Source organism: Pyrus communis, chromosome 17, assembly GCF_041283825.1.
Source record: "Pyrus communis isolate YQ-2024b chromosome 17, ASM4128382v1, whole genome shotgun sequence".
Taxonomy (NCBI): domain Eukaryota; kingdom Viridiplantae; phylum Streptophyta; class Magnoliopsida; order Rosales; family Rosaceae; genus Pyrus; species Pyrus communis.
This window is the reverse complement of record NC_142581.1, coordinates 12,987,336-13,059,424: the sequence shown is the minus strand read 5'-3', so window position 1 is coordinate 13,059,424 and position 72,089 is coordinate 12,987,336. Positions and strand designations below refer to the sequence as shown.

General features: G+C 36.2%; 4 protein-coding genes and 1 pseudogene across 11 annotated transcripts in view; 3 read left to right on the top strand and 2 right to left on the bottom strand.

Moving 5' to 3' along the window:
* Positions 1-15,018: 15,018 nt before the first annotated feature.
* On the top strand, positions 15,019-20,801 carry LOC137708042 (7-dehydrocholesterol reductase). Its single transcript, XM_068447014.2, has 13 exons — positions 15,019-15,192; positions 15,999-16,221; positions 16,540-16,595; positions 16,768-16,870; positions 16,955-17,020; positions 17,847-17,960; positions 18,222-18,348; positions 18,741-18,841; positions 19,482-19,607; positions 19,699-19,763; positions 19,985-20,066; positions 20,185-20,267; positions 20,448-20,801. The coding sequence occupies exons 1-13, from the start codon at positions 15,101-15,103 to the stop codon at positions 20,512-20,514; spliced, it is 1,305 nt and encodes a 434-aa protein (XP_068303115.1). The 5' UTR covers positions 15,019-15,100; the 3' UTR covers positions 20,515-20,801.
* An 8,469-nt stretch (positions 20,802-29,270) lies between these two features.
* LOC137709042 (uncharacterized) lies at positions 29,271-32,711 on the top strand (annotated as a pseudogene). Its single transcript, XR_015958133.1, has 5 exons — positions 29,271-29,291; positions 29,349-29,359; positions 29,448-30,687; positions 31,001-31,890; positions 32,534-32,711. The product of XR_015958133.1 is annotated as an uncharacterized LOC137709042 (transcript).
* A 7,641-nt stretch (positions 32,712-40,352) lies between these two features.
* Positions 40,353-46,074, bottom strand: LOC137708043 (V-type proton ATPase catalytic subunit A). The gene is made up of 20 exons (XM_068447015.2): positions 45,570-46,074; positions 44,927-45,053; positions 44,724-44,779; positions 44,581-44,637; positions 44,247-44,358; positions 44,113-44,150; positions 43,886-43,987; positions 43,598-43,654; positions 43,428-43,499; positions 43,253-43,354; positions 43,106-43,168; positions 42,892-43,024; positions 42,474-42,580; positions 42,095-42,289; positions 41,906-41,992; positions 41,702-41,806; positions 41,379-41,476; positions 41,174-41,252; positions 40,836-40,924; positions 40,353-40,756 (listed from the first exon to the last, which is right to left on the bottom strand). The coding sequence occupies exons 1-20, from the start codon at positions 45,645-45,647 to the stop codon at positions 40,642-40,644; spliced, it is 1,872 nt and encodes a 623-aa protein (XP_068303116.2). The 5' UTR covers positions 45,648-46,074; the 3' UTR covers positions 40,353-40,641.
* Positions 46,075-56,673: 10,599 nt separating this feature from the next.
* LOC137708627 (Plastid-lipid associated protein PAP / fibrillin family protein) lies at positions 56,674-59,938 on the top strand. Of its 2 annotated transcripts, none has more exons than XM_068447746.2 (9): positions 56,674-56,782; positions 57,322-57,512; positions 57,610-57,723; positions 57,908-58,042; positions 58,479-58,574; positions 58,969-59,049; positions 59,260-59,346; positions 59,456-59,511; positions 59,604-59,938. In XM_068447746.2, the coding sequence occupies exons 2-9, from the start codon at positions 57,357-57,359 to the stop codon at positions 59,716-59,718; spliced, it is 840 nt and encodes a 279-aa protein (XP_068303847.2). In that variant the 5' UTR covers positions 56,674-56,782; positions 57,322-57,356; the 3' UTR covers positions 59,719-59,938. The 2 variants fall into 2 exon arrangements, with proteins under 2 accessions (XP_068303847.2, XP_068303846.2); XM_068447745.2 differs by having other exon boundaries at positions 56,676-56,782; positions 59,601-59,938.
* An 11,811-nt stretch (positions 59,939-71,749) lies between these two features.
* Positions 71,750-72,089, bottom strand: part of LOC137707963 (DUF3754 family protein, putative (DUF3754)) — a 6,368-nt gene continuing 6,028 nt past the window's right edge. For all 6 annotated transcript variants that reach the window (XR_015958619.1, XR_011064751.2, XR_015958617.1 and 3 more), the window contains exon 14: positions 71,750-72,089. This exon is cut by the window's right edge and continues 125 nt beyond it. Coding sequence is in view for 1 of the 6 variants with exons in the window: in XM_068446915.2 (XP_068303016.2) it covers positions 72,062-72,089 (28 nt within the window). In the remaining 5 variants the exon portion in view is untranslated.

Here is a 72,089-nt window from a genome sequence, read left to right as displayed (position 1 = left end):
GGGCATCGGTTGAAGCCATATTACGAGCAAAGTGTGGGGCAAGTGGTGGAAAATATTCATTTCCATTCCGTGGGCTCAAATGAAGATTGAAGAGAGTACTCGTCCGGCTGCAAGACGTAAAAGAAAGCGCTACTTGGGAGGCAACCCAATACAGTAAATAAAACAAAGCTTGTTCATTGATTTTTCGATAAATTACAATTGTATCTAAACATGGCAGAAAGATGGAGTCTTCACAAAGGTTGTTTACGTGAAGCCCCACTACGAGGCTTCGGAGCAGGAGGCGTCGGAGCAGGAGGCGTCGGAGCGGAAGGCATAGAAGCAGAAGCCGTCGGAGCGGAAGGCATCGGAGCTAGAGCATTCCAGGCCTCAATACTTGGCCAAGCGCTGGATGACCCAGGAAAAAGGTGCCTCTGGAGATAAGCCGCAAACCTTTGACGGTCACTTTGAATTCGACCCTCAGATTCTTGTAGCTCATCAAGCTTCCTCTTCATGCCCGCCGAATAGTTATTTGCAAGCACATGCAAACTTCTATTCTCGTACTTAAGCTGCTGGATCTCCTGCTTAAGACTTTCCACCTCTGTCATCAATGATTCCACTTGGCGGGACCGAGCAAGCAGGCGTAGGCCCATGTTGGACACAGAGCTCGCACACTGAACACTAAGTGCGAGGGACTCTTGAACGGCCAACTCATCGGACCGTCCTGACAGCAGCCTACTATCTTTTGGAGTGAGGAGGTTCCGAGCTACTATTGTAGCTGTTGTGGCGTCCTGCATCACAGAGTCTTCACCTGAAAGATGACCGTTAGAAGATAAAAAAGAAGGGCGCCATACATTACCTTGACGGGGCGCAACCGGATCGCTGTTGAGACTCAAATCTAAGCTAAGGTTCGATGAGTTTGCCATTTTGTTTTTCAAAAGTGTTCAAAGAGAATGGGTGGATGGAGTTAAATTTCGAAGGGCCGGAGATGATTTTCAAGAATGGGAAATCTTCAGAGTGTGTATGTTGGCGGTGATCGATACCTCTATAAGAAGCCAAGGCAACGCGTCCACCAATTCAAAAAGCCGGAATTTTCGGCGTAAGTTAGGCGACGCCTTCTCGGGTTCTCTGAAGACGCGTTCAACTTTGTCAAAAGATTTCTTCTTTTCAGAAAACACGTGGAGGCCATCATCGCAACTACACATCTTTAGCCGACAAGCGCAAAGTTCGGCGACGCTTTCTCTGCTTTTCAGAAAACGCGTGCAGCTTTGTCAAAAGGAGCCGCATCTGCACTACCACGTGTCATTCAGAAAGCGAAGGGGCGTCGTTCAGAAATCGAAGGGGCGCCTGCTCAGAAATCGAAGAGGCGTATTCAAAGATCGAAGAGGCGCCACTATTTCAAAAAGCCGGATTTGCGGGATCAAAACGTTTGTCGACAAGGGTAAAAAATACCACCACTTGATATTATCTCTATATATGTCGACCTTCGTCTTTTATGGCAGGGCAAACCTGAAGAAAATGCCCAACTCTCCCTCACCTCTGAGGGCGCACTCCCAGCAAAGCCTTTCGAAATACTCAATTTTTTTCTTCTTCCCCAAAGATGATACCAGATGCCTGGAGTAAAAATGACCCAGGAGGAAATACATGTGCTGATTCATGCACCGCTTCTTCAAAAGCAAAGGTATCTCATATCATCAAGGTCAAAAGCAAAAGTATCTCATATCATGCTCTTTCCCTGTCTTTTTCTTTGTCCTTGTTCTTACTCGCATGGCAAAGTAAAAGAAGCAATCAGCTGGCACTTGGAGTCAGTCTTCCGATCTAGAGCCAACTGCCTGGAACTTATTCCTGATTGCTTACCTAGCGTTGCTCTCGAGTAGTCATCTTCAATGGTTGATACACTTCCAGAGAAGGGACCACTCCTGCACAGATTGAACAAAGAAACAGATAAAAGGGATAAGCTCAGACCTTCGGGGGAGACCAAAAGAACCATCCTGCTGCCCAGTTCAAGAAGTAGCACAAAGGAAAATCAACGATGGGCAGAAACCAGTTCAAGAGTAAGCCTGTGGAATCACAAAGATCAAAGCCTCAATGCAATCACCAAGGAGAAGAGGGAATTTACACTCCATAACCAGATTTGCGTCCCTAAACTCTTCTCTTTGTTAATTACATTATGCCATGTTTAGTATGTTTAAGTGCTTTTTGTGTATTTACTTATGCTTTGTGTGAATCTATGCTTAAAACATTGAGGACAATGTTTGATTTAAGTGTGGGGGGGTAACTAAGTATGTTGATGCAAATTCGTTGAATTTTATCACCCATAACTTCAAGTGTTGTTCCTTGCTGTTTTAAATGTTTTTAAGGTGTTTTTAAACTGTTTTAGCGTGTTTTGTTTTATAACTCCGAAAATCACATAAAAATTTGAAAAACATTTTTTTTGAAAAGCCTAAAAAGAGTGTTTTGAGTTGTTTTTGTGTCTTAGGGTACCTTCCAAACGTTATGATAAGGATTTGGTTTGTAATTGCATGACTGTTAAAAAGAGTTATTAACATAGAGAAAAGTTTGATTTACTCTTGGTTTATGCTTGGTTATGGTTATAATGTATGACTTCACATGCAATCATAAAAGAAAAATTCGTTTTAGTAACATGCTTGAAGGAAGGAACTCAAACAAACGCTACAACCCTGTGAGACTCGAGCCATTACCTTCTTTGGAGAGTTATTTTCTGTGATTCTTTGTTTTCTAAAAGTTGTTGCATGATCTCATTATTCCTTGCTTGGTTGCTACTTAGAATGCAATTGTATCATGATAGAACTAAATGCTAGAACTTATATCCGTTTCATTCAAAGCATGACATTGATTTGCATAACATATATCAAGATGAAGTTGTGTAGTTGCCACCATAACCAAATAGCCTTACTTCCCATATTTCGTATTTGTTGTAAGTTTTAACCCCGTTGAGCCTCGTTTAGCCTTTATTCTTTGTTAACCCACATTATCCTTACCTAGCCTAGTTTAGGACAATCCACACCCTTGTTCTTAAATGATAGTGAGCATGACTTAAATGAATTCCTTTTGAGTTACATTATGAAAGAAAATGAGTGTGGGGGAGAGAATGTTTTGTTCTTAAGTGTTTATGTATGTTTTGAGAGTCAAAAAAAAAAAAAAAAAAAAAAAAAAAATTGTGAAAAACATATGAAAAAGAAAAACAGAAAAGAAAAGAAAGAAAGGAAAAAGAGCTTGTTCCCCCTTGTTCAAAAGTTGAGTTTTCATTCAAAAGTGAATTCTACGTTAATTCAAATGCTTTGCTCGCTATTTCTTTAAGAACCTTTGTTTTCCATATCCTTTCTTTGTTAGCCAAACACCTTTAGCTCCGTTTCAACCCTTATGCTTCTATCTTGAGTGTTATGTGTTTCAATTTGTGGAGTTTGGAATTGATATGAGCTTATGGAATCACTGGTTCTCATTCTAAGTAGTAGCATTTCATTCATGAGATCATATCTAAACATGCTTATTAACTCCAGAAATTGCTTCCTTTGAAATACATATATGTGAGTGTTCGTTTTTATGTTCACATCAATCTTCTCACATATAACTAGTTTAGGGTGTGTAGTCAGAAAATCTGAGTGAAAACTGAGTGCATATCTTGTAAGGAATTGAGCAAATTCTCTAAGGCATGTTACTACATTCAAAACATGGTTTTAAATACTTAATTGTGAAATAGTATGTGGTGACTGTGATTAAGAATGTAATTAAGTGTGAAGATGACTAAAATCTGTGGGAATGATGATTTTTAACTTGTCATGTGCATTGGAAATCCCTGAAACGATTGTTTGGAAGGTGTAGGTTGTGTTTTACGTGTTTAGTGTCGTTTTGTTTATTTGTTTTTATTCTGTTTTGCTCGAGGACTAGCAAAAGATAAGTGTGGGGGAGTTTGATAGAAGCATATTCATGCGACTTAAATGGCTTGTTCTCGTGCATTTACGTTATGTTTCTCTAGTTATTTTAGTCCTTTATGCTTCTTTTGTGTGTTTTCAGGTTCTAAGGGCTTAGGGAGCAAGAAAGTGCATTTTGAGGCTATTTGGGGCACTTTTGGGCAAGGATTGGATAGCTTAATCATGGAGCAAAGAGGATGGACGAAATTGAAGCCTTGTATGCTCTTTGGGGACATCAAACAAAGGGCCTAGCCCAATCAAACAAATCCTTTGAGCCATGGAAAACCTCTAGCCCAATCAAACATATTATGCCATGCAAACCAACCTATTTTAGGCCCATTCTATGTACTTAAACCCTAGCCCTTTAAACTAGCCCTATTATCACTTATCACTTTCATTCACTTATCACTCACCACATATCATTCATTTATCACTTAACATATCATTCACTTATCACTTATCATACTCATAATCATCTACACATTTCAACCATTTAAACATATGCATTTCAACTCACATGCACATCCACCTCTTTCCACCTAATCCACATGCTTTCACAACCTAAAACACATGCACATGCACCACTAATCCCTTCACTTTCATGCCATCATTTCTTCCCCCCCCCCCAATGCCGTGCACTCCTTGAGCATTTCCAGTTTTTCCCCTTCTCTTTGTATTCACAAGTCACATGCATTCACTTCATCATTACACCACCACTCATTCTTTAAATCCACATGCACATTCAATCATTCATTCAAGCCCCCTTGTGCCATGTTTCCCCCTTTGTTCCCACCCATCACATGCATCATCATCAAACAAACACTCAATGCCGTGCACTCCCACTTCATCATTCCAGCTTTCCAACTTAATTCACATACATTCCATCCTTTAATATCCAACCCACATGCACTTTAATCATTCAATTACCCCATTCACACACCTTTTCTTCAAACCTAACCCGTGCATTCCCTTGCATTTCCACAATCTTAATCAGCCAACACATGCACAAATCCATCCATGCCGTGGGTTCCCTTTGCTCCCCTTGTGCAATTCCAGTTTTCACATGTGTCCTAGCTGTTTTTCCATCATTCCTCCACACAAATGCTTAAACAAACAGCCATATGTTCCCTCCACTACCCCTATAAATACCCTAGCATTCATTCATTCATGCATATCTCATTTTTCATACAAAACACACAACACAAACACTTCCCCTTCCATTTCTGTGCAGTTTTTCTCCTCCATTGCAGCCACTATCCAACCACTTCCCATCCCTCCAAAACACTTCATACCATCACACAACCTATCCTTAAACCTTGTGCTACAACAACGAGGAAGAGAAGAGTGCCTAAACGTTCATACAATTCAAGTTTGAGTTGTTGGAATGTTTAGGTGATTCTTTGATTTCAATGTTTCATTTTAATTCTCTTTGTTTTGTACGTATGAGGAATGGAAGAGAAGAGTGCCTAAACGTTCATACAATTCAAGTTTGAGTTGTTGGAATGTTTAGGTGTTTCTTTGATTTCAAAGTTATGAGGAACTAAACCCTTTTTGGCTAGGGGTGATTTCAATACCATGATTATTTATGTGATATGAATTGATGAATTCCGGTTATGAACTCTTGATTCGTGAATGCAATTGGCTTAACTATTTGATGATTAACTTATTTGTGTTTGTTGATTGAGGGTCGACACTTAATTAGCATGCATGAATATGTGGCTAAAGTTTAAGAAGGTTTCACATAATCGTTACTAACTTATACTTGAAAGTAGTGAAGGTCGCTTGTCACGATCGCGTTAAGTTTAATTCTTAGCATGAGTAACATGATGTCATAGTTGCAAATGCTTTGTCAATGCTTATGGTTTTCATTATTCTTAATGATCTTCGATTGTATCTCTATTATGATGACATGTAGGGAACTTTTGAGAATGTTTTGGGTTGTCGAATGATGCCATCCAATCCAATAATATAAGGAAAATCTGAGGATTAACTAGTGATGTCACGGTTAATTTGGGGCATTGTCGTTCATAATTCAATGAAGGAATAACTGGAAATTGATTCATATGCATAAATATCATGTGTGGAGAAAGAACCTCTAGCTAATTCACCAACCATCTTGTTTCACAACACTTGTTTACAATCTGTCCATTTTTGCATTTTGTTTGTTTATTTCAACTTCGTCAAAACTAAAACCCCTTTTTTATTTCCTTGTTCCCAAGTGTCTTAAATCTGTTTTAATTTAGTTTTTATGTTTTTAAGTCAATTTAGAAGGTTTTAGCAAGCCCTCCTAATCCCCGGTCTAGAACGATCCCTCACTTATCCATTCTACTACAATTGTCAAACGAGGGTTTAATTTGAGTGTCAAGTAATTCTCGCATCAATACTCACACTAACTTATATGTGTGTTGTAACCACACCACAGAAAAAATGATTAATGAACAATATTAATGACATTAAGAAAGTTAAAAAACAAAAGACAATACAAAATAGATGAAACAATTGGCTCATAACAGAATATCAATTACTTCATAACTGTTAATGAAAAACTAAACATGTTTAAATCAATCTAGCACACAAAACTGAATAAAAACAGAAATAAAGTAAGAAAACGACTAATAGCAGTGACCAACCAGTGATAGATTGAGACATTTGTAAACTAACTGGCCAAGAAGGAAGGAAACATATAATGAGAAATTGGATGAAAGAAAGATAACAAAAGTTTAGGACGACAAAAGATCCAAATAATGCAAACGAAACAACATGTGTACACACCAAAATAAACAGAGTACTTTAACAAAACGGAATACTGCGGTAGATCTTGACTTTCAAACATGTGAAAACAACAATGATTGGCAAAAAAAATTCCTCTGCTGACGAAGAAGAAAATGCTTCAGCAATGTCTGCCCACAACGTTACTGTTAGTTCCTATTTTCTGTAGATAAAGAAACGACAAATAAATTTTTGACCTTTTTATACCAGCATAGCAACAAATATTGAAAACATTATGTAAGAATAGGGATAAGAAGTGAAAAATAACCTAATATTTTCGATAACCACATCACACTTGTACACAACCCTTTGATTAATCTGTTTAGGTTCAAGCTGCTGCAGAGCGCTTATACGACCAATGACATCTTATCATTTAAAAAAGAAACACATGCACATTATTAAACTCCATTTTAGGAAGTAAACACACGCTTTAAGCCACGCATATGCACATAGATATTAACAGTACCTGTGAGGATGTCAACTTTGTTTAAGCGAGGGTAGAGCTTGTTATAGTCTTGCAGGAAAAATCAATGGCGAGGGATGGGTGGAAACACACTTGCTAATTTTCGGAAAGCTGTCTTCGAGGTGAACAAAACCTGAGTTTCATGCGGCACCACCTTGTACTGTCCCCTAATTTTAATAGTTCAAAATTCTGTGATTTCATAGCATGCACCAGCTTCAGTTTTTGAAGCCATGACATCATAATCAACATCGAATGTAGAGGCCTCAACTGCATGTTGCTTCACATCGTATTAAAAAAGAGGAAAAAAAAGTCAAAAAATCAATTAACAAATAAATGAAAACACAAATTATACACTCGACAACACATACAATATAAGATGAATCAAATTGTTACCATGAGTAAATACAACGAATGAACGCAATTAAATTATTTGGAACAAAATCTAAAAAAAAATTCCATCAACACATAAAAGTTTACAACAGAAAACACCACATGGTAAATATAAGGAAAGAAAGGAAAAAATTGAGGAAAACATAGGTGATGCACACATTTTGCTGATCATAACATATCTAAGTCTAACCTTCTAGCATGTAAAAAACCATGGCAACATAAACATTATCCAGTGAGTTAATAGTTGTTGATTCGAGCTTTGGGTAAAATAATTAGACAGTTATTTCTCACCGTTTCGTCAACCAATATACAGTGCAGGTTTGTGTACTTTTGAACAGTCCCTGGAATCGTCAATTTCCAAATCCTGCATATCCGAATTCTGATTTTGTCCTCCTTTGTGTATGGTCTTAATTGATTAATAGGAGTTGGGCGCACGCTTTCCATTTATCCTATCAAAAGGGAATTTCAACGACACATCAGAAACTCCCACAAAACTACAAAAAGAAAAAAATGACAAAAACTATAAACGATCCATAATTTATTCACCCATGGCCTGAAAGGAAGACATGGAGACTTTAACACCAAGAAACGAACAAGACAGCCACCATCACTAATAGCAATAGCTACAACAATGAAATCGCGAAGCTAAGGACCACACGAAAAAGAAATGGCAACAACAAAATTCCAGACACTAAGACTGCACATAGACCACACTCGACCGAGCTCTAATCAAACAGAATTCATTTTAAATAAAACCTATACATAAGAAACTCACACAACCAAAAACCAAACTCTGTCTCATTCAATCCCTCACAAAAACCCATAACAGCAGGAAAAGTAAAAAATTTGAAAAAACTCACACAGTTTGATATCTTTGACGAAGCTAAATTTTTTGAACATGAGACAACGGCGGACAGCGACAAAACACAGATTCGTCAAAAACGAAAGGAGAAAACGGTGAGTGAAAGAAAAAAAAAGGTTTGAGAGGGACAGAGAAGACCAAAAGAAAGCAGGAAACGGAAAGTGGAAGAAAAAAGGGTTTGAGAGAGACAGAGAAGACCAAACGGGAATTAAAAGATGAAAAAGAGAAGCCAAAAGAACCAATCGACGATGATCAACACGTGGATGGGACAATCCCGTCCTTTCACTGTACCGAGAAACAGAGAATAATGAAAAAAAAAAAAAAGGAAAACAAAGAAGACACCAAGGGGCATTTAAGCCATTACACTGCTGGTGTACAGGTTCGAGGTCAGGATCGAAAAACGATAGAAAAGCACAAATGGGTATGGAAACAGAACAAAAAGCAAGGTGGGTATAGGATGAGAAGCAAACCTCACGATGACCAACACGTGGTATGAGAGAGGCCCCGTTAAATTCACTGTGTATTACATTTTTTTAATATTTTTTCTGTCTTTCCACCAGCCATACATGGGTTGAAAAAATTAAGAAGGTATAAATTTTTATTGTTAGTTGTGCCACAAACCACGTGGCCTTGTTTTAATCATATTTTTTTTGTTCTCCCAATAGCTATACATGGGTTTAAAAAATTAAGAAGGTATAAATTTTTATTGTTAGTTGTGCCACAAACCACGTGCCCCTGTTTTAATCACATTTTTTTTAATATTTGTTTTGTTTTCCCAACAGCTATACACGGGTAGACAGGGAGAGCAACAGTCAAACAAAATAAGAAAGCAAACAGAAAATTCCATAAGACACAACCCAAATAGAGGGTGACTAGATGATGGACGCGTGGAGTGAATGGGTAAAACAGTCATTCAATTGTACAAATGTGGAAACAGCAAGAGAAACAGAGCAAAAATCGAGGGGCATTTCCGCCCTTTTACTATTGCTGAACAGTGACTTCCCACCAGCCATACATGGGTTGAAAAAATTAAGAAGGTATAAATTTTTATTGTTAGTTGTGCCACAAACCACGTGGCCCTGTTTTAATCATATTTTTTTAATATTTTTTTTGTTCTCCCAATAGCTATACATGGGTTTAAAAAAGTAAGAATGTATAAATTTTTATTGTTAGTTGTGCCACAAACCACGTGGCCCTATTTTAATCACATTTTTTTTAATATTTGTTTTGTTTTCCCAACAGCTATACACGGGTAGACAGGGAGAGCAACAATCAAACAAAATAAGAAAGCAAACAGAAAATTCCATAAGACACAACCCAAATAGAGGGTGACTAGATGATGGACGCGTGGAGTGAATGGGTAAAACAGTCATTCGACTATACAAATGTGGAAACAGCAAGAGAAACAGAGCAAAAATCGAGGGGCATTTCCGCCCTTTTACTATTGCTGAACAGTGACTTCCCACCAGCCATACATGGGTTGAAAAAATTAAGAAGGTATAAATTTTTATTGTTAGTTCTGCCACAAACCACATGGCCTTGTTTTAATCGTATTTTTTTAATATTTTTTTTGTTCTCCCAATAGCTATACATGGGTTTAAAAAATTAAGAATGTATAAATTTTTATTGTTAGTTGTGCCACAAACCACGTGCCCCTGTTTTAATCACATTTTTTTTAATATTTGCTTTGTTTTTTCAACAGCTATACACGGGTAGACAGGAAGAGCAACAGTTAAACAAAATAAGGAAGCAAACAGAAAATTCTAGAAGACACAGCCCAAATAGAGGATGACTAGATGATGGACGCGTGGAGTGAATGGGTAAAACAGTCATTCGACTGTACAAATGTGGAAACAGCAAGAGAAACAGGGCAAAAATTGAGGGGCATTTCCGCCCTTTTCCTATTGCTGAACAATGCCGAGTTCAACTGAGTTTTAGTAAATATAATGTGTCCAGCTTCTTCACATGAATAACATTTACAGCTACTCTTATCTTTTGGTGTTTTTTATTTTCTAATCCAAGGTCTACCACTTCTTTTCCTAAATTGTTTAGGAATATATTTTCTCTTCCTATATGTGCTTGAAGGTCTCATGCTGAAATTCTTATATTGTTTGTATGGTTTGTATGATATATATTTCTTTTTGTATGTTTTCTTATGTTTATTTTTCTTATGACAACCATACTGTTATGGTAAACCTATATTTTTACAACTCATGTAAAATTGTTTCCTAATTTGTCTCTTAGCTTTTATTTGACTACACTCTTGTCTAAGTATATCATATAATGTTGAATTCTAAGTCCTATTGCAATATCATTTTTCTTTGGATGCTTTTGCCATTCATTCCAAATCTTTTCACCTATTTGTCCTTTTATTTTTGTCATATAAGTATTTAATAAACTAATATCACTAATTCTACATGTTCTTCCTATATATTTAAAGAAATCTGTGGTATATTCAGCTATATACTGTAAATCACAAATTTGTAATTATTCTAAATTTCTAATTGCTCTTTTTTTGTTTTTGTTCACTTCTGCCATCTAACGTATTATGATCTAAAAATTCTTGTTTAATCAAAGTAACAAAACCATCAATATTAAAATGTGTTTTGGCTGCCTGATGCTGTTCTGGATTTTGGACTTTTCATGACTGGAAATAGTCAAAAACTAAACCATCTAAAGTATGCTCAAAATAATCTAACATATTTTGTGAATTACTAAAATCTAACATTAATGCTGCATGTACCCAACCTTTTTCCCATCTCTCAATCGTTTTTTCCCAATCTTGTGGATCTACACGATCTAAGTTTAATACATTACCTGCTATATTAATTTGTTCTAAACCTCTCAAATATGGAATCCTATTTTTTCTAGGTTTTATCATGCTTTCTTCTATGTGGTCTACTTGTGCTCCTGCATTATAGTGTTCATTTGTTAGTCTCAAAAATTGTTGATTAGTTCCACTTGCGTGTCCTAGATTTGGATTTTCTACTCCTGATGTACTACTTTCTTCTGCTGGATTACATTCTACTTTGCATTCTGCTCTCAATTCTAATAAATTATTATATTCTTTTGATCCTAAAATATGTTCTACTCATATTTTTAAAATTAAAATCTTCATCTCTTCATCTGAAATTCTATGTAGTCCTAAATCATATGTATTATATTTTTCTAAGTACTCTTCTTCATCTAAATGATCAATATCTTCTATAATTTTATCTACAATATGATCGAAATTTTGCTTAACTAAATTAATATCTAAATTATTAAAAGCCATATGAATACTCTCATTTTCGATCTCACTTTCACCCTCTTCTATTTTTTCTAGTTGCTTGTAATTACTAAACCTAATTATTGTTTGACCTGTACTAGTTTCATATATTTGTACTTTATCTGGTTGTCTATTTTTTACTACTTGTAAATTAGGTAATGCTCACTGAGTTCCTTCTAAAAGATTATTATAAACGGCTTTTGTTTCTATCATATTTACATGTTTACTACCAAATGTTTGAACTAAATTTTGAAATTCTAAATTAAACTTATGATTATATCTATCAAACACTTTACCAATATACATTAAGCAAATACACAAATTTTTATACTCTCCTTTCATATTATAATTTTTTGTTCTTATGCTTACTTTAATATATTTACTAAATTCATTAATTGTCATAACATAATTTGGAATACAATCTATGACTGTTAAGTTTGATCTTAAGTCTACTTCAGTTGTTACTATTGTTGCTTGTTGGTAATTATCCCATCTATCATCATATATGTATACTAAAGCTTTTGTGCCTACTTGTGCTCTAGTTAATTCTACCATTCCAATTAATATTGTTCCTATATGAATTTGACCAAATTGTGATTTTCTCAAATGAATAACTGTTTCCTTACTAATTAAATTAAGTGTAACTTCTTTATCAATATAGCTAACTTCATGTTGACTAATACTACTTCCAATTCTGCTTCTATTTTCAAATAAACATAATTGATACAAATTATATTTATTTTTTTGTGTTCTTTCAAAACCTCTTATAATAAATTCTTGTGCTTCTTCTTTATTTGGATAAATATCTTCAGCTCTAACTACTTCTTTTCCTTTTTTTTCCTAAAGAGTTCCATTTTCTATTATCAAAAGGATTTAGCTTAGGTCTTCTATTATTATTTGCACTTAAAGTTAAATTTTCTAATTTATCTAGCAAAGATGGTGGAAATGATGAAGATGCGTTATGTAAAACTTGGTTTATTTCTGCTATTTGTTCTTCAACTTGATCTAATTTTTCAGCCAAACTTAAAACTAATTGAATAATTAAATTATTTTGTCTAATGGGAATATTACAACTGGCTACTTGTGTTGAAAAATCTATTAAACCTACTGATTATTTGTCTAGCTTACTAATTTCTTTCAAAGCTTGAATATATTTTCTGCTAGTTATAGAATCAGTCATTAAACTAATAATCTATCTATTTTATTATGCAATTTATCTACTTGTTCATTCAACTCTTTGTGCAATAATTGAATTTTATGAACTTCTAATTTCAACTACTCAACTATTTCTAGTGATCTAAGTTTTACCAGATTCCGACAGCAAGCCCGGTTAAATAGTCGAATGGCCATTATAACAACTAGACATAAAACCTTGCACATCGAGCTCAACATGTTTCAGCATGACGGCCACTCATAGTACAAGTATAAGGCCTTAACGGCTAAACTCAGAGGTACCCTGGTTAATGTCCAGTTATTTGTATGGCAAGCATTCAACTATAACAGAGTGCTCAAACAAAGTATGATCGTTAGTTTAGCAGGTTAATAATATAACTACAATAGTGTTTTCCTGTTTTGGACTAGAAGTCTAATTAAACAAACACACTAAAGAAAGAAAAGAAAACTTACTTAAGACTTGGAGATTGCTTGAATATGTACACTTGAACTTTTATTGATATATAGAATGTTTACAAAGAGAAGTGTTTACAAAGAACTGTTTACAAGGGATGCTAGGAAGGTTTTTGGATGCTTGAGTGTATGAGGATTGAAGGATGTTGTGAGTATGGTGTGTCTCTGCTGTGTTGTTTCGTGTGTTCTACATGGGAGGAAAAACTTCCTTATATACAAAAGCTAGTTCCTAAACAACAAAATAATTTTCAATATTTACAACTTTTTGGACAACACACTGTTTTTAAAATCTGTCAGCACTGTTTTTGAAAGCTGACTGACTTGTCTTTGTTTTGATGAAGGTCATGTGAATCCATGTTGTCTTGGCTGCTGCAATGTTTGCCACCTTGATTTTAGCATTCCAATGTAATCTGAAAGTGTTAGTCTTTTTTTCTCATCTTTTGGATGTATTCCTTGGTGAATTCATGTGAACTTTGCTGTGAACATTGCTGAATACTGTGCAATCTTGTACATATGTGTGAAGGGTAGGATCGGCATTTTTGGGAAATTTTGTCCTGATGATTAAAAAGAAAGTTTTTTGGGGTTTTTGGTTAGTTTTCCATTCAAACAATCACATAAAATCGTAAAAACTCAAATTTAGGAATTCTACTATAAGGGCTCTTCCATTGAAGACAATATTCCTTTAGGGACATAAAGATTCACTTAAAGTACTCAAACTTGGTGGTGGGAGTCCCTAAATAGAGACTCCCTGAGCATCTCCAATGCTAGTCCTCAAAGTTGTCCTTACCACCATATAGACCTTATAAATGGGGAATAAAGCTCTCCAATGCACCAAAAGTATAGGACTCACTGGATACATGGGGCAAGTCCTCACATATAGGGACAATATAAGGATCAAAGTGGTGGAGCCTAGTGAAAATTTTGAGTGAAAAACTTGGCCCACCCTTGTGCATATTTCTTGCTCTGTGCAATTGCATGCATGGGTCCCACTGATTTGTTTTCTTTTGTTTATTGAAGGGAAATCAACAGTCCTAATAACTTTTTGAATTTTTATTTTTATTTTTACTATTTAGATCAACAATCCTAATAACTTTTAAATTTTTTAGTTCTTAAATTTAGGGACTATACTATAAAAACACTCCTATTGAAATTAGTATTCTTTTAGGAACTAGTATATTCCTGTTGAGCCCCTAAATAGTGGTGGTGGGAGTCTCTAAATAGGGAGGGACTCCAATTAGAAATGCTATCACTTACGAACTTAAAGGGAACTTTTGTGATCCTGAAAGAATAGTCTCCAATGAAATGGTCTAGTAGTATTTTTCTTCATTGTAAGTGGGGTCTTGGATTTGATTATCGCTAAAAACAAATTTGAGCTACTTTATTGCTAACCTTTTTGGAGGCTTAACTTACTGTTCCTTCATCTTAATGTAAATAACGTCGTTTGGCAAAAATAAAATTTAATATTTTTGTGAATATTTCGACAAAAAATTCAAATTCTGACGGCAAATATTATTCAGAGAAACGTAAATCTTAAGGTCGGGTTAGCACATTGACGATTCCGCGGGCCCACCGTTTGTAATGTATTCCGTGCCAAAGAACCAGAGTCTGTTAACCTCATTTTAAATTCAGAAAAACTCAACTCAGATCAGATGGACTAACGCTAAATTGCAAGTGGGCCCCCACCCCTCCAATAGGGGTATAATTGGAAAATCAAATATTAAAACGACACTCATGTTGCCAGCCTTCTCGGTCAATCAACCATACAAAGGAACTGAGCTCAGTCTGCACTCTCAGAAATCAGAGAGAGAAGAAAAATGGGGGAGACGAAGACCGTACATTCGCCATTGGTGACGTACGCTTCCATGCTATCGCTGCTTTCGCTCTGCCCTCCCTTTGTAATTCTACTGTAAGCTCTGTAAATCTTTCGTTTTGCTTTTTTGCTTTATTTTTTCTGGTTTTACTTGTTTTGTATGAAAAACGAAATGAGTTTTGCGTTTCATTGCGTTCGGATTGAATTTTTTCGAGGATGGTGGTATGGGGAGTAATGGGTTTTCGTTATTCTTTGGTTTTGTGGGGAAAATAGGATGATTGAATCCGAATCTTGTATTGGTTTTTCGTTTTCTTGTTTGTTTCCATGGAAAATTTTAATTTTCTGGGAGAATATGATGTCTTGAGCTCGAAATATGTTTACTTCTCTTCGTTATTCCCTAAGCTTTTGAAGAATTTGTCCTCTATATTAAAAGTTTGAGGATTTGTAGTGTTGATGTTGAAAGAAAGAGATGCTGTAGTTTCAGATATTAAATTTTAAATTTATAAGAACTGTGAGATTATGAAATTTTGAATTATACAAAGTCACTTAAAGTTTTTATCTCGTGTAGATGCATTGATAGTGTGATTTATTATTATTACTCTTTTTCCATAATCCCTGTTTCGATAATGATAAGATGCAGACAAAGAATCTGAATTTGAAACTTTTAAAGTTTTAGATTTTGGTTAGTTGGGACGCTGTAAATTACTTAGCAGAAGTAGAGCTAAACCAATAAATAAACTGTTGAAACTAAACAAAACAAAGTATATATGAGTAAAAAGGTTTCAGAAGTTGGAGCACCTTATCAATTTATCAATCTACATGCCATGTACTGCTACATGATATCAATGTAATTATTGTGATGGTTATGAATGGTTGAACTCAGAATCTGATACTTAATGCAGATGGTATACAATGGTACATGCTGATGGCTCCATTTTGCAAACTTGGGATTACTTGAGGCAGCATGGACTGCAGGGGTTTATCAAAATATGGCCAATACCTACTGCCACTGCATGGAAGATTATTGCCTGTTACGGTGCTTTTGAGGCTGCACTTCAGCTTCTTTTACCTGGAAAAAGGGTTGAGGGGCCAATATCTCCAGCTGGGAATCGACCTGTCTACAAGGTGCTGGATACTCAATTTCTATGTGTCAAAATTGCTTTGCCAAAGTAATCATAAAAATATGATTTCCAACTCCTATGCCAATCTCGAGTTATATATATATTGAATGTTCTGGATCCTTTGGCCTTGTAAAAATCACTAGATATAAAAATTGTATAAGTTAAAGCATTTTCTTGTCATTTTTTCTGCACCTGGACTTGCAGAAATGTAAAAGTATTAAATTAATTACTGTTGACAGTTGTGGAAACGTCTACTACTCGTTCTGGATAGTTCTCTATGCAAATTCTTTCCCTTTCCTAATGTAACTTGTGCATTTTGCAGGCAAATGGTATGGCGGCCTATTTTGTAACGTTGACTACCTACCTTGGCCTTTGGTGGTACATACTTTCTCCTTCAATTCATTGTTTCCTATTATGAATGCCGCACATTCTTGAGTTCACTTTCCTAGAAATTCTATCATTTTCGGAATTATTGAGTTATTGATGCGGTGGCCTTGTAGCACCAAAATGTTTGCTAGTGCATTTGATGTTTTTCTATGTTAAATTTCAGGTTTGGGATATTCAACCCTTCAGTTGTTTATGATCATCTGGGAGAAATATTTTCTGCCCTCATTTTTGGAAGCTTCATCTTTTGTATTTTCCTGTACATAAAAGTGAGGGTTTATAATTACTCCAAAATATAAGTTTATCTGCATCTTACAATCATTTTTTTTACACAAACACGTTATGTTTGCAAGGGCCACGTGGCACCATCTTCCACTGATTCTGGATCTTCTGGGAATGCAATAATTGACTTCTACTGGGTAAGTTTCATTTTTCCTGTTTTCCATCTATTATGTTCCCTGCCACACAAATATAAGCATGGATAGACCTTTTAGTTTAACTGAATATATACCCTGTTTTAACTGAATATCCTTAGAACGTTCACATTTGGTGTGGGTCACTCTTTATGTTATTTGTGATGCTAAGTTGGACAGTGTGACTATGCCTTGTTACTTATTTTTTTCAAGATATCTGTTATATCCATTAACTCATACTAAATAGCCCATGTAAAAAGTGATTCTTTCAATAAGCCAAATAGTTGTGTTATCTGTGATCTATCTGAGCAAACGAGAGCAGTTCAAAATGCACTCATAGCTGTAATTGTGGTTTCAATCAGATTCTTGATGTACTTTATCAGAATGAATAAGTCTGTCCCAAGAGAATTTGTGCTAGTATCACGGTCTTGCTTTATTCGGCCCTTGTGCTGCAACACTCTAACTTAAACTCACGAACCTGAAGATTACTTTTTGATAATATTGAATTACTGGATTACCTTGGTATCTCTTTTAATACAAATCATCCTGATTAGATGTGATTTTTGTGTTGTATACTATTTTTTTTCTTACTCTCTGGTAGTTGATTAGTTGGATCGACTTCTTCTCCAGATTCTGTTTGTTTTGTAAAATACCTTTTTCCTTATAAAAAGAAAACTAATTACTTTGACTACTTCAATAGATTGTAGAGCATATCTTCTTCCATTTAGAATTATTGTTGTGTGACTGAGCTATTAATAAGAAAAAAAAATCTGTTTTTTGTTGGATATGACCTGATGTATAAAAAGTATTAGTCACTCTTCGTTTTTCGTAGGGCATGGAGCTGTATCCTCGAATTGGTAAATACTTTGATATCAAAGTTTTCACAAACTGCAGATTTGGGATGATGTCTTGGGCAGTTCTTGCTGTGACCTATTGCATAAAGCAGGTAATTCGTCTGAGATTTTTTTTCTGTCCTTACCATTTAGGTCCAACATTTTCACTTTAGTCGATATATTTCTAAATTCAATAAATTACCGGCTACCATTGTAGTTTGTTAATGTTAACATTGTTGTCCACATTTACCTTTCTGACACAGAAAATCTGTGTGCCGAAGGGCCATGATCAAGAGTGTACTTGTTCACCTCTATTTTAAATTATGTCATCCATATTTTATCTGATATCAGATTTTCGTTTCTTGTTTTACCAGTATGAAGTTAATGGGAGAGTAGCTGACTCAATGCTTGTGAATACTATATTGATGCTGGTGTATGTCACAAAGTTTTTCTGGTGGGAGGCTGGATACTGGAATACAATGGATATTGCACATGATCGAGGTTCACATATGCTCTACCTTTTACTTTTTCTCCCACTGTTTAGATGTCGGCATGCCCAAGACTAACCATCAGATGTGATAATATTAACCTTAACGTTTGAAGGTTAATATTTCACCTTAATGAAATGGTGGTCTTTTCGGGGGCTGATTGTGTTGATATTTGATTACCACTAGCCTGGTATTTACCATGTTTTTATGGTGAACTACAGGCTACTATTAATCCCATCTCTTTGCAAGTCCAAGATTTTCATGCTGACTATCGTCATATTTGTTCTTATCCTTGTAGATTGACCCATAGTAATGTAACTTTCTCAATCATGGTTTCCTCATCCTTCACTTGGTTCAGTTCATGCTTCATCTCACAATGGTTCATTGTACTTTTGTCTCTGGCAGCGGGATTTTATATTTGCTGGGGTTGCTTGGTCTGGGTTCCATCTATTTATACTTCTCCCGGCATGTACCTGGTCAACCATCCTATAAATCTTGGAACTCAGGTATAATCCTGATATGTGGTTTGCCCAATTTTTTGAAGTTATGAGTCACATTAGTAATTTAGTAGTAAACGTATTTGGTTATGAAGGTGTTTTCTAAGTTAGTTGACTAGTGATTTCCTTATTTTACAAGGCTGGCTTTTACTTTATGTTTTAGCCTTTTAGGTCACATTTTCTTTTTATATAGGGGTTGTAACGAATGGTGGATAGTTATTAACTTATTATGTACACTCCTGGTTCTAAAAGTTCAATGAGCATGGAAAGAGAAGGATTAACCTTTAGACTTCGGCCATTGACCAAAAAAATTAACCATTGGAGTTTGGTTACTGGTTAGGTTGTTTGTATGAATATTGGGTATGCGAGTCAAGGTATTTTCAGAATTTGAGAGGACTATGCTGAAAAAGTGAAATCCAGTGGACCTCCAATGAATAAAAAAGACAAATGGGAAAAAACAATTCCGGTGCAAGAAAGAGAAGAACGGATAAATAAAAACTTTAGATAGTAAAAAATCTGGCTGCAATTCTGGCAAATATGAATCAACTGATTTTCACGATGTGTGAAACTTCTCAGCTGAGTCATTTATCTTCTTTTCTTCCTATCATTATTTGTCACGTTTCTGACAATCTCCAACCTCCTGTTCCAGCTAGCACTTTTTATTCTGGTGGCCGGGATCCTTTGCATATACATCAACTATGATTGTGATAGGCAAAGGCAAGAATTTCGGAGAACAAATGGCAAATGCTTGGTTTGGGGGAGAGCTCCATCGAAGGTGTTTTTTCTCATGAAGTTTATCATGTGACTCATTGTATGCACAGGTTGAGATTATTTTGGCTGACATAAAAGAGATTTGCCCATGTCAGATAGTTGCTTCATACACTACCACATCCGGGGAAACAAAGACGAGCCTTCTTCTAACCTCAGGATGGTGAGAATTTCAACTCTCTTTTAATTACAACACCTCTGTGCACACGCATATAACTGAGTATTTCTGTAACTTCTTTTTGTCGCACAATGGGAGTGAGTTGAGCCATGCTTTTGTTGGTATGCTTCTCGTGTTTGCACATTGCCTATCCTAATTCATGCATGTGCTAGATTTAAAAAGATAACAGTTTTGAAATCATTGCTGAGTGTATTGCTCTACTGCAGGTGGGGTTTATCACGTCATTTCCACTACGTGCCAGAAATATCAGCTGCCTTCTTCTGGACTGTTCCAGCTCTTTTCAATCATGTAACCATTTTTGCTTAGTGTTTTATTGTTGATTTTCTGGACTGTTCAGAAATCTACAGAATCTAGCATGCTTCAGTTTCCTGCCGTTTAGCTGAACTTTTTCCTTGTTTTCCTGCAGTTTCTACCATACTTCTATGTGGTTTTCCTGACAACCCTTCTGCTTGACCGAGCCAAGAGGGATGATGACCGATGTCGCTCCAAGTAAGCAGATACAGATTCCTGTTGTTATATAGTATGCTTTCTTGGGGAATCCACAAAAACTGAAATGACCTCTAGTGGTTTCAAAATGAAGTAACTAAGTTGTAAAAGCCATAAAAAAATGAAACAGTTCCAAGCATTTCATGTAATTTCGACTGAGATTCTGACGAGGAGCATTTGCAGGTATGGCAAATACTGGAAGTTATATTGTCAGAAGGTTTCCTACAGGGTCATCCCCGGAATCTATTGAAGAGTCGGAATCCTGTTCGCATCGACGAGGGCGCGAGGTTGAACTCGCTTTTTCTGCTCAAAGCTCATTTGGTGATTTGAGAATGCTTTGTACGATTGCTTTGGGGATGTAAGTTTTGGTGTATTGTGGTATTGGTCTTGTGGACTGCCCAAGGAAGCATTAGTTTTATATTTGCTTATGAATATGTTATGTACAAGTTCAGGCTTTTTTGTTTTCATTAATTGCCATTAATTATAAATTACCACTATACCTGGACTTGTGTATACAAGGAAGGGGTTTGCTATCCACACCTTTCTTTACTTCTCACACACCCCTTGTTAATTTCTGTCATTTGATTTTCTTCAATTCATTCGATCCGACGACCAAAAATTAAAAGAGTGAAAAGTAAAAAGAGGTGTGGATATCACACCCCTGCAAGTAAATGAAAATAGAGATATGCTTGCAGGACTTACCTCCTCTCCAACTATTTCTCCATTCGGTAGGGTTTTTGGCCTAAGCACTTATTTGGTGAGAAGAAACTAATCCAATTTGAAGTTGATGTTTATACGGATTGATCATAGAAGAAAAATTTTGATTCGTTCCATTCTGATTAAGCTTTCTTCCTATTAATCTGGAAGTTCTTCTCAAATACAAGGAAACGGTTTGGTTCTAGAGCCAAAGGTCGTAGTTTTTTAACAAGCAATCGAAAAAAACAACCAGTTGATTAACAGCCGACCACTCTACCACTGGGCTACTAATAAACAACGAACTTAACGAACGACTCTTATTCTTTGGACCAACCTATGAACAACTGAAAAAAATGGGTTGGTCACTCTTTTTCATTTCAAATACACCGTTAAGATAGCAAGCTCTTCCCTAGCCGGAGAGCCTCCAGGACAAGGGCGTGGCGACCTACCATACACTCTCGAGTCCCTTCACTTTCTTTCACCTATTATTTAGCAATATAATATGCTGCAATTTGGGCCCACTTCGAAACAATGGTGACATCAAAAGAGAACCCTAAAGCTGCGCACTTCCGGTCATTATGGAAACCAATCCGCCGCAGAATTGAGAAAAATGGTGGCTGAGGGTGTTCTCTCTCATCCATTTGAAAATCTTAATTTTTTATGCAATAATACTTGGCTATTCAAAGATAAGTAAGAACTCTTATTCAAAATTCTTCGTATTCGAATCACAGAACTTTGTGTTTATGATTAGAAACGTTTATATTATGAATTACACTGTAAATATCATTTTTGTAAAAAAATGAATTAAAACTAAGGTCATTTAATTGATCTATTCTAGCAAATACATAAACGGTTCATAATGATTTTACTAATTCTGTTCATTTGTTTTTATACAGTTCGACAACCAAATCACCTTAGTTTTAATTGATTTTTGGCATAATGGATCTTTATAAAGTGATTTATAATATGAATAATGCTAATTGTAAAAATTGAGTTCTATAAATCGACGGCGATTTATTTTGAGTAGGAACTCCTACTCCTTATTTAAGTAGTCAAGTATTGTTCTTTTTTATGTCTCATTTCTAATTAAATTGAATGAAATAAACATGTCAAATAATAAATCAAGGGTGTTGCTATACACACACCATTTTTTACCTCTCACACATGTTTTTCAATTTTCGAGTGTCGGATCGAATGAATTAAAGTAATTTAGAGGATAAAAATCAGTGTATGAAGTAAAAATAAGATGTGTGGAGAGCACCACTCTAAATCAAAGGTCCAATGAACATAATTTCATGGAAAACTACTACCATGGTCCATGGATCTCCAAGACCAAGAGGCAACACCTCCTCTGAGCTAAAGAGTCCCCATGCTTCAATACAGCCATAAATCATAGGGAAGTTCAACCTACTTCGCTTTGATGGATAAGCAACTCTTCACCATGACTCTCTGTACACAAATCTTAATAAAATTTTGGGTGGTGATTTTTATAGTCTTGTTTTTTTTTTTCACGGTACCTTTTATTTTGTTATTGTCTTGGAAAAAAGAGGGAGATGGAGAAAAGAGGAGTCCGAAAATGGAAAAAAGAGGGAGAATGTAAAAGTCACTCCCGTTCCTATATCAAGAGTTTGAGTTTTTTTGTTTTCCTTCCATTACAAGAAAAAGAATACACTTTGAGGGGGATTGGACCAAAAGATCAAACTTTGAGAGGCATTATTGTCATTTTCAGACAGTACCATTTCGAAATAAAGCTAACACGGAAAAGAAAGGTATTAACTTGGCTCATCTATTCACTTCATAGCCAATTCATAGAATTTCGAACTTATGATCGGAGTCATTAACATTATAAATCACTCTATAAAGATCATCTTTGCAAAAAATCGATAAAATATGAGATCGTTTATTCATCAAACTATACAAAAACATATGGAAGAGGTTCTAATCTTATTATCAGAGCTCCTTATATTATAAACCACTTTGTAAAGATCAAAACTTCGTCCGTCTGTTTTTGTATAGTTTGATGACTAAATGTTATCTCATATTTTATTGATTTTTTTGCAAAAATTATCTTTGTAAAGTGATTTATAATATTAACGATCCGATCAAAAGTTTGAAGTTTTATAAATTGACCACGAAGTCAATTGAGGAGCTTCCTCAACCATTGAGAAGGTGATTGGGTATGTATAGAAAAAAAAATATGGGTATTTTTTTGTTTATTTATTTATTTATTTTATTTACCTTAGAATAATTTTGGCTATTGACTTTCAAAAAAAATTATGTTGGTTGCCCCAGATTGCATCACATGACAGCTGTAGAAAAATTTACAAATTTGTTTTATCGTTGAAAATCCAACGGTCCAAATCAACTGACCGTTGGAAATCTAACAACTCAGCTTGATGGGAAAATGAGCCATTTGGCTCTGGCTGTGAACATGGGGGGGCCCCAGTCAGTCCATTTTCTGTAGGGTGCAAGCCCAAACACAAGTTGCAAGGGCAGCTGAAAGGAACAAGCCCTTGGCCCAATTACCCTCCATTTTTTGCACTAGAAGACCACTTTTTTTGGAACCAAGGGCAATTTAACCCAATTTCCCGTTCAATTGGGCAACCGATAGAGTTGGGGGTAGTTCGGATCGGGATCCTGATCAAAAAATGGTAACCTGAATCTTGAACAAATCTCTTTTGGGACGGGATTCTGAAAACCTAAACCAAACCGAAATTTTGTTAAAAACATTATGAACCATCTTAAAGAAAAAAAGGGAAACAGAGAGATTCTAGGCCCGTATTTCACACGGCAAAAATAGATAGACGAATTTGATAAACACATTATGAACCATCTATCTATTTTTTTACAATTCATGCATTATTGACACGGAGTTTACTGAAAATTCTATTATACAACTGAGGACATATCGCTCTTTTTATATCTTTAATCACGTGATTTATTGATCACAAAACTATATTATTCTTTTAATTTTTATTAAAGAGAGAGAGAATGATTGAATCCGAGAAGCAATGGGTTGGTTAAGAAAAATCTACTAAAACCAGGAGCAGATGGAGTGTAGTCTGGGAGCCCAAATTAGTTTCTTGTAGCTATACATTTTGAGCCCCCAAAGAAAAAGCCCAACCAATTTTCTGTTGGTCGTCTTCTTCTTCTTCCCATTTGTTAATTGTTTTTCTCCACACCTCCATTTTATATCTCCAGTCGGAGCACTCTCCTACTCAGGTACTTGTCTGCTTTTGATTATATGTTGCGGCTGCTGCTTCCATGTTAAATGTGATGGGTTTATTTTATTCACTATTTATTGTACGAGTGGTGGGTTGTGATAAAATATGAACCTGCTAGGGTTTCGTGGGTTCTAGGGTTTAAGTTATGAGAGAGAAGTGTTGAAGATGGTTTTGTATATTTGCTTAATGAAACAATTACAAGATGAAACATATATATAGGGAAGAAAAAGAACATAAGCCTAATTTTGCCTAACTTACCTATCTTGCTTGACTAACCTAACTTGCCTAACTTTGAACAAGAAAATTGACTAGCCTACCATTATTCCAACATGTTTATTTCATGCATTTTAATTGCTTAATACTCCCCCTCAAGGTGGAATGTGAATATCAATCACACCCATCTTGCCAAGTAATGAGTGAAACATCCCTTGTCCAAGCGGCTTGGTAAATATATCAGCCAACTGTGCTCCAGTACGAACGTAGGCTGTCGTGATAACCCCTGATTGAATACGTTCACGAACAACATGGCAATCGATTTCTATGTGTTTGGTACGCTCGTGGAACACGGGATTGGCTGCTATATGAAGAGCCGCTTGATTGTCACAATGCAGTTTTGCTGGCACATGATGATCAACTCGTAAGTCAGCCAACAAGTATTTCATCCATGTAAGCTCACACGTCGCAGAGGCCATGGCACGATACTCTGCTTCTGCTGAAGATCGAGAAACGGTGGTTTGTTTCTTAGTCTTCCAAGATACCAATGCTCCTCCAAGGAATATGCAATAACCCGTGACAGATCTCCTTGTAATTGAACATCGAGCCCAATCGGCATCACAATATCCAGCCAAGATTAGGTCCCCCTTTGAAGGAAATAGAAGTCCTTGTCCAGGTGCCCCTTTCAAGTATCGCAAGAGACGATGGACTGCATCTAAATGTGGTTTTCTTGGTTGTTGCATGTATTGGCTAAGTACATGAACTGCATATGAAATTTCCGGTCTAGTGATAGTAAGGTAAATAAGTTTACCAACAAGTCTCCTATACTTCGAGGCATCATGAAGAACTTGCCCTTCCGTTGGAGATAACTTCAAATTTTCTTCCATGGGAAATTTTGCAGGTTTGGCACCCAGTAAGCTGGCTTCATCAAGAATGTCAAGCGTGTATTTCCGTTGTGAGATAGAAATACCTTGAGAAAACCTAGCCACCTCTACGCCGAGAAAGTATTTTAATGGTCCCAGATCCTTGATTCGAAACTGAGTGTGAAGAAACTGTTTGAGATCACGAATGGCCTCTTCATCATTGCCTGTGATGATCATGTCATCGACGTAGATTAGTATAGTTGTGAATGAGTGATCACGTACCTTGGTGAACAAGGAATAATCGGCCTTGGATTGTTGATACCCAGCTTGGTGTATAGCAGTGGAAAATTTGTGAAACCAGCTTCGAGAGGCTTGTTTAAGCCCATAAAGTGACTTGTTGAGTCGGCATACATTGTGCTCCCCCTGACGACGAAGACCAGGAGGCAGTTGCATATAGACTTCTTCCTCAAGATCTCCATGGAGGAAGGCATTTTGAACATCCATTTGGTGGAGAGACCAATGACGAACAGAAGCTACGGCCAAAAGACATCGGACGGTAATAAGTTTGGCAACTGGGGCGAAAGTCTCTTTGTAATCGATACCTTCACGTTGTGTAAAACCCTTGGCAACAAGGCGAGCTTTATAACGCTCGACAGACCCATCTGAATGATACTTGACCTTGTAAACCCATTTGCAACCAATAGCTCGATGCCCGGGAGGGAGACGAGTAAGAGTCCAAGTCTGATTTTGTTCCAAGGCTAGGAGTTCAGCTTGCATGGCGGCTTGCCATGCAGGATCACTATTAGCTTGCTCAAAGGTAGTGGGTTCAACAATGTTGGAAATAGCACAAGCAAAAGAACGGTGTGAAGAAGAAAGATGAGCATAAGAAACATAGTGAGATAAAGGGTAACGTGTACCTGACATGGAAGAGGAGGTGGCACTGGGAGCAAGAGAGTGTACATGATATAAATGATAGCCCTGAAGTCGTACGGAGGGTTTTGGAGGACGGTTGGAGTGGCGAATGACAAGGGGAAGAGGGGAGGGAGCAGGCTCGGTGATGAGAGGGTCCGAGGAAGGGTTGGTGGCATGGATAGGGGGTGTGACTTGTGGTGGGTCGTGCGGTGGGTCGTGTGGTGTGTCGTGGGATGGAAGGGGGATGGTAGTGGTGGTAGGGGCAGGTGAGGCGATGGTAGTATCAAGGGGAAGGGGGAGAACAACACTGTCAGGTTGGTGATCTGGGGGTTGGGAAGGAAAGGGAAAGGTGTCCTCATGAAAGATCACATCACGGGAGGTGGAGAATTTGTGGGTAGTGAGATCATAAACACGGTACCCCTTTTGACCAAGAGGATATCCAACAAATATGCATTTCCGAGCACGTTGATCAAACTTGTGTGTGGGAGTGAGATTTGTGGCATAGCATAAGCAACCAAACACACGCAAGTGATGAAAATCTGGAGGTGTACAATGTAAAAGCTCAAATGGGGTTTTGTGATGGAGGAGTGGTGTTGGTAAGCGATTGATTAAATAACATGCCGTTTGAACACTTTCCCCCCAAAAAATTAAAGGTAAATTGGCTTGAAAACGAAGTGCTCGCCCAACATTTAAAAGATGGCGATGTTTTCTTTCAACGACCCCATTTTGTTGGGGAGTAGAAGGACAAGAAGTGTGAAACACAATACCCTTGCTATCAAAAAAAGAACGTAAAGAAATGAATTCAGCCCCATTATCTGCCCTAATTGTCTTGATCATGTGATTGAATTATGTTTGAACCCAAGCAATAAAAGAACGTAACAACCCTTGTGTTTCAGATTTTAAACGCATAAGATGGATCCAAGTAAATCGTGAATAATCATCAACAATAGTCAAAAAATATCTAGCCCCCGAATGAGAATTGACTCGATGAGGTCCCCAAATATCACAATGTATTAAATCAAAAGGTGCTTGAGATGAAATAAAGCTTGACGGAAAAGACAAACGAGTTTGTTTAGCAAGGGGACAAATGTCACACAAATGGCTAGAATCAAACATAATAGTTGGAACTTGCTTGGTCAAAAGTTGTAAGGGACCGGTGGAGGGATGTCCTAACCGTCGATGCCAAAGGTTTGAATGACGGTTGACATTGTGAGCTAAATGAGGATTTTTTGTTGACGACAAGTAATAGAGCCCATTATATCGCTTGCCCAGGCCAATCGTCCTCCTCGTAGCCATGTCCTGTATCACACAAAAGGTAGGAAAGAAAATCACTATGCATTGTAGAGACTCAGTGAGTTTGCTAACGGATAACAAATAAACTTGAAAATTTGTAACACATCATCAAGTTTAAGAAGAGGAGTTGCTTGGACGGAACCAACAGATTCTATAATGGCTTTTCCCCCATTCGGCATTTGTACATAATCACACATAGATTTCTTGTGAAGCAAGTGAGGTGAAGGAGATATATGATCCGTTGCCCCACTATCAATGATCCAATATAGGTTTTTCTGTGGTAAGGCTCCTAACATTTTAAACAGAGGTGTAAGAGTACCTGTGGCGTTTGCAAAATGGTGAGGATTACCATCCAAGTTGTTTTTCTTGAGCATGGCCATGATTTGGTTGTACTCTTCAGGGGTGAACTTGGGGCTGTCACCGTTGGTTTTATGATGGTGCTTATCCGTGACTGTGGCGACTTCACTGCCAGTCTTTATTTGATTAGCCGCAGGTTTCTTCTTGTTAGGAGGAATCATCTTTTTGCCATGGTATTTGTGCCCCGGTGGAAAGCCATTGAGATAGAAACACCGATCTACGGTATGATATTTTTTATCACAATATGAGCATTTAATAGAGGAGTTACCTCGTTGTGCAGCAGATTCCCTATGGCTTGTCAAATGCATCGCATGCAAACTGTTGTTATGACGAGTGAGAGATACCTCCACTTGTTTCTCTTGTTGTAAAACAAGAGAGTATGCCTTCCGAGTGTCGGGAAGTGGCTGCATCAACAAGTTTGCCCACGTACTGCGGCATAGGACTCGTTTAATCCCATGAGAAACTGCACCACTCTTTCCTTTTCATCACGTTCATTGATCTTCTTCAAACCCCCACAAGTGCATGTTGAGGGCTCATGATAGGACGTCAATTCATCCCACAATGCCTTTAGTTTGGTGTAGTAGACTGAGATCGATTGTTGCTCCTGTCTGTGCTCAACAATTTCTCTCTTAATTTGGTAAACACGTGAATCGTTCCCTTGAGAGAAACGATCACGCAAGTTAGCCCACACATCTGCTGCTGAAGTGTAGTAGGAAACGCTGCTTGCAATGTCTTCATGTACAGAATTCAGGATCCATGCGAGAACCATGTCATTGCATCGTTGCCACAATGCAAATTGTTTATCTGTTTCAGCAGGTGGGTCAATGGTTCCATCGACCAAACCTAGCTTGTTCTTAGCACTTAGACTGATGCGCATAGCACGGCTCCATGTGTTGTAGTTGTCTCCTTGAAGGGTTTTGGAGACCAAGATGTTCCCAGGTTGATCAGAGGGGTGTAATAAAAACGGGTTCGAGAGATCAGTAGCCATCTCTAATGGTTTTGTGTTGGTTCCTGAATCACTCATGATGACGATGTTGTTGGTTGTGGTGCGGAAGCGTTGAAGATAGGTGGGGTATTCAGAGTCACCAGAAACGGTGCTCTGATACCATGATAAAATATGAACCTGCTAGGGTTTCGTGGGTTCTAGGGTTTAAGCTATGAGAGAGAAGTGTTGAAGATGGTTTTGTATATTTGCTTAATGAAACAATTACAAGATGAAACATATATATAGGGAAGAAAAAGAACATAAGCCTAATTTTGCCTAACTTACCTATCTTGCTTGACTAACCTAACTTGCCTAACTTTGAACAAGAAAATTGACTAGCCTACCATTATTCCAACATGTTTATTTCATGCATTTTAATTGCTTAATAGGTTGGTTCCCAAATCCCAAAGGCCAAATGGGTTTTTATTCTTCAGCTAATTCATTCAGCAGTAATCCAGGGTTCATGAATGCTAAGCAGATGAAAGTAAGTACTTTTTATTTTTATTTTTCCCTTTATGTGTCTGTATCTGCTAAAACTTAGGAACCGTTCTGGTCAGATATCAGTCTGATCACTTGAAACGTAAATGCCAATACTCTAGGGCTCTTTTGGTGCCTAGGATTGGATTGCATTGCATTGCAGGAAAAGTTGAACTTTCATGGAAATGGTATGGAGATTTAGGTATTGTTTTCTACACAGAGGGCCAACCCAAATCATCAGAGCACTACGCATGTTGCCAATCTGCCAATTTTCATCACCAAAGATGTGTCCAACTAACAAAACCCAGGAAAATTTCCTGAAAGTTTTTGACCGACAAAGAAGTAAACTCAATCATCAAGTTGGGCATTCCACTTTATTGAACTGCCCTTCTGATTTGATTGCACTGAGATTCTTCTTGTGGTGTGCTGGATAACATAATTTTTTTCACAATAAGATTGTGATTGATCACATGGTTGGTGTGATCAAGCACGTGATGCACCAATACAGAACCATTAAATTGGTTATTAGGGAAGTAGAGAGCATGGGGTGTGTTGTAAAATCTCAAACATTTTTGCTGTTGTTGAGAATTTATTGGTGTGGCGAAATGTATACAATGGTCTTTGAGGCTATTGAGCTAATGGGTACTTATGGCTTTACTCCAAACACATTTGCTCGGAACATAATCATTGATGCGTTGTTCAAAATTGGGCATGTGGATTTAGCTATTAAGTTTCTGAAATAGACCCGAAGGCCAAATTTTTTTACTTTTAACATTGCACTGTGTAATTTATGTAATCTCAATGATTTATATCACATTGGAGATGTGTTTAGAATGATGTTGCGATGGGGATATCACCCAAAAGTGGAGACATTTGAGATGATTTTGAGCTGTTTATGCAAAATGGGTAAAATAGTGGAGGCGCATCAAGTTTTGGGTCTATTGATTACTTTGGGTATTGCTGTGTCTGTAACTGTGTGGAGTATGTTGATGAATGGGTTCTGTCGGTTGCAGAGACTTGATGCGGCTGGTAAGTTATTGGAGAAGATGGTTGAGACTGGTTCTTCTCCTAGTATTGTAGCATACACGACTTTAATCAGGGGATTTTTAAAATCTAATATGGTTAGTGAAGCATTCAATATTCTAAATATTATGGAATCTAAGGGATATGCCCCTGGCCTCGTTCTTTGTAATGTGTTAATAGACTCCTTTGCCAAATTGCTGGGAGGTGTGATGATGCCATTGATGTTTTCGTTAGCATGCGATCACGGAACTTGGTTCCTGATTCTTTTACTGTCTCTTCATTATTATCCACCTTGTGTTTGTCAAGGAGGTTTGATATGTTACCCAAGTTGGTTTGTGGACTTGACATAGAAGCTGACTTATTGCTATGTAACTCTGAGGGCTAGTTTGGTATTGCTGTGCTTTGAAAAAAAGCTGTTTCTGCTGTGCTGTGAGAATAAGCAGCTGTGAAATAAAGCAGCAGAGTGTTTGGTAAATTTTTTTGTAAAAGTGCTTTTGAAAAAAAAAAAAAAAAAGCAGTATTAGAGTGTTTGGTAAACTTTTATGTAAAACAGATGTGAAAAAAAACCAGTTTTTCAAAGCTAGGTTTTGCAGCTTCTTGTTTTTGGCTTTTTTTCATCCAAAACTGTGAAAAAAAGCTGAAGCTGAGTGTTTACCAAACACAAAAACAGCTCCCAACTTTTTTTGATAGCAGCTTTTTTCAGAATCACCTCAGTACCAAACCAGGTCTCACTCCTCTGTTATTTCTGTAAAGCCGGGTTTCCGTCTCTTGCTGTAAAGTTTTATAATGATATGCTTGATAAAGGCCTTACCCCAGATAAGTATACTTTTGTTGGATTAGTAGATGGGTTATGCAAGGCAAGAAGAGTTGACGAAGCAGTTGATGCGTATCATGGGATTCTCCAGAGTTTCCCTGGACAGGATGCTTATATTCATACTTTGGTCATGGATGGGCTTATAAAGGTCCGTAAATTTAATGCGGCCATTAAAGTGTTTAGAAAAGTAGTTGAAGAGGGCTACACACTTGATGCTGCAGCATACACAGTTGCCATTACAGGGCTCTTTATGGGTGGTAGAGCTGGAGAGGCTTGGTCACTCTATCGCCAGATGAAGGAGGTCAGCTTGGCTCTTACTGTACATACATACAATGTAATGGTCTCTGGTTTTGTTAAAGAAAGAGATCTTAATATGGTTAATTTAATGCTACAAGAGATGATAGAAGCAAAAGTAGAACTGAGCTCCAACACTTTCTTGAGATTATCAAAATTCCTCTGTAGACCATATCATTCTAATTCAGTTATTGAACTATGGATTGAGATGAGAAGTTTGGGCTTGATATCTTCCAAGGTAGTGCAAGAATTACTTCCGGATGAAGTTGCCGAAGGCATGAAAGTAGATGATGGCCTCATTGCATTTTCAGACGTTACTTCAGAAACTGATCGATCTGTGGAGACATCTGGCTCTGAAGACGTTTATGATGTGGCTGCTTCAATGGCTTGAAATTTATAGTGGTTAAGATTTGCCTCTTCAATGTCTTCTCTTGGAATTGACAGTTTAAATGGCATTTCATCTAGCATGCTAAAGGTAATTCTTGTAACTTCAATTTCTTTCCTGTCTAATTGGTTATCTTTGAATTGCCTTTGGCCTGTGGGATAACCTTAAAGATGCTAGTTGTGATTTCTCCAAACAAGAGCTTGTTTCTCATTCCTAAAATCGTGTGGCTTTCACTTATTGTTTCAATTATTACTTATTAGGAACACAAAATAGATTTTAACAGAATAATAATCTAACAAATAAAAGAGAAGTTTGTTTGTTTTCGGTTTTTTTCCGAAAAGGGGAGCTTGTTTATTAGTAATTCGGGAAAATGTACCATGCCTTGTTTTGTAATCAGATTGCTGAACAAAAAGTTTGTGTGATCAAGCATGTATCATTGCAATTGGAATTTGTGGCGTGATAGTGTTGTGTTGTTCATACAGTGTTTAAATGAATAAATTTTCTATTTCATTTCCATTATAATTAGAAATTTAGAATCATACATGATATTAATTTCAAATAGCTCTTTAAAGTCTCTATTTTAGATTTGTGTATTTGTGATTTTGGATGACACTGAAATTATTTATGGGTTTGTTTTATTTAGTTGAAAAGTAGACCTTTGATTGTAGGGTTTGTGTAACTGTTCTATTTATGTTTAGGTAAAATGGCTGTAATTAGTTTAGTTACTTTGCAGGGTTGTTTAGTTGGACTTTTAATGGACGAATTCCAGTTTTCAGTGCTTTGGCCACCAACACCAGCAGCAGCACCATTTGGTTGTAATGTTTGGAAAACCGAGCACTAGGTTATGTGTGTTTTTGCAAGAAAAACTGGAACTTTTTTGTTGAGGAAGAAGATTGATACTGGTTCAGAGATGCGTTTACATTTTTATTTTCAACTTTTTTGTTAGAGATTGCTTATTGTTTTAGGTTGTAAATGATAATTATCAACTATATATTTTATGAAAAGGGTTTCTATATAGCCGCCACACACAATACTTATAATCCATTTAACATTCTTGTGGCAACGCAGGCTAAATCTTTGGACAAATAAACATCTTTCTTATAATTCTTTTGGGAATTTTTTTCCTCGTTAACGTATATCTCCTTGCTCTTCATCGAATTAACTGCTGGCCTTTCAGGTTTTCTCCAACTTCTCAATTAGTATAGGTTATGAATATTTGGAAGAACATCATTGCTAGAAGAACACCTTATCCATGCCTATTTGGGTTCACATAATGAGTTTTTTATTCTTGATTTTAGCTCATTAGCTTTAAAGACTAAAGCCATGCAATGTTAAGCGACGCTAAGTCATGCGGTGTTTCCTTAGGCCACAAAAGTCATGCAATTTCGAGCAGTCCTCGCGTATTCATTAATTGCATGATTAATTGCTATGGGTCATAACTACCATTTCAAAAATTAAAATACGATCAAACATTTAGTATTGCATTTCAGTGGTATTCTTTTCAGCTTGTAAGTATAAGGTTTTAAGTTTAAATATCTTCAATGATGAGTTTGATATTAAATTAGTAGGAAACTTCTTTTTACACCCAATTTTTATCGTTGAACACCCTTAAAAAATTCAATTTCTTAATGATCATTGTATCTATACGTAGAATGACTCAAATACCTAGTTCACTTTGAATTATAATATTAATTTTTTTTTTAACAAACAATAGTATTTATGCTAAAGCTCTAAGAGTGGGGGAGTAAGCGAAGTCTCACACGGGGCTAGCAATAATGTGATTCAAATTCGCCTTTAGCGAAAATCGAATATATGACCCACCTCACTTACTAGTGAAGAGAAATATTACTAGACTATAATATTATTTTATCTAAATCGCTCTTATTATTTCATCATAAAGAATCCAGATATGATGCTAGTCAAGTCACCGTCCACTTTTAGGATGCAGTTGAGTTTGGGCAATTGGAACTAAAATTCAAAACCAAAACATGAATCAAATCGGGCTGCACCGTTCAATTCTTACACCCTAATTAGATGTTAGGGTGTAATTGATTATTTGGTCAAGTCTATACATTTAGTAAGTACTGTAAATAGTATCTCTTGGGAAATAACATTGTAAATAGTATCATCTCTCTCCATAAAATAGTATCACTATAAAAGATTTTAAAACCCACAACATCGCATAGGGCTCAATTGCTAGTGATAACTAGAATGTAAAAATTGTTGTTTTTTGTGAAATACAATGTCCTAATTGATAGACCACGTCAGTCTGTGACTCTCACTTCCGAGACTTCAGGAAGTTGTGATCGATCTAAACTCTTATCCATGCAGAGTTAGCTTAGGTTACAACTCCCACAAATGTTTGTTGGTTCTCGGATATATATCTTTCCTCCAGTTTGTTGTAATCTTTGAATTTTGAAAAGCCTTGTAAATAGGGATTGCTTTCCCTGATGTACTTTGAAATGAATATAAATACATGCAGTCTCTCATTAAAGAGGTATGCAATTAACGTAAACTCTTGAGCATTCTTAAGTTTTTCATGGTATACGAGCCTTAGCAAGTCCAACGACACAGATCCAATTTTTTTTTTTTCCCAATGGCTGATAGTTCCAACAGTGCTGCAACCCCAAACATCTCCAATCCCAATCCAGCATTACCTGCTATGAACTCCTTCTCGTCCATGACGACAGTCGTCAATATCAAACTGGATCGAACCAACTATCCTCTATGGTTGGCTCAGATTCTCCCCATTCTCAGGAGTCGTGACTTGATGGGTTATGTAGATGGGTCCATTGCATGTCCTCCCAAACAGCTTCCTGGTGCCGCTGACATCAATCCTGCATACACAACCTGGGTTCATCATGATCAAATGATATTGAGTTGGATAAATGGCTCCCTCACGCCATCTGTGCTATCGGTTGTGGCAAGCAAGAGATGCTCTCGTGATACCTGGGAGGCTCTTGAGCAAAGGTATGCTTCCTCGTCCCAAAATCGTATCTTGTTCCTTCGGAATGAACTGATGCAAACCAAAAAAGGAGATATGGCTATTGCAGACTATCTTGATCGCATGAACTCGATTTCTGACAACCTTGCCCTTGCTGGGCAACCAGTGAATGATGATGAGCTTGTCCAGATTATCCTGAACAATCTGGGTCCTGCTTATGAAATGACTGTGAGTGCTGCACAGGCACGTGACACTCCAATCACGTACCCTACACTTGAGGCTCTCTTATTGACAACGGAGAGGAGGATGGCTGAGCAAACTGCTCCTACTGTGGAGGTTGCTCCTGTGAATGCATTTGTGACTACTCGAGGTCGTGGTGGACGATTTCGAGGTACTGGACGTGGTGTGTCTCCGTCTGCACGTGGTGGTGGTGCTGCCAACCAACGAGGTTTCTTTCCTCGCAGTAATAATCAACGGCTAAACTCGGCTTGCAATGGTGAGAAGTTCACGGCTACAGGTGAAAGACTCACTTGTCAAATATGTGGAAAACAAGGGCATCCTGCCCTTGATTGTTATCAAAGAATGAATGTAGCATATGAAGGGCGCATTCCAGCTAAGAGACTTACTGCTATGGCAACATCACCGGTCACCATCAACAAGCAATCTAATGGACAGTGGTTGCTTGACACCGGTGCTAATGCACATGTCACTTCAGATCTTCAAAATTTGATCAATCCAAAAGAGTATCATGGTAATGAAAATGTTGGTGGTGTAGGTAACGATACTGGTCTCTCTATCTCTCATCTTGGTTCAAATACAATTCAAACTCCGTTAAACTCTTGAGCATTCTTAAGTTTTACACTAATATCTACGTGTATCATTTTTGTCCCTAAAACTGCAGGCACAGATGGAATGGCATGACTATGAGTATCATTGAGAAAGAGGAAGATGCTAAAATTTTCAGTCTTAGAGGGATGCCGTTACCGTAAGATATTCAGTCATGAAGAGTGGTTGTGACTAAGTGCTTATTAGTCCTTATAAGGTACGACGTTGTCTGCTGCTAGCACATCCAACTTGTCTGTAGCCGCATCTATCTCAAAATTATTCACGCCATCGATTTGCTTCGGCACGTCGCTTACTTTTAGCCTACAAGTATTGCATGAACAGATGAAATTCAACTTGAGAGCAATGAAATAAAGTTTTGGTGATCGTAAAATACGAATTTATCAAATACATGTCAACAATTCTTTATATGGTAAACATAATATATTACTCTCCGGTTGAGAGAGGATTCTTGAGGACGAAAACACAACACCCTAAAAGGAAATAATACAAAATCCAATATCATCAGGAAAAATTGAAAGTAACTTAAATTGCAAAGGGAAAAATTAACGAAACTATAGTCGTCTTGTGTTTAATGTTGGTGAATCGGGCAACCAGATAGCCGGCGTTTCCGTTTTGTTAATGTACCTGTTTGAAAGTGACATGGTTTCCCCCCTTCTTTTTCTTTTGTAGCCTGGTTGCGCTTTCTCTTGCTCCCTAATCCTTCATGGACTTCTGTCCTGTGAGACATTAAAAAAGCAGCTGGAGAAACAGACCTATAATCTCAAATTTAGCAGCGAAGCCAGGATTCCAACGCCGGCTGGGCTAAACTTGTATGCTATACGAAAGGAAAGCTTATCGAAATTTTGGTGGAGTTTTGAGTGTTCCTTAGATATCCGAGTTTTCGAAACCCTATGAAAATTTTGACAGAAGGAACTAGATAAGGTGAGTGGTATTAGAATGATATCTGGCAGCTTGACCCTGCCTTCCTTTCCAAGTAACTACCGTTTTATTCTCTTTTCATTTTTCAGTCTCTTTAGATCTCGTTTGATAACAGTTTTTAGATTTTGATGAAGTTCTGAAAGCTCGTTTGATTTATTTCTTCTCTCTTATTAAATAGTATATATGCGAGGAGCCAAGAGCATTCTCGGATGAGCAAGTAGAGCTACAGAAACCATCTCCCCACCAATCGATGTTCTTCTCTCCCAACCCGTCCTCCCTGAATCGATCGGGATCATTACAAAGGTCTATATTCTGCACGAACTTGGTATGAAACAAGAGAGACCAGGAAAACGGTATGGTTGTGCATCTGATTTAGATTAATAAGAAACAAGAGTGAGTAGTTGGGAGGAGAAGAGAACTTTTGATATCATCAAAAAGTTGAAGCAACTTCTAAATTTGTCTCGGTGGTTTGCAAATTACAAATTTCCACAAATATTGATCACAATTTCATAAAGGAGTAATGCAGACAAAGATGAAACCGAATACAAAATGTCGAGTACAGGGTAAGCACTCTTAATTGCTTTAGCTATAAACATTATTTACATCTTGTGTTAATTTTCATCCTTAATAAGACATGATTCAAAAAATACATACCCTAATAAAACCATAAACAATTTCATATACTTTCTGCAAAGATTCATAGACAATTTTAAGAAGACATGATTCTCATTAATACTAGCCAAAACAAAAATATGCGTTCGGCAGGAAAACAAAACATGAGTAGTCTTAAAAGACAAGAATACTACAAGACACACAAAAGAAAGAAGGATCAATTGCTGGTTGTGAGCTCCCAGAAAGTGTAGGACCCTTCGCTTTCGAGCTTGAGGGTCATCCTACTCTGAGAAGCTAATACCGTCTAAGCCTCCATAAAAAGTAAAAAATGAATTATTGCTGGTTGTGAATGCGATGCCATCTAATACATGGGCATGTACTGTTAGTACACATGACTCCAGTTTGAGCTCTGCTGATCCTGTTCTTCAAACACTTGCCACATTGAGTCCATCTTTTCCATCGGCTCCCCGCCCGTCGCCGTCTGCCACGTCTGCTCCGTCTGGCCCTTTTGCGTCGTCATTTGATGTATATGCCTAGCACTGCCACCACCTCTGCTCTTTTTCCCTTCTCTTTTGTCATTGCTTATTTTGTTATCTTTTATATGATTGACGACATCAATCTCATGTTTTCTATCATGCTTTCCCTTGTTTCCATCATCATCGGTCACAGTACAGTTGTTACCAACTCGTCTTTTACTTCTACTTCTGCTAAGCGCTTGGTTAACTCCATGCTCCTCAACATATTTTCCTTTGTTTCCATCATCACCAATCAGAACACCATCGTCGCCACCCCTCCTTTTAGTCCTACTTCTGCTAGTTCTGTGGCTAATTTCGTGGTCCTTGTCACGTTTGCCTTTCTTCCCATCGTCAGCAATCACACTAGCATCGTTGCCACACTGCCTTTTAGTTCTACTTCTATGCACTAGGCTAACTTCAGGTTCCTCGTCAGATTCCTCCAACTCTTGCGACATCTTGTGCATCCGCTCCGTTTGCTCCGTTTGTTCCGTCTTCCCCACTCGACCTACATGACGCATTCGTTGCACATCCCTATCATCGCCACCACCCTGTCTTTCGCTTCTACTTCTTCGCAGCGGCGCTCGATTAATTTCGTGTCCACCAACATGTTCGCTTTCGTTTTCATCGTCGTCACCAATCACAACACCATTGTTGCTACCACCCCATCTTTCAGTTCTACTTCTTACAAGCACCGGTTTAATTTTGTTAGCATTAGTGGTGCAACCCATTATTTGTTTACATATTCTTCTACTAAGCCATCCTAAGAACCCACCACCTCCTTTTCTGCCACCACTTTTACTAGTCTCACCACCATCCATGATCTTGAGTTCGACTTGACTGTTTGTTGAATCCTTTTGATTCCATAACTCTATCGTCTTGACTTGGTGTAAAGTTTTAAGCTCCGCGACGAGTTTCTGTGGATCGAAGTCGTCCGTCACGCCCAGAACCAACTTCCCTACCTCTCTGAATGGATATTTGTTAAGCACGCCATCAGAATTCACCACTTTCAGCAGCTTCTTCCAACATCCCATGCATGAACAACCACTAGTAAACTCCACCTTGAAACCAACATACTGAAGCTTCTGGTGATACTGAAGCGTCTGGCGATCACTACTCATGCTTTTTTCTGTGCGAGAGAGAGAAGAGGTCGGTGAATACAAGTGTCTGAAGATTTAACGACTGTATGCAATTGCATGCATCTCAAACGCATGCATGTTTATATAGTAACAAAATAAATCTACTTGAAGCAGGAATCCCACCTAAAAGAGAAAACAAAACACAATGAAAAGGGAAACGTACGTCAAGTCTCAATTCATCAGGAGAAACTTAAAAGCACCATAAAGTTCTAATAAAAAGGGAAACATAAATCCAGAGTTCATCCCAGTTAAAAATAAAAAAAAAAATAAAAAACAACCAACATAGTAAGGATAACTTTTTATTGTAGGATTTACATGACACAAGTATATTGTCACAGTGGTATCTCGTGTTAATAACACGACTATTCGTGGAAGTGTTTCTTCACATGACATTGTAGTATTGGCACGAGACGCCATTGTGATAGTGTACTCGATCCATGTAAGTCACTTTCTTAGTATTAATAAAGAAAATTGATGATACAAGAGATTCCAAACTACCTACGAAAAGAGAATCAAAACACAAGTCCAAAAAACCTAACACGCCACCTTAACCAACTAACATAACCAGTGTCTCTTGGAATTAAAATCATCATAATGCTTAAGATTGAGAACCAGAGGCCTGCCCAAAAAATGTACTTACATGTCACTACCAGCGTGACATCTTCAGTCCAACAGTATAAAAGTAATGTGTGAATTTTTATCTATATGACATTATATTATTGAAACAGGACGTTACTTAAGAATGAAGGGTTTAGATATATCATCCATTCAAGTTACCTAAACATATTTCATCCATTCAAGTTGCTTAAAAATTGAAACATTGGGTCTTGGTTATAAATGGCCGGTCCATTTGAAAGCGGGCTTAAATATAAGATCAAAAACCCAGAAATCGGAGAAGTCGAATCCGAACCAATCCCATTCCGTTGGCGGTTGGATGGTTTAATCGTAAAACTTGGAATAAAACACTCTTCAGGTACAATCTTTAATCTTGGGGTTGTCTGCTGTACACTCTTCAGGTACAATCTTTAACCTGGAAAAAGGTTTTCCTGAGTTCAATTGAGCTTTTGATTATGTAGGAAATTTGTTTTAGGTCAATAAATAATTTCATATTTCGTCGTAGGAACGTTAATGTATATTTTCTTTTTCCCTTGTCTTTGGGAGATTGGGAGACTGGGACAGTTTGATACTTATGAATGCTCTCTGCCGCGGATGCTTACTGTTTTCGTTCATTGCTCTCGTGTTTATGTGCATAACTTTGTGTTTTTTCATCTTATAGACACCAACATGTCGTCCTATGAGAATGTCGTTGGTGGGAAGCTGAATCTGAAGAGAAAGGCTCTGGATGTGAAAGCCGCTGCTGGAACGAAGAAGACAAAGAAACGTAATTTGAACCTTGATTTCCGTCTTTAGGGTCTTCTGAATTCCGCTTGCTCCTCTAAACGTTCGTGCGGCCATCTCAATGTCATTACTTGGCTCAAAGTAAACTGCTTTCGGGTAGCCCGTCTCTCGAGAATGACCATTTTGTCAACTAAGCGATTCATAAAAATGAAGATTCTTAAGAGAGAAGTGAAACTGTCCACGGAACCGAAAACTCGAAATGATACAAATACCTTATTGTTTAACTACACAAATAAGGAATGGCATTTAGTCTCTTATTCTGGGTAAAAACCCCAAGGATATGACAGGAATATAATCACTGAAACTATAGCTACACATTCCAACTAGAGCAAGTGCCACATGAGCAAGGCCAGAGTGGCATAAAAAACCCTAACACTGTCGTTCTTCGTGCACAACAAAAACAAATCCACGGACCTTGCGATTTATAATAGCCACTCGAATAACCTTAAACTCTTTGTTTTGAGATGTTCAATCACCGGGTTTCATCCTCAAGAGCACGGAAACCACTTGTGAGGTCCTCGTGTAGCTTCTTAAATTTTGCCACAAGAGCTTCTTCCCCTTCAGCCGGATCCTCAAACTTTTGAGACCTGCATGTAACAGGTAAGAGGGTTAAGACCAATAAGATTTGAAACGTTTCCTGTTGTTCAGCATTATGAAGTTACTTACACTAGGCGGTAAAAGAGATCTCCCAAACGGTGCTTGATTAGGCTGTAACTTATCTTTTGACCATCCATGCCAGCGGCTCTCTCTACAGCCTGCATATTGAGCACCACATAAAATCAGTAAAGGGCCGACGACCATTGCTGATTCAATTAGCCAGTAGCCACTCCAAGGTGAACTCAGAAGTTATATATGTATGATAGAAAGCTTAGTTCTGGTATAAAGTTGAAATATTTTTTGTTTTTATCAACCTAGAGGCAAATTCTTTAGACATCCCAAAGATATTGCTAACGCAGAAATGGTAGGTCATAACAGGAAAGGTAAATAAATGGCAAATAGTTCACCTGATTGGCCAGATTAAAGTAATGGATGATATTCCGCATCATCCAGACGGACTTGTAGAATGGGCAGAACTTGTCATATCTGTCCACCCACGAAAAACATGTAACAGATGAGTAAGCTTACCAGGCCCACCCAAAAACTAAAAGGAACATATGAATAATTAAAACAGATATAGTTCAAAGAGAGGATTATAGAGCTGGAACTCACGGAGTAAATGCGTTCTGTGCAAGATAATCCTCCCTCAAGAGCTTTGCAGTCTCTAAGGTGATCTTATCTCCTTCAGCCAAAGCATCCTTTCCTACAAGCTGATTTAACCAAAGATATCAGTTTAGGACTATCCAACCATCCATAGATCAGCTAAACCTTGGAGATCTTTCAAACCAGATATCGATCTGATATTACAAAGCCTCAAATGTCCCCCTACTCTTGAAATTTACACGTTTTATAGGACTTATCATACTAACAAATGAAATGGTTTCTGTTTTTGGGATTGGTGAACCTAATCCATATAACAAGAAATAAAGACGTACTTGGACTATTTCATTGAGATCATCTTCTCGCTGCAAAACCTCACGTGCCTTTGTCCTGATGTTGATAAAATCAGGATCAAATTGATCATAGAAAGACTCTAATGCCTGCAACCAACAAAAAGGAATGAACAATTAATACCGCTCAATTAGTGATACCAGCAAGAAAAGGCCAACAAGAAAAGGGGTAACAGTCTATGAACATACTGTTGAGTACTTTGAGTAGGAAATAAGCCAGTTCACAGAGGGGAAATGCTTCCTCTGAGCAAGTTTTTTGTCCAGACCCCAGAAAACCTGGAAAAAAGGTAAACTCCCATTGGTGAGAATCATAGAAGGCATCAACACGAAGTCTCTTATTTGGAATGTCATGCATAAAAATGAGATTGCAAATTATACCTGAACAATGCTAAGTGTTGCAGATGTCACGGGGTCTGAGAAATCTCCTCCTGGAGGAGAAACAGCACCAACAATTGTCACACTGCCATTACGCTCTGGCCCACCAAGACATTTTACTTTACCCGCCCGTTCGTAAAATGATGCTAAACGTGCTGCCAAATAAGCAGGGTATCCACTATCTGCAGGCATTTCAGCCTGTATATAAAAGCAAGAGAAATGCCATTAAAGCGATGAATGTTATATTTCATTTATGAAAAAAGAAAAAAGCGAAACTTCCAAAGTAGTTTGTGAATAAAAATATGCCATGTGTGTTAAAAAGTGAGAGTCCAAACCAATAAAAACGCATCCTGCATAAAAATAAATTATAAGAGAGAATTACCAGCCGCCCAGAAATCTCACGCAATGCCTCGGCCCATCGAGATGTTGAATCTGCCATCATGCTGACATTGTAGCCCATATCTCTGAAGTATTCAGCAATAGTAATTCCTGAAAATTTCAAAGACAAAAGGTAAAGAATATGAACACACTTCCTAAAATAATATTTGACCCAGATCACCACACAAGACCAGAATCATCAGCAAGGAAGTTACCCAAATATAAGTAAACTTCCCAGAAAAATTAAATGGAAGAGTCCAATTCCTATTTGAGCCATAGCTATGTCTATACTTTTCCAGGCATATGTAATGGACCATCAAAGGTGGTGAAGTGGACTATAAAAATAGCATATCATCCTCTTGCACCCGAAAGTTTTCAATAGATCAGTGAAACCTTAGTGAGACATAGCTTAAAAGGTTTACCAGTGTAGATTGAAGCTTCACGAGCAGCCACAGGCATGTTAGAAGTGTTGGCCACAAGTGTTGTGCGCTTCATGACAGATTCTTCACGACCATCAGGCAAAGTCATTGTCAATTGAGGGAAATCCATAAGCACCTGGATCATTGATTAGTTTCAATTGATCAAATCCAAGACAGTCAAAAAGCGTAACAAATAATCTGATTATAGAATAGATACCTCTGCCATTTCATTTCCACGTTCTCCACAACCAACATAAACCACAGTGTCTGAGTTCGAGTACTGCAGACAAGAAAAACATCTACTATGAGTTCCAGTGTAAAAATAACTATAGGAAGTCTTTAATAAATAATGACATGTTTTTACCTTTGAAAGAGCTTGACTAATAACCGTTTTTCCACAACCAAAAGCCCCAGGAATGGCACAAGTCCCACCAAGAACAGAGGGGAAAAGGGCATCAAGAACGCGCTGATAAAAAAAATGGTCAGCAACCAGTAATCCCAAAAGATAGAAGAATCTATAAAGCAAAAATATAATCTACCTGCCCAGTGAGTAGAGGGGTATCAGCAGCAACCTTTGCTGCAACAGGCCTAGGTGTACGTACAGGCCAAGTCTGCAATTATGTAAAACTTAAATACAGTTTACAATAATGATCATAGTGGTAAGCATGAATACTCTGAAAGCACAAACCAAAGAGCAAACTATACAGACCTGAAGCATAGTAAATTTCTTTTTTTGTCCTTGAAACTCAAGCTCTAATACAGTATCCTGCAAATGCATACAGGAAGAGTCAACTCACACCGTTCAAGAAAATCCATTCATGACTCAAGTAGTGCTTGCTCTATAAAGACAAACCTATATCGTGTATATACATGCAAATGTATAAACATACTCATAACTTACTAAAGAAACCATGTTCATAGAATTATAGTAAATTTTAGTTACAATGATGACCAGAGAAATGGATACCAAATAGTAATTTAAAAGTCATAATCAAACCTTCAATGAATATTGACCAGGTGGTGCGACATAAGTAACTTTTCCCATAGCATCAGGAGGAAGTGCAACTCGGTGCTCCATCAGACTATTTTCGAAGACAGTCTGCGATGCAAAAGATACACATGCCCAAACTAAGATGCAACTTAACGAAAATGATCATACTTGAGTAGTACAATATATTTCAGAAATTTTTTCACAAACCAAGAGTTCAATGCTACAGAACTTACAGCATACAAGTCTCCACCGGTAAGATGATCACCTTCACCTGCCACCCACAGTTTAAAATTTTCAAAATCGAGCCATAATAAAAACAATTTTTTCTTTCTGATAAACAGCTATACATCAATTTGGTTTAGGTTACCTATTTTTTTTGGCTGAAACTCCCATAGTATATCTTTGTCAAGAGCTGGGACAGATACACCACGTGGGATATAGACATCACCAGATATCTTTGCAATAGTTTTCAAGGGCCTCTGTCATGATATAAAAATAATAAATCATAAATAAATAAAAAACAAAGAGAGAGAATAAGAAAAGAAGCGAGTAAGCATAGAAAATTGCTCCAATCTAAGATAATTTTCTCAAAACTTTTGAGGTTTTGTGTTGATTAAATATAATACGAAGTATAAACGGAATTAGATTAGTTCATAAAACAATATAGAAAAAGGGATAGCTGCAAAGTAATATAAACAAACCTGGATTCCATCAAAAATATTTCCCAATATCCCAGGTCCCAACTCCACTGATAAAGGCTGAAACACCAACATAAAAAAAATATTAGCTGATGCAGTTGAAACAACAGAAAAAACAAGAGGGTAAAACAAGACGTTAAACCCACCTTGCGAGTACGTAGAACCGGATCGTTCACCATCAACCCAGCTGTTTCCTCATAAACTGAAATGGACAGAAAAACTTATGGTTACACCAAATCCAAACGTAAATTAGCTGATTATTTACTTCTCTGAAATGAGGGAAGCCAAATATGAATAGATATAACTGCAAAAAAAAAAAAAAAAAAATGAACAAGAAATAACAAATAACCTTGTATTGTGGCAGAATCTCCTTCTAACCGAATAATTTCACCGATCAAATTATCATGTCCAACACGAACTAGTTCATACATAGCAGCTCCAGCCATGCCATCGGCAACCACGACTGGTCCAGAGACCTATCAATTATATATTTTCCACATCCAATTAGCCACCAATACGCACACAAAAAAAAAAAAAAAACTTTTAACCAAACCTTTTTTGTACATGAATCATATCGACAAACCCAAAAAAGCGAAGATTGATGTGATTTGCGATTAAAGCAGCTCAGTACTCAAATTTTGCTGCTCCAGCAACAAAGATCACTGAACAAATTAAACTTTAGCATTTTTTTTCCCCTCCAATTAATCAATCACTCAATTTTGGGGCAATGCAAATCATATCAGCAAAATTCATCGATCAAGTAAACATATTGATCAAAATAACACATAAATTCCACTACTTGAATCAATTAAACCTAACTAAATATTTTCAATTAACCATCAAATCTGAATAATCACAAAATTCACAGCAACAGGGCACTGATCCAATCACTTCAAAATTCAATCAGCAACAACACAAACAAAACAGATCGAATTTAATATCGAATTGGATGAATCTGATCCATTCAAATCGAGTGTGGAAGTGGAACGAACCTTGCGGACGTAGCCATACTCGCTCTCCTTCTCGGAGTCCTCAAATGTGGTCAATCGGGCACCGTACACCGCCGGCATTTTGGGCGCGGATCGGGTGGATATTTCGAGATCTGAGTCTCAAAGATCGACCAAAACCTTAGGGTTCCGACCGAATTGCAGAGAAGGTTGAGAAAGAGAGAACAGGAAGATAGACAGGGAGAGCCTTCAGATGACACGGACTGTTATCATGCGATCGGTATAATTGGCAAAGAGAGCACGGAGTGCGATCCGCTGCGGGCGATTGTATTATATTTAGCGGCGTGTGCCTGGTAGAATCCGACACGTAATGGGGATCCTACGATTCGTAGGATAACTTATGACCTGGCGAAAGTTGGTTGAGTGGTGTGTTCAAGAAGAACCAACGGTGCTTTGCCACGTGCCTGGTGAGTGATGCTTCCGCGAAAGTTGTTTCGGTTGGTTTTTTTCGTGTTTTTATTTTTATTTTTTTGGATGTGTACTGTCGCTGGACTCTTCCCATATCTTTGCCTGACCAGTATTAACTCTACACGTTCCATGCGTTTGTTTTTACTTGGGTTAATACGTGCAATATGAGCCAGCAAAATTTAAAATGAGTGCTGCTAGGCTCATCCTTTTTTCTTAATTTTCTACCCGCTTTATTATCACACCCCCTATGAAAAGTAAAGCAGATAATCCTACTAGACACTTAGCATTAAGATCTAATGGTTTTCTAAATTTTGTTCACTAGTCATATCGCCAACCCGATTGCCACTTCCTTGCCCTTTCTTGGTGGGCTGATTAGGGTAGGTTGTGACCAATTAAAATGAATTTGAGTCAAGTCATTTATTTGTTGTGTCAAAATGTGAGATGAACAAGACTGGACATAATTGTGAGTTATGAATCCACAATAAAATGGTTACCTAACCTATCCTCGTACATAGTTTACAAGCCCTGTTTTACATATCTTTATCAATCCAATCATATTTCTAAAACTTAACCTCACCCACCTCGCTATATCAAAAATCACCTCCCCTTCCAAATCCCGTAACCCAAACTTTATGCCATTTTCCAAATTCACACATTCGCGACACCCAAAACGCCCCAAAAGTCTCACCTATTTAAATTCTTTCACCATTTCGTTTTTCTATTTTTCAAAAAATAAATATTAAAAGTTTTAAATGATTATCTCTACTAATTAATGAAATATTCATTGTCAATCAAAATCTTATGAAATTACCAGTTTAACCCTCTAATTAAAACAGAACATGAATAAAAAATATAGGGTAAAAATGTAATTTCACACAACTAAATTTTACTTTTTTTTTTTTTCAAAACCTTACTTACATGTAATCCTAACATATCTCTAATTAAAAATTAAAATTAAAATTAAAAAAAAAAAAAACTTCACAATCCCACATTTTCTTTCACTCTCTTCCTCTCTCCTTCTATTTCAAAAACAAAAATAAAAAATTTTCTCCCGCACTTTGTGTGTGCCCATATGCTAGTATATATGTAGTATCCCACATCGCCCGTGAGGGCGTGGTCTTTGGGCCTTATATATCCATTGCCAACCTTAAGTTTCAACTAGGCCTTTTGTGGACTCCCTGAGGGGAGAGCAGGCGCTGGCTACGGCTGAGTACCGGTCCACAGAAACAAAACCGTGCGGTAGCTCTGTCTTCGGGCAGGGAATGCCAAAGCGGACAATATAGTTGGAGCTGAGGGTTGGGATGTGACAATATATGAATAAACTAGACGAAAAGATTGTCTATGGATACATATTGATTTGTTTTTAATTTTTATTATTTTTGCTTAGGTTTTAGATGTCATTTTACAAGAGGATAAATATGTCATTAAAATTTTCATTCAAAGGTGGACGGTGAAATAAGTGGGTGGGTTTATCACCACATTTTTGTAAATTTGTACAATATGTCGTTGTATTAAATGCATAAACAATTAAACTGGGATTACTTAAATTTTGACATATAAAAATCTCGTCCAATTTAATATATTGGTGTATTATAGAATTTTTTTAGTAATATTTTATTTACATCCAAGTTCTCCTTATTTCATTTTGTTTGATAGACCAAATGGTAACACAAAAACATAACTGAATTGAAAGGAGAAAATATTTATTTTCTCCTCATTTGTCCTATTTTTTATTTTATCAATTATCATTCATTGCACTTGAATTTAAAGCGCTCTTCTAATAATGTCAAAGATAAATACTGTTAGATCAAATGATTATGTGTTTGCTTTATTATAAGAAAATATACACTATGTTTGGATGAAAAATATAAGATTACTAAGAAATTTTAATATGATGGAAATTGAAATGATGAGATTTCATTGTTTGGAATTTGTGAATTTTTTTTGTTGGTTAACCTAAAAAACAAAGGAATTGAATACGAAATTTTTTGTTTTTAGGTTCTCAATCATAGAATTAGAAAAATGACACCTATTTACATAGAATTTAAACTTGGGAATTGGAGATCCCAAATTCCAAGTTTTTTTCCACGCTGAAATTCTAAATTCTATGTTTTTAAATCCAAACAAGTGAATTGGTGTATGTCAATTTATAAATTCTGATTTTTATCTAAATTTCAAGTTTATATTTATGGAAACATAGTGTAATGGTTATGACACTATCTTAAAGGAGTGGAATGTAGAGTCGAATGAATAACATGACTACTCTACTGAACATTATCTCTACTATTTTCAACATATTACTTGAGCAAGTGAAAAAGCTATTATTTCAGTATCTTTTTATAAGGTAATGATTGATAAACTAAATTTTTTGATTAACTTTGTACATTATATGTTGTAACACTAGTAGAACATAAATATATTAATCAACACATAACTAATAATTTAACTATCAACAATCTTGTTATATTATTTTACAAACTATAATTTAAATAGATGTCTTCTTATCATTTTTTTTTAATATGGTTTCCGATTCCATGTCAGAATGATTCTTTTATTTTTGTATATTTAAATATTTTGATTTTTTCCCATCCATTTAGTCGTTGGTTCAGAAAATAAAAAATAAAAGTATATTTTGATTTTTTTTAGTTAGATTTGTGATCAAGGTGTGGTGTGCAAGAGTGGAAAAGGACAAAGATAGTGAAGAAGGCAAGTAGGGAAAGGAAGTGAGGTGGCACATGCTAGTCCCTGTCCTATTTGTCCTTATCATCTTTATTATCATTTATTTTTGTATTATGCAGATACTGTTAAATTCAATTAAATAAGGCATTGTTCAGATATCTGTAGAGTATGTGACAATGTGAGTGAGGATAATCTTGTCAATTGGTCCACTGGGTGAGCACATTACACATAAGGGGTGATTATCACATCTAATCAGGAATAGAATCCTCGCCGGAATAGGATCTCGTGATCTCACCCGTTTATCATATATCAAGCAGTTAGTTTTTGTTAGATATTATTCATATTTAATTTTAAATTTTGAAATGATTTATGACCGTATAATGTATGATGAACGGATGAGATTACGAGATCCCTAAAAAGAGGGTCCGACGATGGTCCTTTTCCATATAATCACTCATAACCTCTTGTCTGTATTTTCTATGTTGTATTATATCTAATAATCAGCTTTTGTCATACATAACTTGAATTATCACCTCAGTAAAAATTAGGTCTTTGAATAATTTTTTTAAGTAAAGAAGTCCCTAAATTTATTAAAAATTACTAATTTCATTCATATTATTATATTCAAAACTATTTTATCCAATTTTTCGTCAACTTAAGTTACTTAACACACTTTAAAGTGTACTACCGTCATTTCTCGCCTATAGGCCATTAACATTTTCACATAGATTGCAAATCTAACATCTAATTTACCCTCCAAAGTTAACTTCATACACGATTTCTTTATGAAAATTACCAATCTATTATCCAATGTATATAGCATGCAAGTAACATGACTTAGGTTGACGCAAATTGATTATAGTAGCTTTGAATCTAATATGAAGAATGTAATTGCATATTTGTATGATTCAAGGGCTGATTTTCTGGAAAAAAAAATAGTTTGGACACCTAATTTTCACTCAAGTAATAATCCAAAGACTAAATTGGCAGTTCACTCTAAATTTAAAGTCTATAAATAGGAATGACAATTTAACCCATTAAATCTGATAATCATAGATAACCATCCGAATAGAAAGAATTTAGGATTGAAAGTTCGGGTATATTTCGGATATAGGAAAAAACCGTGAATATTTTCGATTACGGTATCATCGATGGTTACAATGGTCCAAATCCGTATATGTCCCCGAGTCCATCCCTAATAATATATATTTTATTATATAATGTAATGTATTTTTTTTTAGAGTACATTACATATTTTATTATATACATACATATACACACATATATATATATATACATACATACACACACATATACATACATACATACATACATACATACATATATATATATATAGAGAGAGAGAGAGAGATTAGCCCTGGGAATTGAAAGTTGCATTTGTGGGAGACCCCGAAGGTTTTAAAATCAATGAAAATTCAATAGTGTTTATAGAAAGATTAGCCAACACCATCAATGTTTTGAATTTAATGCTTTAATTTTTGTTGATCCCTTTATTTTATACATCAAAGACTCCAAATTTATCATCTATATTCAAGAGTTTGAGAGCCAAGGAGTTGATGCATATAAAGGTTATAATGTGTCAATTGAACGATTTTTTTTTTTGTTTTTCTTTTTTTTTTTTGTATTAATGAAGATGAATGTAACCGTTAACCAATGAGGAATCTGTTAACCAGTGGGTATGGGGATGAATATAGCATTTCCGTCTCTAAACCGAATTGTTGTCACCCTGACTATCAATGCGGTCCTTAACCACTAATGAACCACTAATGCTTTTTTAAATGAAAGCTTATTAATTTTCAGTTTTTTATTAAAATCTTTTAACTTTGTACCCCTCATCATTAGTATTAATACATACATACATATATTTATATATATAAGCAATTGCACTTTATTTATTTCAAAATCTTAATTAGCCATTCCCTTATCCTAGCATATTGGTAAATTGATATGGTAACCGTGCAATTATATTACAAATTGTGGCATCTGCATGGTCTCTTGAATTTGGATTTGAATTTTGAAACAAATTTTGATTTCTTATGAAAAAATATGTACCCTTATACAAAAAAAAAATGTACCCACAAGAAGTAATCTACCCACGAGAAGAAAAGGTATCCCATAAGGGCATGGTTCTAAAAAGCCGTTAGGCGCTAGTCAGGTGGTGGGCATGAGTTTAGTTTCATATGTACCCTTATACAAAAAAAAAATGCACCCACAAGAAGTAATCTACCCACGAGAAGAAAATGTATCTCATAAGGGCATGGTTCTAAAAAGCCGTTAGACGCTAGTCAAGTGGTGGGCATGAGCCTAGTCTAGGCGTCTAGGCGAGGATCTAAGCTGTTTTTTTTTTTATAATTTTCATTAAATCTTATAGCATATATAAATAATTGTCTACTTATACTTTAAAAAATAAATAATTGTATTCAGATATAAATTGCATCATAGAGTGATATATAAGTTATAAAGTACTATAATATATTGAAAACTAGGGCTGGGTTTGGTTCGAAATGGTTCGGTTTTTTGCTAAAACCGAAACCGAACCGAAATTTCGGTTCGGTTCAGTTCAAATTTTTGTTTTTTTTTTTTTCGTTTGTTCTTTGTCTTCTTCTTCAATAGCAAAAAGATTTCCGAATTGCCAAAAAAATTAAACACATTCTTCAATCAGTCCTCAAATGCACTTAATAAGATACCTTAAAAACAAACATATGCAACTGGTTGTTGGCAAATTACATCTAAACCAATCAAGAAATTTAAGTGCACCATCGGGAAACAAATGAGATTTAAGCTGCTCATCAGTAATTAAACAACAATCCTTGTATTTCTTAATTTCCAAGTGAATCAAATTACATTCAAGAAATTTGAATTATGCGTTACAACTGACATCTACCATTTCACCCTTCTACTACCATGCACAATCAAGAAAAGCAAGAAAAGCAAAACAAATGCAACATAAAAACCCATAAATCGACAAATAAATAAGAAAGATTAGGGATCTTTGGTGAAGGGAGGGCTGCTGCGGGTTATGGAGAAAAGGGTAACGATTCGGAACCCAATCACTCAATCACTCAATCACAAGATTGAGAACAAAATCGATGAAATTGATACAGCGAGAGCATCGTTTTCGAACCTGAACTTCTTGAAACAGGCATTAATATCATATAAACTGTCAGCCGGAGTCACCTAACGTGACCTGTACGGCTGAATCTAGAGCTCAAATCTCAATCTCAGTAACTAGACCTGCACACGAGTCGGAACCACCTAAAGTGGTCTGTACGACAGGCTTGGGTGTAATATATATACGCTCAAGTGCTACGATCACGTAAAGGCTGGGCGAATAGTCGCGGGTCACCTACGAGTCAGAACCACCTAAAGTGGTCTGTACAACAGGACTGTGCACCTAACTTGGATCCAAGCTGAGCGTGTGGTGCGGGGGGTGAACATCACGTGAAGGACTGTGCCCAACTCTGGTCGGGAGCACTAACACCGGAGGTGCAGGTTATGAGCTCTCTATGCATTTCAAATCACTACTGAATGTAAACATAAATCACAACTCACCTGGCACTTACCTGTGCGTCCGCAGCACCAATACACACACATATATAAATGCAACTAACCATGCATAACAAACGGCAATATAATTTATGGCATATAACGAAGAAACATTTTAAATCAATTTCTGGGAAAATATAAGTATATAGGTATATACGGAAAACCAAAAGCCCACTCACTGGTAAGTGGAAGGGTCGTAACCCCCTGCCTCGAGTGACCACGCTCGTCCTCGGGATAGGATTCACCTATATGCGAAACAACTATAAAAACGTTAATTTTAAAGCACATAACCAAACTTAAGAAATAACTTCTCATACAATGCTCAAATGGGGTGTATGAATACACCAACGTGATCTACTCAACCTCAGGATCGTCCCCATATTTTTAAAATAATTTTTCACCGCCGCACACGCCTCCACGCGTCGGCCACGCCCAGGCACGTGCCTGGCACGCTGACGGCGTCAGGAATATTCCGTTATCTTTAAAAGATTCCGTCAACAGCGTTAGGAATATTCCGTCCAAACTGACGGAATATTTCATCGTCTTCTCCGGCGCCGGAAAATCGGGAAATTTTCAAATCGTGATATCTTCTTCGTTTTTCAACCAAATTTCACAAAATTGGTACCAAAATGAAGCTTACAACGAGAGGAAAAAAATCATACCACTTTCAAGTGCTAAAATCCATGAAATCTCGCCTGGAAAATACCCCCAACTCCGACCAACCTCGAAACTCGTGATCCCGACGTCCAAAACCTTCAAACGAACCACCCTGAGCCTCCTAAGGACCTCACCAAGCTTCCTACAAGCTTGAAATTCCCAAAAACATAAGAAATTACGTGTGCACGAACAGTACCTAAAATCGGGTATCCCGAGTTCGACGTGAAAACGAAGGTATCCTTACCTGAAATGGGTATGGTTAGACTCCAATGGACCTCACGAGCATGGATATGTACTTTATTTCTTCGATCTGTGAAGGTTGATGGGTTTGTGTGTGTGTCCGTACACTTGGGTAGGAAATGGGAAGGGAAGGGAGCTCGGGACAGGGTGCAGGGATAGGGGAAAAGGGTGTAGGGTGTAGGAGAGTGTGTGTGTGGCCCAAAACATGCCAACAAAAACCCAAAAACATGCACACAACGAAAAATCACACTAGGGGCAAAATCGTCTTTTCACCCGTACGTTTTAAAATTTCGGAACGGGCTGTTACAGAAAGACTTTGGATGCGGTCTCTAACTTCCAATGTTTTTTTACTGAAACCTTATTAGTTTTCAAAATTTGGCCGAAGTCTCTAAAATTAATGTATTTCTTTGTTGTTTATTATACTTTAGATTAACAATTAAACTTTACAGTTGCTTATATTATTGAAATTTAAAAAAAAAAATCTATGATTTGCGAAATTGAAAATAGTGAAAGATAAATTATACTCCCCCACCTTGTAGAAAAAAAGATTCAAAATCAATAGAAAATCATGTTTTGTCATAACAAGTGTGAACATATATAGATAAACATGGGGTACATTTATAAAACATAACCAAATAACTATTGTACCATAATGTTTGGTAGATTCTTCAAACCCAAACACATGAGTACATTATTCAAAATCACACACCAAAAATACTAATTAGGCTTAATAATATTAATAATTTTTTTTAATAAACTTGGCATGGATAGGATACATTCTAAAATCTACAAAAAAGAATGTATCCTTATAAGTTCAAAAAATGGATTAGGAAAAAAGTGAATGAATTTTTAGATTTAAAAATGGGTATATTTTACATTTAAAAAAAAAATTGATATATCTTACTATTTACTCTAAAAATTACAACGTCAATGTGGAGTGCAAGCTAAGTAACTATGAATGCTGCCATGCAAAATTGCAATCGAGCTTCATTAGGTGAGTATAATAGATGTGGTGGTGGTTGTGTCGAACACGCTGTTGACTTCTACACTTGAGCTATTACGGTCGAGGAAGGAATGCATCTCGGCCTTGGGTTCTAGAACCTAAAGACTAGGTTGCTAGACCACTCCGAAGTTCAATAACCAGTTAAGCTTTCAATGTGTTGAACACGAAGTAACAATACACCTTACTTCGCCGAGAAGCTAATGAAGTGACATTTTTAGCCGAAAGGTAGAAACTCTTCAACTACCAAGACTTAGATAAATAACCAACTGACCAGAAGCAATGTTGTTTACTTGTCCAAATTGAATGTGCTGCTGAATCGTCTGAATCTACGGCTCCAGAGATGTTTACTTATCCAAACTGAAGATGTCGTCAATTGTCAACATAGTGTTGGTTACTTATCTAAACTAAAGATGTGTTGACGAAATGGTTAGGTTAGTTAGTATTTTTCTTAGAGTTGTGAAAAGGGTTTCATGTAGAGCGAGGGTTTTCGCGTAGAGTGTTTGAGTTGAAGGACTTTTCATGTTGCATAATCTCTTCTATTTATACGATGGTTTCCAAGATAAACAACTCTGCCAAGGTAGAGTCTTAATGAGGTTGTGTTTGCTCGGCATTTACCTGAATATTCTCCATTTATCTCTTTAATTTTGTTTTAGCCAAGACTTCATCTTCATACAGTCTCGGCCTCCTTAATTCCAACAAAAAATTTGAACTTTATCCTTTTATGGGAATGAAATAATCTTATTTGATCAAGAATGAATTCCGATCCTTAAAATAATTCTCATCTAATCAAGGCTCATTCTGATCCTTGGAAATTTTAATTTGCCTAAGACTCAACCGAGGCACATCTGAACTTAATCCTTTCGCAATCCTACTTTTATGAGGACACGGTCGAATCAACCATTTACTGGGCTGAAAGCCCATTGGCCTGAGGGATCTTTACTAGGTGTAGGATTGTGCCTTTTCAACTCGGGTTAGCCAATTTTTAGTCTAAGCTGTTATTTCATGCCCAAAAACTTATATATAACAAATTGGTATATTTAAGAATGAGTACGTTTAAGATTAAAAAATTTAGCAAGTGACCCTTTACCACAGTGGTGGAAATATGTCGTACCCTTGCATGATGATGTGGGTTCAAACCCTGTCGGTGGCTAGTCAAACGTTTTATATAAAATTAATGAGTACAAACTTATTTTTATTTTATTTTATTTTATTTATATCTAGGAAATTTTTTAAACTAAAAATTAATTAGTAGATTAATGACGGTGTGAATATTAAAACTGTATTATCAATTACGTATTTTTATTTAAAAAGAAATTATGTAACTAACATGACATGTAAATTCATTAATACATTAATGTTAAAGACTTTTTATCAAAATTTGAAAACCAATCAGATCCAATCAAAGAGTATTAATAGTTCAGAACCGAATACTAATTTTTTCCAAATTTAGTGTTATTTTCAACTATCAATCATATCAACAAGAAGAACAATAACATTGACAAACAGAGCATGTTTATTTTTTATAGTATACTATGTAATATGTTAAATTACTTAAAAGACTGTAAGGCTGGCGTAAAAAATAATAGAACTCATGTTATATGTAATTATTAATTTTCCAATGACTCTTAATTTTGTTCAATCTTGGTAAGGGGGTTAGAATGATATTTTGTGGAGTTTTGGTTGACTAAAAGTGTTCTATTAGTAAGTAGGTTAGACATAACAAAATATGTAGACATAGTAATGCGCTTTTAGCGATATGTTAGGATTACATGTAGGTGAGGCTTTGAAAAAAAACTGCAAAATTTGGTTGTGTGAAATTACATTTCTGCCCCGTATTTCTTATTCATGTTATGTTTTAATTAGAGGGTTAAACTGGAAATTTCATAAGATTTTGGTTGACAATGAGTGTTTTATTAATTAGTAGACATTATTATTATGAATAACTTTGGTAATAACTAGGATTTTCCCCAATCAAAATTAAAATATCACAATTTACAATAATATTTTTTTATTTTCTCCTTATTGAAAAGAATATCCAAACTTGAGTGCATATAAAAGTAACTTTCTATTATTTTTATTATTATTATTGGTAATAACTAGGATTTTCCCCAATCAAAATTAAAATATCACAATTTACAAGAATATTTGTTTTATTTTCTTCTTATTGAAAAGAATAATGTTAGGCATATCAAATTTTTGCACCAAATGATTTGCCACCAATCAAAATTTTATTTTAATTCAAGTTGAAATTGATTGACAATTTAATTAAAATTTATATGAAGAAAAACGTGTTACATCATTCATTTGGTGTACGTGACATCAACCGAAAAGAATAATGCAAGTTTTGTGTACCAAGGCCCAAAAATGAAATATGCCGATGATCTGCTCCACCGCTCGTAACAGTCCACATTTATGCCTGCTGTAGCTCAAGACCCATTTACGCGAAGACCAAAAAAAAACAGCACAGGTCCCGTGGGGCCCGTCCATCATCACATTTAAAAGTGGACCCCACCATCTTAACTACCTGAACTTCGTAAGTAAAAGTGAAAGAAAAAGGGAGTGGAGCAGGTTCCTGCTGCTGCTGGGTACTTGATAGCAGAGAAGAGCCCGAGAAAAACAGTCACAGACGAAGAAATCTTACCAGGTATTTTGTTGCTTTTGATAATTTCTATTTTTTGCAGTTACCCTGTTGCATGTTTAACTTGGAGCTGCTGTATTTACCATTTTTTTTCTGTTTAATTGTTATTTGTTCATTCAGTTTTGAATAATTATATGGATAGATAGGGTTAGAAGTTCTTGAATTGTTTCTAAATAGAGCTAAATAGAGGTCAGTTCATTTATATTTTGAATAATTATATTTTTGTGTTCTTCATGCTTCTCTAGCTTCTTCTCCCTTGCTGTTTCAGATAATTTCAGTTAAATTTGAATTGGATTTGTAATGAAAGGTCTCTGCAAAATTGCTGATTCATTGAACTTATATAAAGAGAAATAAATGGACCAATAAAATGCAGATTTTCTTTTGAGGAATAAAAATTCTAGATTTTTTAAAGCATTTTCATTTAATTGGAGCAAATTAAATGGCATTAGGGTTTATATAGGAACTCAATCCTAAATGCTATAATTTTTGTGAGCAGTATCTTATAAGAACGGTTAATTGAATTGCATTTGATTTTATGTCTATAGGTGTAATTCGTGAACTAAATTTGCATCAATCTCTTATGGAACTAGCACTATCTTCTCCATTGTTCCCTTCAAATGCAACAAGGGGTGTCAATAAGATTAAGCCTTATAGCTCCATGCTCATTGCCTCACAAAAGTTGTCCGCCCAGAAATCGTTTCCATGTGTCGCAGCTGTTGCTACCCAAGCAGCCCAGGTTACTTTTCTCATTTCTCATCTTACTTTCTTCTTGAAATATTTTCGCTCAATTCATTTTTTTATCACATAAAATTTTTGATCTTTATCAATGCCAGACGGTGGAGCTTGAGGTAGAGAGCAAGAAACATGAGCTGTTGAGAGCTATACAAGACACCGGAAGGGGCCTTGTTACAACCGATGATCAACGCTCGTTTATAGAGGAGGCTCTGGTGTGGTCTCTTTATTTTCATTACATGAATTTTGTTACTATATATCTCTTTTCTGTCGTATAATCTCGTTCATGAAATTGCATTAACATACATCAGGTACATGCTATGTAGTTGATGGTTTCGGAATATCCAAGTTCATAGAAGTGGGATTTTTGTTATAATAACTTGTGTAAAAGCCTGCCAGGTGAGTGTGGAGGGCTATAACATGGGTGCACCAATAGACTTGGTGAAATTGGATGGGACGTGGCGTTTGCAATATACTTCCGCTTCTGACGTTCTCATTCTTCTGGAAGCGGCTGAAAGGCTACCATTTTTTCAGGTATAAACAACGAATGTCACATTTTGGAATCTTATCATCTTCTAAAATAGCTTAACATGCTTTTTTACGTAAACAAAAGAAAATAATCCGTTTATGTTAAACCACTGAGCTTTTGGTCTCCTTCGCATTGTTTTATATTCTTTGAATATTCTGATTCTTCAATTACCTTAATCTTCCTGCTTTTCATCTGTTCATAATAAATGGCAATCTTTCAATGAATGTATTGGCTAAAATCCTTTCTACCTGAACAACTTTTCAATTTACGGGTCACACTTCATATTCACAAAACTTAATGTCTTTACATTTTTAACACTTTTCAGTTGTGATTGTAAAACGCCAACCATAGTTGACTTGCCTTTTCTTTTATATCTTTATAGTTATTGATTTCTTTTGTTGTCCTTCATCCTCCCTTATTTCAACATGAATGTGGGGATAGGTTGGGCAAATTTTTCAGAAATTTGAATGCAAAGACCAGACCAACGGGGGAGTGATCCGTAATGTTGTCAGATGGAGCATTCCACCTTTGTTAGAGGTAATGAGTATTCTGAGTTCTTAGTTAGAAAATTTTGTTTCTTAGATTGTTCAGGGCTATGATCTAGGTTCTTAAATCATGTTGTTTCGTTGTATTTGGTATGACTATAATTAATGTATTTTGGGTTATGCTTGTACATCCTGATTTTAATTTAAATTGCTTATGATTTTCTGCGATTTGATCAGCAAAAGATACTATAGAATATAGATAAGATCAGATTATTTAATTTTACCAAGTATAGAAGATAATATAAACTCTAAAAAGGTTGCTCATATAAATATATATATATATATGTACATGTATGTGGTTGTAGGTTGTAGGAATGCTTCTGTTTTCTCCATGAAATGCAAACGTCAAATTTGTATAGATTATATGAGTCCTATGCCCCTTGTAGGAACAAGAAGGTGCGACTCTGCTAGTTTCTGCAAAATTTTCGGTTGTTTCTGTGCGTAACATCTACCTTCAGTTCGAAGAGGTCAGTTTACTACCCTCTTCTGAAGTTTTAACTAAGGCTGCAAGCTGTGACTTTTGCTACTATTCATTTGACCTGATGGTCATGAATATAATTGTGTCTTCTGAGCTTTCATATTGCTTTACATCGTCTTTTACAATTTTCTAAACACGCAAACTTCTCGATGCTCTTCTTAAAATTAATTATCTGAATTCTGCAAGTTGTATTTGGCAGATTAATGTTCAAGATATTAAAATCAGTGAAGAGCTGCAGGCTCTAATAGCTCCAGCAATATTGCCACGATCGTTTTTAAGTTTACAGGTCAATTAATGTCACTTATCAAATTAGTGAAGAGCTGTAGGCTCTAAGGCAACTCTACTTTTTCTTTTTCGTCTATAATAACGAGGATTATATGAATTCTGTTGTGCAGATCTTGCAGTACCTCCGGACTTTCAAAGCGCAAATTCCCGTTAGAGATCCAGGAAGGTACATCATTCTTAATCATATTTATCAAAGCACATTTAGCAAGCTTCCTGAATATACATTAGTATGATCATATACTTTGTTTAAAACAGTAGGCAATCAGTCGGAGGACTATATTACCTTTCTTACTTGGATGCTAATATGCTTTTGGGGCGCGCGGTTGGTGGTGGAGGAGTTTTTGTTTTCACCAAAGCTCAACCTCTGAAGTAATGGGGAAAGCTAGTAAAACCAATTACCGGCGCCTATATTTTTCGTGTGAAGAAAAGCTTCGAAGGTGGTATGTGGCTGATGAGATTACAGTTTAGCTCAACAAGTATTGTAAGACTATTGTCTATTTTTTCCATGAGCAGTAATGTTTACCAGGTACATTCTTGTGAACCTTGCTCCCTCTCCCTTGTGGAAAACTGAAGAATACAGAGGCCTTTCGTCCTGTTTTCGGTTTCATTATCCCGGCATGATTGATTCATACGTTTGGGTTAGTTGGAACAATGAAATTTGTCGATCATATTTGTATAGATCCCTTAAGAAAAGGGATCCCCCACTTTTTTGGGATAGAAATTCATTTAGGATTCCATTGTTCGGAGCCCAAGGAGGAGGCAATCCCAACCTCTCAAATTGAATACGAGGGTCTCTACTAACTCATTCTGCTGGTCTACCTTATGCAAACCACAAGTTCCGATTTCTCTTTCACACAAAACACCTTAGTAGCAAAACCAAAATGTATGAATTCTAGGAAAACAAACTCTATGGAGTGCTCTATTAATGAGTGAACGGTCTTATGTTCAAAAACTCATGACAGTTCGATGTCGGTTTGTTTTTCTTTGATCCCTATGTATCCGTTTGACTAAGATTGTTATGGACCGTTTAGATGGGATGTTACAATGATACAATATTTGTGCTATCAGAGATATTTGAATTTCAAATACAAGGAAACAGATGCGTATCCCATTTTAGTTTTTGTTTACTTTTTTTTTTTTTTCTTTTTTTATTATTTATAAACCGAAACTTTATTTGATAACATTTTCAATCAAAAACTGAAAAAAAGTTTTTTTTAGGGTCGTTTGATAACGATTTCGTTTTCAATTTTTAGTTTCTAGTTTTCACAATTTGGTAACTATTTTCATTTTTCAAATTCGCTTTTGGTGAGAATCGAACGTAAGTCCTATCACTTACAAATGAAGAGGAATACCACTAGACCGTATTACTAAGTGGCAGGATGTTTAAAATTATTAAGTTGGTTGTTTATAGTTTTGTCACCCTTGGAGCCATATCCCAGCTTCATTCTTGTGGAGTGGCAGCGAATTCTAGTCACTTCGGTTCTGTATATTTTGGTTGATGACTTAGGAGAATAAGGAGTAGGATATGTCTGATGATTGGACGAAGGCCTTTCAGATTTTGAGCCTCACTGGCGTAATACGCTTGGACATCGCCTCAATATTAGGGCTTTAGGCATACTTCATAAACTACAAATTGGAATCCCTTATCTTCCCCGGATGGATTCTCTATGTTTTTAACATTTCAAGTAGTTTTTGAATAGCTCTCTCTCTATGTGGACATTCCCTTGTTCAAATTTATGCCAAGCACGGTTTTAGGAACCTGGAAAAAAATATGCCAAGCACGGTCCATATTTATTTACAAATGTTAATTGGACAATATGATGATTCTTGGGATAGCATTCCTAGGAACCTGGAAAATCTTGCAACAATATGGGGAGGCTCTATTGCCTGCCCTTTGTCATTAAATTTCATCAGCTCCTTTGTACCATTGAGTGCCCACCATGGCCTATTTATTTCCCTAGGACCCTGTGCTCTACGGGTTGTAAGATGGCGTTCATCCACTACCCCTTCGACATTATTTGGAACCCTTAAAAGATATATGTGATCATGTTCCATTAGCTTGAATGGCGGTGGTTGAGTTTCAAGGCCATTGTCAAGCAACATTGATGCAATTGAGTTATTGTTCCTGGACCACATTAGCTTTGTCAACTTCCTTTCATGTAAACACCTTTCATGTAAACACAAGACTAGCGTGTTAAATTAACATTTGTAATTAAAAGCATTTCTATTTAATTCTACAATTAATTTTCTAGTAAGGAGAGATGTGTGTTGGAAACATTATCAACATATTTGATAATCCTAATCACTTGTGTAGACTAATTAGAATTCTTACCTGAAGAAGACATTGTCTCAAGTTCACGTCAATTCTTCTACTCACTCAAGCCCTTAATATTTTTATGGTGATAGAACCCTATATCGAAGAATGAATGCTTTGTGAGCAGGAAATTACACATATATTGAAAACAATGACAGCCAACTCCCACATGAACGTTGACTAGTTGTGGTTTACAAGATGTATGTCAATACAAATTCATTCCTTAGTGATCACAAATAATTTATGTCACTAATCATCATATACACATTTGCCAATATCCATTAGAAACTTGAACTCCAGGAAATAATACACGTAAAACTACTGCTTCATTCTGAAATCATAAGTTTTAAGTTTATATCGCATAATGCAAGTGAAACTGCATTTATACACATTCTATATTTGTTCACTTTACTTCTCCCACATATTATCCAAATCCCTTTCTTTGATTGAACTCAGAATGCTCAATTTCAATACCATTTCAAGTCCTTGCATCAACATGCTCAATTTTGATTTCCCTTCTTCAAATGTTCCTTCACTGATAGATATTTGACATCCATCAATCGAGTGGCCTCAAATTTCTTGTTGTTTCTTGAAAGAATAAGGCTGCTTTGTTGTCACAATGTATGGTTAGTGGTCTTTGAATGGTGTCCACTATTCTCATAAATGTTATGAGATTTTTCAGCCATAGACCTTTCTTAGTTGCCTCAAACAAAGCTATAAATTCAACTTCCATGGTCGATGTAGACATGGCCTTTTGCTTGGCACTTCTCCATGATTTTGCAGCTCTTGCCAAAAAAAAAAAATCCACTTGTTGATCTTCTATCATTGACGCAACCTGCGAAGTCGGAGTTTGAGTATCCCACAAGCTCCAAGTCTTGCACCCTTTTGTATGTCAGCATGAATGACTTAGTCCTTTGCAAGTACCTCAGCACCTTTTTGGTAGCAACCCAATGTTGTTCCCCAGGATTCGACTGAAACCTTCCCAATACACTAATCGCAAAAGCAAGGTTCGGTCTCGTACAAACTTGAGCATACATTATACTCCCAACCAATGATGCATAGGGTTTGGTTTTCATACCTTGCTTTTCGAGATCATTCTTGCGACACTACGACTTGTTCAACCCATCTCCTTTCCCTATTGACACTTCACCATTCGAACACCTATGCATATTAAATCGTTGAAGCACCTTCTCTATGTATGATTTCTGCGAGAGTCCAAGCATCCCTTTGGCTCTATTTCATGATTTCTATCCCAAGGAAAAAAAACTCATTTCCCATGTTTTTCATCTCAAAAGTTTTAGATAGCAAAGCTTTTGTTTCTATCAATAGGTTCATACAATTGCTTGCTAGAAGAATATCATCCATATACAATATGAGAAAATTGTACCTTGAGCCACAGATCTTCAAATATATGCAGTCATCTATTTTATTCTCACTAAACCCAAAAGTAGTTACTTTCTCATCGAACTTAAGAAACCATTACCTTGATGACTGCTTTAATCCACATATGGATTTGTTCAATTTGCAAACCATTCATTCTTCTCCTTCTTTCATGAAACCAAATGGTTGCTCCATATATATTTCCTCATCCAAATTGCCATTAAGAAAGGTCGTTTTGACGTCCATTTGGTGAAGTCCAAGATCATAGCGGGCCACCAGTGCAAGGATAATTTGCAGGTTGTCTTTTGTTGAGACTGGAGAAAATGTCTCATTATAATCAACCCCTTCAGCTTGAGTGAATCCTTTACCCACCAATCTCGCTTTATATCTTTTAATCTTGCCTGTTGAATCATTCTTCGTTTTGAAGATCCATTTACACCCTATTGCCTTTGTGTTCTCTGGTGCTTATACTAGGGGTCCAAACTCCATTAACTTTCATAGAGTTCATTTCTTCCACTATGGCATTTCTCTAGAACTTTGATTGTTCAGATTGCATGGCTTGATCAAATGTTGCGAGATCCTCAATCATTCCCTTAGTTATCTCAATCTCTTGATAATAAACAAAATAATCGTCAGGAATCGCTGATCTTCTTATTCTTGATGGCAACGTTGTTCTCTCAACAATGGCTTGTTGCTCAAGTGACCTACTTCCTGTTTGCGACGAAGAACCTGTTATTTCCATTGCTTGATCATCACTGACTACATGATTGTCATCTTCTAATGGCAACTCATTCAATACTTGCTGCACTAGTAGAGTTTCTTGACTATGCTGCAAGTCATCGAAATTAATTGCTTGACCACCAAATGATCCATCAACACTTCCTTTTGGCAACACTACCCCGGTTTCTTTGAACCATGAACTTGAACTCTCCCTATTTGAACTCAGTGAATTATCATCTTCCTCAATAAATTTTGCTAAGTCAGTCTCGATAATTCTAAGAGGAAGATTTGGAGAATAAAACATATATCCCTTAGACTTGTCAGGGAGCCCCACAGAATTACACAAGACATTTCTTGGATTAAGTTTCTTCTGCCTCAATATACCTACATAATATTGTCCTCCTTTATCCGACCTTAAACTTTGATTTTTAAATCCAATTGATTATTTACTTCAGTTTTAAAAGCTTTAAAACAATTCAAAATTGAAGATTTTTTCGAGATCAAATAAAGATATGCAAATCGTTAATAGTCATCTATAAATGTCACAAGGTATATATTTCCACAAAGAGTTTTAGTAGGAAAGGGTCCACAAACATCGTTATGGATTATCTCTAAAAGCTTTAGACTCCTTGTTGAACCCTTCTTCTTTATTTTTGTCAATTTTCCTTTAAAACAACCTATGCAATTCACTAGGTCATTGAAATTCAGATTAGGTAAAATATCTTTTTTTACTAAACATTTCATTTTGGCTTTAGAAATATAACCTAGTCTTTTATACCATAGCGTTGATGAAAATTGATTTGAATTTAATATTTTGGTTGACAATAAGGAAATCACATTAAAACAATCCAATTCATTTGCAACTGAGCAAAGACCATTCATTAGAAAACAAACTCCCAGAACATTGTTTGGATTATTTTTCAAGTAAATCTGAATACTTTCATCGTCACCGGTAAAAGCATAATCGGATTTTACAAGTTATGGAACTAAAATTAAACTCCTTAAAGAAGGTACATATAAAACATCAAATAACTCCAAAATAAAACCACTAGACAACCAAGGATGGACCTGTATAGGGCCTAGGGAGCATTTGCCCCTACTCAATTTTATGTGTGTGTGTGTGTGTGTACTTTTGCATTCCAATTCCCAAGCCCTAATTAAACTACAGATGAAAAAATAGAATGCATTTCAATTCCAACGTCAATTCTAATTAAACTATAAAAAAAAATGGATAACATGATTATTTTTATAGAGAGAGATATTTGATGGTATTGGTAATGATGTTGTCATGCACTGCTTTCAAAACATGAAAACTTGTCTAAACTATTATTATATTAATCTAGCTATAACTATTGAGATTTAATTGGCAGCAAGTAATAACAGCATCTTGATTAATCATTTTTCTCACTCTCATTACTTATGGTAGCAGCACCAACCCCTTCTTCTCGCTCTCATCTCTGGCAGCAACATCATCATCATTCTTCTAAATCTCATCTTTGACAACAACTTTATCCTTCATTTCCCTTTTCTTGATCTCAACCTCAACACATTCCTTTTCAATCTCATCTTTAACAGTAACCTCATCCTCCCTTTCCCTTTTCTTGATCTTAGCCTTAGCCTCAAAGTACAAGCCCAATTGCACTTTGGCCCTTGTTTGTGTCCAAAAGTACAAATGCATTTTTCAAGTCGGAATCTTTAACATTGATGTTGAATATAACCATGTTAATACCATGTACTTTGTCACACACCCTCTTTGCGTTTGTGGATCTTAGAGAACAATTCTTGAAATTTGACAAGTCACCCATTTTTTTTATGTTCTCTTTCTTCAACTCTTTCACTCACCACCAAGTCCATGTCCAACACCACACCAAAGTGTCGCATATCTCAAATTGTTCTTCTCGAGTTTCCTAACTATGAACAACATGTTAAAGATTATAAAATCAGAAGCATTGAAAAAACAATTGTAACCATGGACATCATGATACTCTTGCAAAAGATTTAACTCAATCAACGTCCATTGATTTTTACTACTTGTGAATACAATTTCACAATGATTAAATGAAATTTACTTATATTTTAGCTCCAAATCCCTACATGCAAACTAAGTAGTCCTCCTTAATAAACATACAAAAATAAGTTCTTTACAAACAGGATAAGTGAATCACATTCACTTTTATGAAACAAACAATGGATGTAATCAGTTCATATAAAACATATGTTCATGACTTCAAATTCATCTCTAACTAAAAAGAACTTAGTTACACATGTTCATCAAAATTGAAAAACAACTTATAAGAAACATTGAAACTAAATAAACAAGATGAAAAATTAGAAATCCTACCTCTTCAATTGTAGAATCACTTGAACAGTTGTCGAGAATTATGGTAGAGGGGTGCAACAGAGGTGAGAAGGTGTTGGTGAAGAAAATGTCAATTCTGGATGTAAGTATATATAAATGTGCAAGAGAGTTTGGATTAGAGTAAGACTCTAAGGAGAGCATTAAAAGCTTATTCGATGAACATATTCAGTGTGTACTTGCTAGTACCTCATTCAATGAACAATTACTTGAATAAAAATCATGATTTATAAAACAAATGCGTTGATGACGTATGATTAAAATTGTTTGTTACATACATAAGCATTTCCGAATGTACCATGAAGTTCAATATCACATCACCCAAGTACTGACCTGTACTTTCTATTTGTTTATTTATACGATCCATCTTCATGATTTTTCTTAAACTTTAACCTATTAGTGTTCACTTTTTATGATCATCTAGCAGCTACCTCTTGTTTCTCGAAATCTCTCTCTCCGGCCCCTTATTCTTTGAATTTTCTCCTTTCAAATTCTTCGTTGTTCTACAAGTCTTCTGCAGTTGGGGCAGCAAGAACTTTATATACATTAGTTAATATATATCAGAATATATAAACATGAGAGACTCTTCTACTTCATACATCCACTTGGTAAGCCTTGTTATAATTTATATAAAAATTCTTCTGCTTTTTCTTGATCACCGAGATGATGTAAATCTTTGATTCAAAATATATAGGATCGATACATTAAAAAACGTCACAAGGCAATTCACGAAATTTAGTTTTTCTCAAGTTTTCGTAAACCAAGAGCACTTAATGACATTTTTGAAGTGGTGTTGTTTTATTTTTTGATATTTTGTGGTGATGAAAATTAATGGTGGTGACATACATGACTATAAATAGGTGCACCATTTAATCGATAAGTGCATCATATTCAACATCAGTAAAGAGGAGTGCATGGAAGCCTTTTCTAAGGATGCAAACATAAGACCCATCATTACACTTGCACTTGAGTTGAGACCCAATAGAAACATTTTAGATAATCTAAACGGGGCTCGTAAGATTAAGGCCCAATTACCACAAAGAGAGGCAGTGGTAAACCTCCGAACTGTCCTTTCAAGTTTTTAAACTACATTGATATATCTCATTTCCATCATATATTGAAATAAATCAATTTCACATTTCATAATTTAAGTGAATTGTATCGTCGTGTGACCTTATTCTAAGTACAACGAAAAAAAATTATACTAAAAAAAAAAAATGAAAAACTGAAACAGAAGATTCCTTGAAAAGTTGGAACAAATTTAAATCACAACTGAAGACAGTATAATCAGGTTCACATATATATGATCTTGTTGCATATCTTGTTGTTTCAGATGCGAATAAAGAAGTGTTGTTTCTCGATGTTGTACCCATCTTGCACTTGTCAGATATTGAATTGTTGTCATTACCATTTCTCAACCACAAGTTTCTTGGGTATAACTAGTATAGGTCATATGATATGTTGCAAAACTAGTAGAGAATAATGCAATTTAATCATACATGAGGAAGGAGAGTAAAATATAGGGCATATCATTGCATTTTCTTTACAATACTCCAAGTTTCAACGTTTTTAACCAACCATCAAGTATAAGCTTCTTTCCTTCTATACACATACATCATAACCTCGACCATTACATAGCATGATGAATTCTTGTCTTTTTTAATAAATTTGATTTAATTCGATATATTTCATCTTTCTTTTAGGAATTCCTCTTATGCTATTGAACAAGAAATGACTTGCATGATAATCATTCCATTCATAGGAGTATATGCAACTAGCCCTAGTCTTCCATAAGTAATGTTGCAATTGGCATTACAACCTACATTGGTTTAAACCAGCAATCATTGAACGCACATTTGTCGGTTTTAATATGCTGCCTAACCTCGTGTACACTATGATAATGCATCGTGTTGACTAGAAGCTTTTCTAGTAGAACATGATGTGTGATTCAACTCTTAACAATGAGACACATAAATTAATAAAGCAGTGATTGCAATCGAATCACATCAAGATATATTGCTGACATGTTATATATTAGATTAAAATAGGATGTGTTTGAAATGATGACACTCTCGCTTGGAGTCGGGACATAATTAGTTAATCAAGAAGAGTATAAAGCATAAATTTAACGGAAAAACAAAACATAAACATTATCGAAAATAATATTGATTCCTCTTGATCTCTCGTACTTCAACCAAGCTTTAACAACAACAAACACTAGATCATAATCCACCATCCATCAAAAGAACTAACCTAAACTAAATTATTGTTATATTAAACTAGCTATAGCTGTTGAGAATTAACTGGTAGCAAGCAACAATAGCATCTTGATCAATCATTCTTCTTGCTCTCATCGCTTATGGCAGCAACATCAACCCCCTTCTTCTCGCTCTTTGGCTGTAGCATCATCAACCCCCTTATTCTCACTCTCACCTTTGACAACAGCCTCATCTTCCCCTTTCATTTTCTTGATCTCAGCCTCAGCATATTCCCTTTTCTAAAATTAATCTCGACAGCAACCTTATCCTTTATTTCCCCTTTCTTGATCTCACCCTCAACCTTAACATCTTCCTTTTCCTTTTTGTTACTCATATACTTTTAGGTTTGGCAAAACTTTACTACAAAGATTCCACAGCAGAGGGTGGTCAAAACAATACAGAGGCCAAATAGTACAAGTTCAGCTTGCAATTTGCCCTTGTTTGTATCCAAAAATGCAAACACAATTTTCAAGTCAAGAACTATGTCAATGATGTTGAATATGGTCATGTCGATATTGTGTACTTTGTCATATACGCCATCTTTGAGTTCCTAAGTCTTAGAAAACAATTCTTGAAATTTTGAGAAGGCACCCATTTTTCTCCCTATTCTTTGTCTTCTCTCTATTCTCTATCTTCAACTCTTTCTCACTCACCACTAGGTCCAGGTCTAACACAACACTAATTCAAAAAACACACCCAAAGAAAGAATGAGAAAAATATGATTAATGAGATAAGTGTTTTATAGAGCTAGAAAAACCCAAACCCCTTCCATTAATTTGGTCTTGACAACCCATTTTCTCACTCCCTCTTTCTGCCATTCTTTCAATTTTTGTGCTCCCTCCCATACGAAATAATTTAATCGTTGACTCTTTTTCTCTCAATTTTAATTATAATTTTTAAACACAAGTAGAATAGTAGACAGCAATACGGCTGTTTAATGGGTGATGCGATGAGGATGAAGAGAAGAGAGGATGAAGGTAGGGGTAGCAAGGTCATTGCAATTGACCACCACTCATTGTTTTGGTTTGGGTTGGAGTGGAGGCCCAAAACGAATCCCACTTTCTCTTTGTAGTTTTGTTTTGTTTGTTTACTCATACTATACACAGAGGCTTGACAGAAAAAAATTACTACACTGATTAATTATTTTTGTTGATTCAATAATACATTTACACTAAGAAGTGGGTGCAGTACAATAAAGTGGTATCAAACTCGCAATCAACAATGGTACTAAGTGGTTGAGCCACATAACATAACCATCACCTTAAGCATCTGTTTAAATGACAAAATTTTCAAACTCGCACAACTCAAATCGTTATTCTAAAGTTTCCTAACTATGAACAGTATGATAGAATTACATATCAAAAATCATTAAGTTCCATGAAAATCATAAGCATTGACAAAGCAACTGTAACTATGAACATCATGATACTCTTGCAAAGGATTTAACTTAATCATCATCCATTGATTTTTATTACTTCTGAATACAAGTTCATAACAATTAGGTAAAATTCACTTATATTCTAGCTTCAAATCCACGCATGCATGCTAAGTAGGCATCCTTAATAAACATAAAAGAATAAGTTCTCTACAAACTAGATAAGTGAATCACATTCACGTTTTATGAAACAACAATTGGATGTAATCAATGCATATAAGACATGTTTATGGCTGCGAATTCACCTCTAGCTAAAAAGAACTAAGTTACACATGTTCATCATAATTGAAAATCAACTTATAATAAACATTGAAACAAAATAAACAAGATAGAAAATTAGAAATGATGCATCTTCAATTGTAGAATAACTTGAATGGCTGCACAAAATTATGGTAGAATGGTGCAACATAGGTGAGAAGGTGGTGTGAGTGAAGAAAATTCAAGTATGGATTGAAGTATATATAAGTGTGCAAGAGAGTTTGGATTATAGTATAACTCTAGGGAATCGGTTGGAGAGCGTTTAAAGCTCACTAGGACTCTTTCATTCAGCCGGAGATATGATAGGAAAAAGTGGACAACTGCCACCTTATCTCTTGGTAGTGTTTCACTCCAACTAGGACTCCTTCTCATGCAATTCCTTGTCTTCCATGCCTCAACTTCAATTCCTTAAAATTTCAGCACATGGTTAACACCATTTAAACTCCAAAACATCCATTGTTTGTGCAGTCCACGCATGTTATCCAATCCAAGTCCAAAAATGCTTTTATTTGCTCCATTAACCTCCAATTGTCAACTTTACCAACTAAACCTATAATAAAACCAAAATAACATAAAATACTATAGCAAATAAAGATTAAGTAAATGCAAAGAAATGATAATAATGCTGCACAAATATGCTCCTATCACATAAGCAGAAAAGAATAGCAGCAGGCTATAACAAGGCTTGTGAGTACACTGACTGGCATGGCTGAATAAAAAGGGATAAAATCGGCAGTGATATTGAGATTGAAATCAAAAGATACTTGAGAATGATGAGCGTGTGTGCAAAGAAAACAAAATTCTTTCTCTTTATCATGTTCACGGTCAAACAATATGATTCTAATTGAATTTTTTTTTGCGGACAATGCGGTTATAGAATGTCTTTCTAGGAGGCATCTTTCGTTGCCATCAGGATATATTCGGATTGGATATGCAGACCAGAAAATTTGAGAAGATTAAACAAAGATTCAGAGGAGGAGCTAGGGTTTAGGGTTCTAAGGTTTTGCGTTAGGGCTTGACTATTTATAAACTACGTTTAGGCTTGAATATTTTTTTTTTTTTGAATAAACGATATTATCTATACTAAGAGGACGGAGTGGGCTTAGCCTCATAATGAGCTAGCAATAATGTGGTTCAAACTTGCCTTCGGCAAGAATCGAACATAAGACCTCTCACTTACAAGTGAAGAAGAATTGTTGTACTAAGTGACCAGTTGGGCTTGAATATTGTTCAAGACAAAAAAATAAAGAAACGTCCTTTTCTTGTACTTCAAGTTATACAAAATTAATAATGTCTCCTGTAGAAAATTGGAGTGACATAAATCTTTCAATGACTCTCTTTTGGATATATTATACCATATTGGCATTGCCAATACACTATCAAAGATCGGCGTAGACCCTTGTGGTCACCAGGAACTGCACTACATTCATGTTATGTTTGGGTTTGGTTCTAATCTGGAACTGGAACGCATAATTTAATGTCTTCACTCAGAGAGACAGTAGTAGAGCCACAGCCATCACAATATTTCGTTTTCCTTTCGTACTCGGATCAAAGCGTTTCGCAAGTGAAAGAAAAACCTACAATCGAAGCTTCATTCCAGCATTGCCAACGATCACCAGAAGTTATATGATATGTTGCAACAGTAGTATACGGTAAAGCAATTTAATCATGCAGGAGGGAGAGTGAGTAAAAAAAATTCTGATTGCATTCTCTATTTAACCAACCATTAAGTATGGACTCCTTCCCATACACAAGCATCGTAACCTCAATCGCGTAATGAATTCCTCTCCTCTTGAAAATATTTGATCCTGGTTTTCTCCTGACAACATTCCCTGTTTCTATCTTCAAACAAGAAATGAAACTTTTACACCTTTTGATGTAATATAACCTATACAATTACTCGACATAATTTCTATAAGCTTCCCGTGAAAATGGTTTGTAGCAGCGACATGTATATTGATGGGACCTGGACCTGCAAACCAGCGATAAGAAATATTAACCGAGCAAACTATTCCAACGTTCT

What these genes read in the sequence shown, in the direction of transcription:
- LOC137708043 (XM_068447015.2), bottom strand. Translation starts at nt 45,647, where the DNA reads ATGCCGGCGGTGTACGGTGCCCGATTGACCACATTTGAGGACTCCGAG. An exon ending in CTGGTCAATATTCATTGAAG is followed by an intron (nt 43,655 to 43,885) that starts GTTTGATTATGA and finishes ATGCATTTGCAG; the next exon opens with GATACTGTATTAGAGCTTGA. An exon ending in CCTACTCAAAGTACTCAACA is followed by an intron (nt 41,807 to 41,905) that starts GTATGTTCATAG and finishes TGTTGGTTGCAG; the next exon opens with GCATTAGAGTCTTTCTATGA.
- LOC137708042 (XM_068447014.2), top strand. Translation starts at nt 15,101, where the DNA reads ATGGGGGAGACGAAGACCGTACATTCGCCATTGGTGACGTACGCTTCC. An exon ending in ACCTACCTTGGCCTTTGGTG is followed by an intron (nt 16,596 to 16,767) that starts GTACATACTTTC and finishes GTTAAATTTCAG; the next exon opens with GTTTGGGATATTCAACCCTT. An exon ending in CAATAATTGACTTCTACTGG is followed by an intron (nt 17,021 to 17,846) that starts GTAAGTTTCATT and finishes CGTTTTTCGTAG; the next exon opens with GGCATGGAGCTGTATCCTCG.
- LOC137708627 (XM_068447745.2), top strand. Translation starts at nt 57,357, where the DNA reads ATGGAACTAGCACTATCTTCTCCATTGTTCCCTTCAAATGCAACAAGG. An exon ending in TTGCTACCCAAGCAGCCCAG is followed by an intron (nt 57,513 to 57,609) that starts GTTACTTTTCTC and finishes TATCAATGCCAG; the next exon opens with ACGGTGGAGCTTGAGGTAGA. An exon ending in GATCGTTTTTAAGTTTACAG is followed by an intron (nt 59,347 to 59,455) that starts GTCAATTAATGT and finishes TCTGTTGTGCAG; the next exon opens with ATCTTGCAGTACCTCCGGAC.